Below are 72,089 nucleotides of genomic sequence, written 5' to 3'. Positions count from 1 at the left end.
TGTATGTATGTATGTATGTATGTATGTATGTATGTATGTATGTATGTATGTATGTATGTATGTATGTATGTATGTATGTATGTATGTATGTATGTATGTATGTATGTATGTATGTATGTATGGATGGATGTATGTATGGATGTATGTATGTATGTATGCATGTACGCATGTACGCATGTACGCATGTACGTATGTATGTACGTATGTACGTACGCATGTACGCATGTACGTATATATAGTACGTATGTACGTACGTATGTACGTACGTATGTACGTAGGTATGTATGTACGTATGTACGTATGTATGTACGTATTTACGTAAATATGTACGTACGTACGTATGTACGTAAATATGTACGTACGTACGTACGTACGTACGTATGTATGTATGTATGTATGTATGTATGTATGTATGTATGTATGTATGTATGTATGTATGTATGTATGTATGTATGTATGTATGTAATACATACATACATACATACATATATATATATATACATATATACATATATATATATATATATATATATATATATAATATATTATATATATATATATATATAATATATATATATATATATATATATATATACATATATTATATATATAAATATAGCAAATTATGTTTTTTATACAAATATAAAAAATTTACAAAAATATAGATATTAAAATATTGTATGAAGTTCTTCGCTTGCCTTTTCTAGTGAAACACTGATCTTTATTGAATTAGGGACCAGATCTTTGTAATTTTGTACAGAGCTCCAAATCTGTCATGTCTGATAGTATTTCTAAATGCACCAACCAATCCTTTAATGACTCGTATAGTCATATACGGCGAAATTGAGACCAACTTATAGAACCTGCATCTAACAGGTAAAAGAGTAAGAACAATCACCAAAGCATGCAAGAGAATCTAAACAAGATGATAACCAACCTGCACAAAACACTTAGCTTGATGAAAGCACAATGAGTTATTCTAAACTTCTAATGCATGCATTAGGCAGATCACATATCATATGTACCTCTGTAATTTGGTTTAGAAAACTGATTACATATAGACCTTGCTTTCCAGGTAAAACTTAAGAAGAATTAGCTCAGAAGAAAGGAGCAATGGGGGGAGGGCTAGGGGTGTGCAGGGGGTAGCAGGGGGTTGGGTATGGGGTGTGCAGGGGCTGGAGGGATGGGAAGGGACTTTGCTGGGGGCTAGACAGGGGGAGTGCAACAGGGGGCAACAATGGGGGGGCTGGGGGGTGTACAGGTAAGGTGTGCATCAAAGGAGGAGGACTGACAGGTGCTGGGGAGGCTAAGCGGGGGAGGGGGAGTGCAGCAAGGGTGATGCAGTGGAGAGGGGGGGAGGGAGCTGGCAGGGACTGGGGAGAGGGGGAGTGCTGCAGGTGGGGCAAGAATGTGGGGAAGGGTTAGGGTGTGCAGGGTGGGAGTGTAGCAGATGGTGGGCTGGTAGGGGCTGGGGAGGTTAGGTAGGGGGAATGCAATAGCGGAGGGGGGCTGGTAGGGGTGGGGAGGGAATAGTTCAAGTCGCCATCGCCAAAGGAGTTAGTTTTATTATTTTTTTCTTTTTTTTTAGTTTATTTTATTATTTTTTGTTGTGATTAATTATTAATAGCTAGAAAAAGTAAACACAATTAATATTAACTTGTAAGTGTTGGTTCAGAACTCTTTTAACGACATTATCTTATAATCCTAGTTTAATTACAAATCCGAGTCCTATTAAGTTTTGTATCAAAATCATTATAAATACATACACAAGTTTTAACATCATTATTCATAATCAAATCATAAGTATAACAGTAGTATCAAGAATTCGTGACAATGAGCTACTCAAGAATTAATTTTACAATAGCATAGAGTTTTAAATAGATAGATCAAACGATTAAAGTATTAAAAACAACAACTTAACCATGTATCAAACAATTAAAGCCCTTAAAACAATAACTTAGATGCATATTAGGCCGAAATCCCACAAATATCAATAATTAACTGAATTCACCAACTTTAAGCATGAAGTACGCAATGATGGGAATAAATAATTAAACAAAACCAGCACCATGATCCCAAAGGGGGGAACAATGCCCATACTAATTACTTGAACAATCATCTTCAACTAAGGTGGAAAAAAGGAAAATAAGGTTCATCCTCGAACAATCAACTTCGATAAAACGGTTCTAATTTTTACAACATAACTCGATAAAAAGCAGCACAAAAAAGGAGAAAGAATAACACATACCTTCTTCGATAAAAGGGTTCTAATTTTTACAACATAACTCGATAAAAAGCAGCACAAAAAAGGAGAAAGAATAACACATACCTTTTCTCATACTCCAGAAATTAATATAAATCAATATGTAACGCCTTACTCTAATGAAGTTAACCCCTGCAACGCCTGCATCAAAAACAACCCCAATATTTAATCAATTTTGTTTAGTTCAACCGAAAAAACATATCGAATATCAATGTCAATTTTTAGTTTTCGAATCCGAAATTTCAGGTTGTACATTATAAGTCATATACTAGTTAACTTAATAGTAACTATACACTTCTGAACTTGTTGGCTGTAAAGTCTAAACTTAACTTACAAGTCTTACTCAACTTAATTCAACTTATTTCTTGAAATAAGACAAATTAAGGCAAGGAGAATAAAGTCTAATCTCAGGTTGTACATTATAAGGCATATACTAGTTAACAATATGACAATGCTTGCCGACATCAAAAGAAATTGCAGCAACAACAAAAGAACAATAGCTATAACTGCTATAAGGTTAAAAAAAACTACTTAAAGTGAAATATAAACTAGGATAATTTGCCAAAAGGGACCATAGAATTTTTTGTTTTTGCGAGAAGGGACTTAAAAAAAAGTTGGCATTTAAAGGCCAAACAGCAAAAAATATTGTGACGAAGGACCTTACCACCGGTTTCCGACGTTGACCAATCTTTTCAGGCATTAACTTGCCTCAATTGCTAAATGACACTCCCTAACTTTATAACTGCACTCTATCTAAATACCAAAAACAGACCCGACTCCTTGTCACTTGAACTCCTTTATTTCTCCCTCTCTCTTTCTCTCTCCCAAATTTGAAAACCACCATAAATGACCGTGTGCTGCTGAATATTGAAACCCAAACTTTTGTTCATTATTTCCTTCCTCTTCAATGGCTTCTGTTAATATTTTGCAATTCTTGTTCCAACTTATTTTTTTGATGCTCAACACAAACCAATCTTGACTTCTATGCCACCAGCATGTTTATCACATCTGCCAATTCGTGGGCTCTTCAACATCAACCCATTCAAAGGTGTTGCATCCTCTGTGCCTAGTTTCATGATTATAGAATTTGCAAGCTTTGAATTTCCTTCCTGGGTTGTCATGAGTCGAGGAGGTTGGAGTCGCGCGAGGAAAGCCACAAACACAATTCACCATTATTGCCTGCAACAATTGAGAGAAACAAATCAGGGAGATGTTGGGCCCTAAATCTTCGTGAGTTTTGGCAGTACTTGGGTTTCATTTTGAAATTGTATTTTGCATGGCAGTTGGGCTGAGAAGCAAGGCACATGACCAAGTCTAACAAACAGTTTATTTGTGGCGTCTTGGGTAGTTGAGCAATGCAAGGGATTTTGTTGAAGATTCCGCTGACGTGGCCCGAGTATGGTGGAACAACTCAAATATCAGCTAGGAGTGTTTTTAGAGAGATATATAACTTTATGTAAACCTAGATTTTTTTCGGACTTCCACTAGGGGAAAAAAAAGGAAGGGTTGCGCTTTTTCTAAAAGCGCAGTCCTACTAGTGAAGGGCTGCGCTTTTCTTAAAAAGCGCAGCCCTACTAACTGAAGGGCTGCACTTTTTAAAAAAGCACAGCCCTTCTGCTATGTAGGGCTGCGCTTTTGAAGAAAAGCGCAACCCTTCTTAAAAAAAATTGAAATAAAAAAGTTCGCGGGCTTCAAATATTAAGCGGGCTTCGTTAAATATATTATCCCTCTTCTCTCTCCTCTGTCACACCTCCCCATCCCTTTTCCTCCTCTCTCACGTCCCTCCTCCTTTCCTCCTTCTCTCTCATCCTCTCTTCTCTCTCAAAAACTCCCAGAAAAGTTGCGACAAAAACCCTGAAATGATTTGCACTAATCATGCCGACGGAGTCCGATTGCCTATTGTGATACCTTTTCGGAAGCGGAACGGGCCAACGAGTCAAACTCACCGCTATGCCGTGATGTTTAGGCTTTTTAAGCCATCCGAGTTCGTTTAAGGCTCCAAATAGGCATTTTAAGTTTTTCCAAACTTTTTTTTTCCTTAATTATGTATATATTAGGGTTTTGTTTTATGTATTTAAACATTATTAGGTAATGTTTGGAGGTAGTTCTTGTATTTTCAGATCTATAATTTTGATTAATGTTCTTGTATACTTCTCTTTTTTTGATTAATGTTCTTGTATACTTCTCTTTGTTTCGATTAATGTTCTTGTATACTTCTCTTTGTTTCGATTAATGTTCTTGTATTTTCATCTTCGTTTTGTTTAATGTTCTTGTATTTTCAAATCTATAATTTCTTCTCTTCTGTATATTAGTTTTTGTTCCTTTTTTTCATTTTCGTTTCGTTCTTTTTTTGTTTGTTTTAGGTTTAGTATTTTCATTTTTGTTTCTCTTCTGTATAATTTCAGACAATGTGAGACTATGAGTGAAAAAATGTCAAAAAAAAATTTTTTTATTTGTTTTTTTGTAGGAAGGGCTGCTTTTTAGGTTTACCTAAAAAGCGCAGCCCTTCTAAGCTTGAAGGGTTGCGCTTTTACCTAAAAGCACAGCCCTTCGTTGTGAAGGGCTACGCTTTTCTAGCGCAGCCCTACTTAAAAAGTGAAGGGCTGCTGTCAAAAAGCGCAGCCCTACAGGCCTTTTTCAGCGCAACCCTTAGTATTTTCATTTTTGTTTCTCTTCTGTATAATTTCAGACAATGTGAGACTATGAGTGAAAAAATGTCAAAAAAAAATTTTTTTTATTTGTTTTTTTGGTAGGAAGGGCTGCGCTTTTTAGGTTTACCTAAAAAGCGCAGCCCTTCTAAGCTTGAAGGGTTGTGCTTTTACCTAAAAAGCACAGCCCTTCGTTGTGAAGGGCTACGCTTTTCTAGCGCAGCCCTACTTAAAAAGTGAAGGGCTGCTGTCAAAAAGCGCAGCCCTACAGGCCTTTTTCAGCGCAACCCTTCTTCATTTTTCCACTAGTGTCTCTCCAAGCTCAAAAACATACTCTACTCTCTTTCATTCTCTAAGATTCTCTCTCATTGTTAATAAAAAATATTTCCACATTGTACTTAACACTTGTATTGACGCCGTCGGCATATTAGTGGATTGGTGATCAAGAGCATCACCCGCGGTTTTTCTCTTTAATTGGGTTTTCCGCGTCAACAATTCTTTTGTCCCTTTATTGCTTTATTCATTTCATGTCATTCATTTATTTAATGATGTTGATTGCTCAAAGTATATTGATCTAGTTGTTGGCTCCCTTACCTTTTAAGTACTTGGTACAAAATCGACATAAACAATTTGGCGCCCACCGTGGGGCCACATCAAGATCTTTATACATTCGTTCGCAATTGCATTCTTTCATTTCACTTTATCTGCGCAAGTTTTCCGTATTCTCCCATCCTTTCATGTTTTCGATGGCAGGACAGTAGATCACTACCCAAGAGGTCATCGACGAACTCAACCGCGTCAAGGCGGAGATGGCAACGTTGAAAGAAAGCTATGTCGCGTCTTCCATGGAGAACCAGAGCTTGAAGTCCGCCCAAAAGCCGTCAAAGGGGCCAAAGCCTCGTAACGTCCGTGACGTTCCCAGGATGCGTGATTTGGACGCCGACGGATTTGAGACTCCTGTGAACCATGCCATTCATGAAGGCGGTGACGATTCATAAAAGGAAGACGACGATGGTGATGAAGAAGGTGACGTCAACCCTTCAAAAAAGCTCATCCAAGGTTGTCTTGATGATCCTATCCAGCAGCGTCTCCAACAATTGGAGGACATGATCGCTCGCATTCCTGGCGTCCCCCGGCCAATGGAGAAGGCTACCCCAAACAGCTATGCAAATTCCCCTTTTGTTGATCCCATTGCACCGATCGAGGTGCCCAAGCAGTTCTCCGTCCCATCCATGAAGCTGTATGATTGCACCACAGATCCCAATGACCATGTCGCTCAATATAAGCAAAGGATGATCACCATTTCAATTCCAAAAAACATGCGAGAGGCATGCATGTGCAAAGGCTTCGGCTCGACGCTGACCGGGCCGACACTATAGTGGTTTATTAATCTCAATAATGGGATTATCTCTTCTTTTACTCAATTAGTCAATACTTTTAATACTTCCTCCGTTCTGTTTTAAATGAAACATTGGATGAAATGACACTATTCACTGATCAATTTTAACTCCAATTTATCGCTATTATATAAAGAAAAACATAGTCAAGTGGGATCTTGTTAGATTCGTCTCGATGCATACTATCAAATTATAACATTTTTATATTTTTACGTTTACACAACTAAAGATATTAATGACTAAAGAAGCGCGTTGGGTTGCGTGAAAAAGCAAACGTTTCATTTAAAACGGAACGGAGGAAGTATGCAGTTTGCTAATAGTCGTAAGATGGAAAATCAAGCTAGTGATTTACATAGGATTGTGCAAAAATCTGATGAATCTCTTAAGGATTTATGAACAGGTTTAACAGGGAGAAGGTGTCCATCCCAAACTGTGACGCCCAGATGGCCATCGAAGCTTTCAAACGAGGATTGGATGAAGAGTCAGATCTCTACAAGGAGTTGACTAAATATCCCTGTCCGACGTTCGAAGATGCCCAAGCTAAGGCGCTGGCCAAATCAGGCTGGAGGAAGACTTGTAGTCCCGAATGGCTTATGCCAGCACTGACAGCCAGAAGGCGACGACCAGCAAGCAGGCGTCGTGGCGACAGAAGCCGTATGAGCGTCCACAACAAATCCATAGCGTCCGTCATGTCGGATCGGCCAACGATTGGAAGAATGATCCTGGCCTACCCCTAAGCTTGCCGAATATGGCTTCAATGTCACCATGGGAGGTATTATTAATACATTACATTCCTTAGGTTCTGCTGTTAAATGGCCTTACAGGAACGAGAAGTCGACGGCTCATCGCGACAAATCTAAATGGTGCGAATTCCATGGAGACCATGGACATCATACTAATGAATGCGTCACCCTGAGACGGGAGGTGTCCCATCTCTTGAAGCAAGGGTACCTGAAAGACCTGCTGAGAGAGAAAGGAAAGCAAGTGACGTCGAAGGGCGAGGACCGATGTCAACCACCTTCTTCGCCAGCCCACGTCAAGGTATTCAATGTCATTAGTGGTGGATCAGATATTTGTGGACTAACATACTCTACAGCTAAGCGACATGCAAGAGACGGTCTGAATCAGGACGTCGTCCTAAAGGAGCTCCATCACCCACGTGATGCTGAACTGGAGGCCATGCCCATCACCTTCGATGACGCTGACCTCGGTGATGACAGAGACATACATCACGACGGACTGGTAATATCTCTAACTGTCAGTAATTGATTGCTTAAACGTGTGTTAGTAGACAATGGCAGCTCCGTAAACATCCTGATGAGAGGCGCTCTAGAAGACATGGGGATTGATGAGCGCGACGTCATCCGGAAATCCACCGTCCTTGTCGGATTTAGTGGAGAGTCCAAGCATACTATGGGAGAAGTGACGCTGGCCACCTTCGCCAAGCGAGTTAATATGCCAACTAAGTTTTATTTTATTGACTGCCCTTCTTCTTATAATGTGATTTTAGGCAGGCCATGGATCCATAGCATGAAGGTTGTCCCATCATCGTACCACCAATCCTCAAAGTTTCCCACAAAGTGGGGAGTGCTGGAGATCAAAGGGGACAGACGGATTGCGAGAGAATGCTACAAGACGTCCCTCAAACCAAGGAAGTCGGAAGCATAACAATTACAGACGCAGGCGTTGGGAGAGCAAGATTTTGACGAACATCAAGTGGACGAGGTCATCTTAGATCCAGTAAACCAGATCAGACTGTCAAAATAGGGGTTGCACTGTCTCCCGACGTCTGTCAATAGGTAATAGAATTTCTAACAGCTAACGCTGACTGTTTTGCATGGTCCCACGAGGATGTCACAGGGATATAGACCCTGACGAGATTACACACAAGCTTAATGTTGACCCCAACTACAAACCGGTCAAGCAAAAGTGGCGCAAATTCGCCCCTGAGCGAAATCAAATTATCAACGATGAAGTTCAGAATTTGATTGACACCGATAAGGTAAGGGAAGTAAGATACCCTGATTGGCTAGCTAACATCGTTGTTGTAGGTAAGAAAAACGGAAAGTGGAGGGTCTGTATAGACTTTACTGATCTCAACAAGGCATGTCCTAAGGACTCATTCCCCCTGCCACACATCGACGCCCTGGTGGACGCTACCGCAGGACATGAGCTGCTGTCATTCATGGACGCCTTCTCAGGGTACAATCAAATACTCATGCATCCAGAGGACCAAGCGAAGACGTCATTTGTCACCGACCACAGTATCTACTGTTACAAGGTTATGCCATTCGGATTGAAGAACGCCGGCGCAACCTATCAGCGTCTAGTCAACACCATGTTCAAAGACCAGCTAGGGGCCACCATGGAGGTCAACATAGATGACATGCTGGTCAAATCCAAAACTGCACATGATCATGTGTCACATCTACAACAGTCATCCTACAAAGTGTTCTTTTGGAGTGTCTGCAGGTAAATTAGTTACAAAGCGGGGCATCGAAGCTAGCCCATATCAAATCAAGGCTATCCTCAACATTCAGTCGCCACGAAATTTGAAAGAAGTACAAAAGTTAACCGGACGCGTCGCCGCATTGAACCGTTTCATCTCAAAGTCCTCCGACAAGTGCAGATTGTTTTATGACCACCTGAAAAAGAACAAATGATTCGAGTGGACGCCAGAGCATGAACAAGCCCTCCAAGATCTCAAGCAATACCTCATGACGCCGCCGTTGTTGTCGAAACCAGTATCTGACCAACCACTACAATTGTATGTCGCCGTCAGTGAATCCTCGGTAGGTGTCGTCCTGGCCAGAGAAGGACATGAAGGACAATTGCCAGTATACTATGTAAGTAAGTCATTGGTTGACGCCGAAACCAAGTATTGTTCTTAGGAGAAGCTCGTCCTAGCAATAGTGACGACGTCCAAAAAACTAAAGCATTATTTTGAGGCACATTCTATCCATGTCAAAACTAATTATCTTGTTTAGTCCATTTTAAGACATCCAAAATTGACCAAAAGAATGGGCAAATGGGCAATTACGCTGAGCAGTTACGACATTACATATCAGCCGCGAACAGCCATAAAGTCGCAAGCATTAGCGGATTTTGTGGCTGACTTTAGCCCTAGACTGGAAGCGACGGCGCAGATGGAGGTAAGCATGCTTGAAGTTAATACAACTAACAATAAATGGATCTTGCATGTAGATGGGTCCTCCAACTTTCGGGGCGCCGGCTTAGGCATATTGCTAAAGTTGCCACAAGGGGACATCATAGCCCGAGCTATTAGTTGCAACTTTAAAGCCACCAACAACAAACCGGAGTATTAGGCATTGCTAGCAGGGTTAACGTTAGCCAAAGACCTAAACGCCACTGAAGTGGAAGCATCCAACGACTCATTGTCAGTAAAATCAAAGGGGAATTTGCTGCCAAAGACTCCAAAATGACGGCATATCTGGACGCCGTCCAGCTAAAGGTAAAATCTTTTGTGAGTTTTGACATTTTTCAGATTCCTAGAGACCAGAACACGCAGGCAGACGCATTGGCAAACATTGGGTCAGCCATGAGGAAGTTGGGGTTCAAAAGCATACCCATAATACATCTGTCGTCACCTGCAATAGATAAAACAACTACAATTGACGACGTCAATGACGTTGCGACGCAATCAGCGAGCTGGCAAACCCCAATCATTCAGTACCTTAAAGATGGTACCCATCCTGAAGATAGGCTACAAGCCCGAATGGTACGATTCAGATCCTCAATGTACGTTCTACTTGACGGTATACTTTTTCGAAAGACAATTGCAGGGCCATACCTGAGATGTCTCGACGGCGACGAACGTCACCAAGTGTTACAAGAAATGCATGGCGGATGTTGCGACAATCATTCAGGAGGGCGCAGTCTTTCCAACAGGACTTTGCGCATGGGGTATTATTGGCTGACGTTGCGCCAAGATGCCGTCGAGTACGGCAAGAAATGTGACGCCTGCCAGCGACATGCCGCCATGTCACATAAACCTGCAGAGAAGCTGCACCCTAGTATCACTCCCTGGCCCTTCATGAGGTGGGGGATTGACATCGTTGGAAAACTCCCCCAAGCACCGGAGCAAAAAGTGTTCATGTTGGCATTAACCGACTGTTTCTCCAAATGGATTGAGGCCGATTCATTTACTCAGGTACGCGACAAAGAAGTTATTACTTTTATATGGCGTAACATCATTTGCAGGTTTGGCGTCCCTTCCGAAATCATATGCGACAATAGTTCCCAATTCATTAGCACGCCCACGCGGAATTTCCTAGCCAAATGGAACATACAACTCAGCAATGCGACGCCCAGATACCCATAAACTAACGGGCAAGTTGAGTCGAGTAACAAGTCAATTATTAAAGTCATCAAAAGATGTCTCAAGGCAGCCAAAGCTAAGTGGGCTGAAGATCTTCCGTCAATCCTTTGGGCAAATAGGACTACCCCCAAGACGGCGACGGGGCAAACCCCTTTCTCTTTAGTATATGGGTATGAAGTTGTCCTTCCTCCCGAGGTGCGCATCCCAACGTCACGTTATGGAGTGTTGACGCCGGAAAGGAATGAAGAGGAATTGGGCCATGACATCGTCACCAGTGAAGAAATGAGGGAGGCAGCACTTGTCCGTATGGCGTTTCAACAGCAGATAGTGGCCAGAAGCTTTAATAAAAATGTCAAGGCCAAAACGTTCAATGTTGGAGACTGGGTCCTACGAGAAGTCTTTCAAAACAATAAGGAGCTCAATGCAGGAAAGCTGGCACCGGCATGGGAAGGTCCATATAGAATTCAAAAAATAGTAGGCAATGGTGCCTACCGTATATGCACCAAGGACGGCAAGCCCATCCCAAGGAGTTGGAACGCCGTCCACCTTAAACGTTATCATTTTTGAGCAACGCGTCATCATGTAATAAATAGTTAAAGTAGGTATGTCGTATTTAACTTGTCATAATCATATTTCGCTCAGTTGGAAAGTTACTTCATGTTCCCCCTTTTACTCACATTGGTACTTGAGTTATGTTAACAATGTTGTAGGTTCATTGGCCATACAAATATAAGACGTGACACCAGACGTCATTGTCATTAGTTACAAACTTTTTGTGGCTGTACCATGACGACACAGGGGCAAAACACACATTACATGACGGACGCCCCATCTCGTCAGACAAGTTTTCACAACCTTTACATCAACGACGTCAATAGACTGGTGTGTTTAGTTAGAAGTGGTAATCAGCCCTTCATTGCAACAAAAACACTACTTGGTCCACAACACAATGGTACCTTACATGTACATGCATACATACTTGTGTTCATAACCAAACATAAACAACATTCATGGCGAACAAACATAACATAGCAGAACATGAATTATGAACACAAACATAACATTGTCTTCAAAACACACAAAGTCAAAGGTTAATGTTTTACAATCATAACACACAAAACAAAGTTTAAAAACATCCAAGTTTGGTGACACAGCATCCCTAAAACCAAGTCATAAAGCTAACTATTTGTTATAGGTGACGCAACACCTTGCAGAGATCGGAAGGGATCAGGTAGCACAATCAGTTCCAGTGTTGACACCAGAGTCAGTAGTTGCTGTGATGTCAGCATTGCCTTTGCCTTCAGGGATCAGATCTTCTGGCGTCCCAAACACCTCCAGAAACTGCCTCACGTCCGCTTCAGGAGTCCATTTCGACGTCTGCCCCTCCAAGAATTGTTTCATCAGCCTCGCCTTGGTCTTCCAGGTGTAACGGCTGGCTGCGTCCATCAGCTCCTCACGAAGTTTTGCTATTGTGACGTCCGTCTCTTCTTTCAGGGACGTCATGTCGGCCATGTAGTTGGCATTCTACTTCTTCTCCTTAGCCAACTCTTCAGACAGTTCCCTCACCTTCTTCCTTGCTGCCGTCAGAGCCGACGTGGATCTTTCCAACTTCTCGCGAAGCGTCTTGCATTCTATCTCCAGAGTGACGACAGCAGAACGCAATGCCAAAGAGTTTTGGACGGCATACACAAACGGTCGTCGTCAATAAGTACAATTTTATACAACTAATTATTATAACGTGTGATGGTTTACATGAATCTGCAGGGCCAGCCCTTCATTCACCACCATCGCCAGAGGTAGGCTAGCCAGGCGACGCTGAGGGGGAGGGAAACGCCAACTTCTCTGCCGACGGGAAGATAGTTGGTGCAGTGATCTCACATAAATTCTTAGGGAGGCTAATTGTGAAAGTCTCCCCGTCTTGAAGTGGCGTCCTGGTTCATCTTGGGGCATGCGTTGAACCTGTCGTCCTAGCGGCTTTGGGAGCGTTCATGGGTGACGGCATCACTGCTAAGACACTAGCTGATTGCTTACTTCACCTGGCTCGTTCTAACATTTCTGCTTCACAAAGGCTGACGGTTGGTGTCTTGGACCTTGTAGACATGGTGTCTCTGGAATCACACAAGTGCCGTCAGCGTCAACAGAATAAGAGAACCCCTAAGGTCCACATGAAAAGACGCGTTACCTGATGTCATGGATGGGGACATGTTGTTAGTAGGCTCGACTGTGGCGTTGGTATACTCTTCAGTAGACTAGGGCAGAGCGTCGTTGTCGGACGTTGGAAGCTTGAAGTTGTTCCTGAACGCCCGTTCTTGGGTAGAGTAGTTCTTTAAAAGTTGGTTGATTTTGGTCTTGGAGTAAAGGGATTCTTCGACGGGCAATGGTAACACCTCTGCAAATACAAAGAAAAATAGATGGTGTCAACAACACACTCGACGGCAAACACAATAAAGGAGTTGGTAATTACCTCCGGAATTCCAACCGTCTCGCAGGAAGTCGAAGTCTTTTCCCAGATATCTTTTTATTCACAAACAGGTATCTTTTCTTCCAACCCCTATCATTTGCCCCCGAGTTTTCTACTAAAGACCGTCGCCCAGGTTTTAAGAAAAAGGTATATCTAGTGTTTTCCACCGTCTTTGCCTGATACAAATATAGAAGGTCTTCTACAGTGAATGTCATGCCCATCCCTTGTTTTAGCTTGTCAATTACGTGAACGACTCGCCATACTAATGGCATAATATGGGCAGGGCTAACTTGCATAATGGTTAGAAGTTCTTTCATTAGTGGGTTGAGGGGAAATCTACACCCAATTTTGAAGGGATAATCGTAGAAGACTATCCAACCATCTGGACAGTCGTCTAGGCGTTCGTCTTCTTTAGGGATTCTTGTTTTGGATGAAATGGGTAATCCGGATTTTTCAGGAAAGGTGTCTACATCTTCTTCAGTGAACTCACTGGCGACACTCTTTCCCCCAATTACCCCCGTTTTAATTATGACTACTTCATCCGAATTTTCCATGGTTTTTGAGGCTCTTTTTGATTTTATAATCTTGGGGAGGTTATCCTTAGGGGCCATGAAAGTAGTGGGGAAGACTTAAAGAGAAAAAATACGTGGATTTTGGGGCGTCCGAAGTCGATGAAGCACCTGAAGAAACGATCGTTCTTGAAGACTGTTGACCCTTGAGTTTTGAAGATGACCTAACCACAAAAGACATAGTATATTTTATTTATATTGTTGCAAGGTAATTCATGCTCGAGCTAAGAGAATACTTGATTGAAGATTAAAGCGGAGAATTAATCAAGATCGAAGTAAAGATGTTCGAGAGATGAAGAATCAAGCATGGAATGAAGATTAGAATAATTAGGGTATTTATTAATCTTCTTGTTAAGGTTGAGTAAAAGCTTTATTAAGTTCGTGGTGAATTCTCAAAGGAACTTGGTTTATTCCATGAAAGGAACGACCTGGCACTATAGGAACAAGGCTAAGGAACATGACTTAAAGATTAGGGAACAAGACTTAAAACTAATTTAGGAACTTCTAAGTGACTAATATTGTGCGCCTAAGTTAATTGAGTGCCCAATATAGTTGTTAGAGTTTTTAGGGATATTTTGACTAAGATCCATTATTTTAGGAAGTTAGTTTAAGTTTGTTAGGAAAAGATTTTAAAAAGATTTTCTGATTTTAAATTAACTGATTTTTGTTGTAAATAAACAGAAGAGAGAAGAGAGAATCGTGTTGTATATCTTATTCCATGTAGTCCGGTATGTATATATACAATACAATAGTTAGGGTTTGCTTGGAGAACAAAACCCTAGAATATCCCGGATTCATTAACGGGGGGGTATAATGGGCATCCATATTATATTTCATAACACTCCCCCTTGGATGTCCATTATACAAAATAAAAGTTCTCTCTTAAAATATTTTCTAATGCGCGTAAGATGCTGCCTCATTAAAAACCTTACCTGGAAAACCCAGTGGGAAAAACCATGGTTAAGGGAAAAGAGTGCAGCGCGCATCTACTCCTCTATGATTACATAACTTGAGATCTTTGAGACGACGTAATCCAATACGGTAAACTAATTTCTTGAAAGTAGCGGTGGGAACTGCCTTGGTGAACAGGTCTGCCAAATTTTCACTTGAACGAATCTGTAGAACCTGTACATCACCATTCTTCTGCAGTTCATGGGTGAAGAAAAATTTTGGTAAAATGTGTTTTGTTCTATCACCTTGATGTATCCTTCCTTGAGTTGTGCAATGCATGCTGCATTATCCTCATACATAACTGTTGGAGCTTTTTCCCTATAGATATGCCACAATCTTCTCGTATATGTTGAATTACGGACCTTAACCATACACATTCACGACTAGCTTCGTGGATAGCTAAAATCTCTGCATGGTTGGAAGAAGTGGCTGCAATGGTTTGCTTCATTGAACGCCAAGAAATGGCAGTACACCACTTGTGAACAACATATCCTGTTTGTGATCGAGCATTATGGGGATCAGACAAATACCCTGCATCTGCAAAACAATTAAGTCTTCTTTGGGTTGGTTAAAAAGAATAAACCCATATCTTTGTTCCTTGGAGGTAACGAAGTACATGTTTTTTTCCATTCCAATGCCTTCGAGTTGGACATGAGCTAAACCTTGCTAGCAAGTTCACAGGAAATGATATGTCAGGTCTCGTATGGCTAGCAAGATACATCAATGCCCCTATTGCACTTAATATGGTACTTCGGACCAAGGATTTCTTCATTGATTTCTCGAGGACGGAATGGGTCTTTATCAACATCAAGTGATCTTACAACATTGGGCTACTCAACGGATGTGCTTGATCCAAAAAAACCTTTTTAACACCTTTTCCGTATATGTTGTTTGATGTCAAGGATTCCATTCTTTAGATGCTCAATTTGTAGCCCCAAGCAAAATTTTGTCTTTCCAAGATCTTTCATCTCAAATTCTTTCTTCAAATATTCCACGTGTGTGAAATCTCTTCTGGGGTCCCAATAATATTTAATATCAACATACATGCAATTATTACAAATCCTGCCCAAATCTTTTATAAAAATGCATGGACTGATAGGGTCATTCTTATAGCCTTCACTTAATAAGTACTCACTGAGGCGATTATACCACATACGCCCTGATTGCTTCAATCCATAAGAGATCTATTTAATTTTATGCAGTAATGTTCTCGAGAATTAGAATTAGCTGCTTCTGGCAGTTTAAATCCTTCTGGGACTTTCATATAAATGTCATTTCCAGTGGCCCATATAAGTAGGCTGTGATACATCCATTAAACGTAAATCAAGTCCTTCTCTTATTGCCAGACTGATAAGAAATCTGAAAGTAGTTGCATCCACCACAGGGGAGTATGTTTCTCTCATAATCAATCCAGGTCTTTGTGAGAATCCTTGTGCAACTAAACGTGCTTTGTACTCACAATTTCACCATCTTCATTCTTCTTTCGCACAAACCCATTTATGTCCCACTGGTTTTACACCTTTAGGTGTACGGACTACTGGTCCAAATACTTCTCTCTTTGCAAGAGATTTTAATTCTGCCTCAATTGCTTCCTTCCATTTTGGCCAATCATCTCTTTGTGCACACTCTTCAATAGACTTTGGTTCATGATCCTCATTTTTCCATAACATCAACTGCTACATTGCATGCAAAAATTTCATCGACGTCGATTTGATTTCGGTTCCATTTTATTCCAGACATGACATAATCAGTTGAGATCTCTTCATTGTCAGGTACCTGAATTTCTTCCTTTGCCATGTCTAAAGTCTCTCCTGGAGATCCTTCAAAATTCTTTGTTTCCTCGGTCTGGCCATTATCAATTCCTGCTCCTTTTCTTTTCCGAGGATTCTTATCTTTGGAACCAATAGGTCTACCACGCTTCAGGCGTGCTGTAGACTCACTAGCAGTTTGATGTTTTCCTTCGGGGACATCAATTTTAATTGGAGCATTCACAGCTGGTATTGCGACTTAGTTACTCTATTTGGGTCAGTAAATGCGTCTGGCAATCGATTTGCTAAGCTTTGTAAATGAATTATCTTTTGGACTTCTAATTCACATTGTTTATTACGAGGATCAAGATGAGATAATGATAATTCATTCCAACTGATTTCCTTCTCCAGCTGTTTATTCTCTCCCCTAATGTTGGAAAAATGACTCATTAAATGACAGTCTGCAAACGAGCCTTAAATAGATTCCCTGTGGATGGCTCTAGATATTTAATTATTGATGGAGATTCATATCCAAATATATTCCTAACCTCCTTTGAGGACCTCTTAGAACGATGTGGTGGAGCAATTGGAACATATACAGCACATCCAAAAACTTTTAGATGGGAAATATTTGGTTCCTGACCAAAAACCAATTGTGATGGGGGAATTTTGATTACTCGTTGGCCTCATGCGAATTAATGCTGCTGCATGTAATATAGCATGTCCCAAGCAGAGATTGGGAGTTTGGACTTCATAAGTAGTGGTCTAGCAATAACTGGAGACGCTTTATTAATGATTCAGCTAGACCATTTTGTGTGTGAACATGTGCTACAGGATGTTCAACACTTATCCAATAGACATGCAATAATCATCAAAGGCTTGAGAAGTGAATTCACCAGCATTATCAAGGCGGATTGCCTTCATAGGGAAATCTGGAAAATGTGCTCGTAATCTAATCAATTGAGCAAGTAGTCTCGCAAACGCCAGGTTGCGAGTTGATAAAAGGATACATGTGACCATCTACTCGATGCGTCAATTAAAACCATAAAATATCTAAATGTTCCACATGGTGGGTGAATTGGCCCACAAATATCTCCCTGTATACGTTCCAAAAAATTGATAGATTCAAAATCTATTTTGGTTGGTGAAGGTCGTATTATCAACTTGCCTTGTGAGCAAGCAGCACATGAGAAATCATTAGGAAGAATCTTCTGGTTCTTCAATGAATGTCCACATGAATTTTCAATTATTTTTCGCATCATTATTGAACCAGGGTGGCCCAACCGGTCATGCCAAATAGTGAAATTATCTGCAAACTTCCTGTTTACTATGGCATATGTTTCAATTGTATTGATTTTAGTATAGTACAGACCAGTGGAAAATGCAGGTAATTTCTCCAAAATATTCTTAGTGCCTTGGGTAATATCGTGATATGAAGGTATTCAACATTTCCTTCACTTATTGTCTCAATATGATATCCATTATGGCGAATATCTTTAAAGCTCAATAAATTTCTTTGAGATTTGGGAGAATATAGTGCATCAATGATTTCAAATTTTGTTCCCATAGGCAATAAATATTTGCTCTTCCGGAGCCTTCAATTATCTTTGTCTACCTGATATAGTACTCACACTAGTTTCTTTCATTGTCAAATAAAAGAAATATCTCTTGCTTTTTAGTATGGTATGAGTAGTTGCACTGTCTGCTAGGCATAAATCTTCACCATTCATTGCTAACTGAACTTGAGGGGTATTCATATTCTTCAAATAAATGAAATAACAATAATATATAAGAATAACTAAATAACCAAAATTTAAAAATATCATATAAATTCATAGTACTGACAAATAAAATCTAAAATAAAATAACATAATCCAAACAAAAATCCATAGTAATAACTTAATAAACCAAAGAAGTTTTATTCTTTAAAAGACCATAATCTAATCTAAGGATTAATTATTCCCTTCAGGGGTGGTGAAGAAATCAGCAACTTCCAGGTGAGTTGTATTGCCACAATCAAATCACCTTCGCCATCTTCGTACACAAGATTTGTTTCTACTTTCTTTCCCTTTTGGTTCAATGATTGTTGATAGAGGTCAACCAAGTGTTTTGGTGTACGACAGTACGAGACCAATGACCTTTTCCTCCACATCTGTAACATACATTGGTCACGTTCTCATTTTTATCTTTTCTTGTTTGTTATCATCTTTATTGTCCCCCTTCTGGTGGGAATATGAATTCTGGAAATAACCACCTCTGGCCTCGACCTCGACCATATCCGTATCCGTCCACGTCCATCCAGACCTCGACCATGTCCATATCCATCGTCTGTCCACGTCCGTCACGACCACTATTGTTGGCATGATATTTTTTTTCCCATTATGGGATGTCGCATTCGTTCAGGGAATGGAGCAGAACCAGTTGGACGTGATTCATGATTTTTCATCAGTAGCTCATTTTTGCTCAGCCACAAGGAGACAAGATATAAGTTCAGAATATTTCTTAAATTCCTTTTCACGGTATTGTGTCTGCAGGACAACATTATTCGCATGAAAGGTAGTGTATGTCTTCTCTAGCATTTCTGCATCAGTGATTTTCTCTCCACATAATTTCAACTGTGAAGTAATTCTGAACATAGCTGAGTTATATTCACTTACAGACTTAAAGTCTTGTAGTCTTAAATGTAACCAGTCATAAGAGCTTTGGGTAGTATTACAGTTTTCTGGTGGTCATACCTTTCCTTTAGATTACTCCAAAGGACTTGTGGATCTTTCACAGTCAAGTATCAATCTTAAGACTTCATGGAGGTGGTGGCGAAGAAATATCATAGCCTTAGCTTTGTTTTGACTTGTTGCTTTATTGCCTGCTTTGATTGTATCACCAAGGTCTTTTGCATCTAGGTGAATTTCAGGTCTAACACCCAAGACAAATAGTTCTTTCTAGTAATATCAAGGGCCGCAAATTCAAGCTTTGTAAGGTTCGACATAGTATACTATATAAAGTGAATATTGCGAAATTAGGACTTCATATAAAATTGTAATTCAATATTGTAGTTTAAGGGGTTCATATAGTAGGTAATGTAAGAATATAATTCGAATAACTAATGTTACTATAATATTGTTATACATCCAGTATGATATGATACATGTTTTAGACGCAAGAATAAAACAAACAAAAACAAAAAAAAAAAACCAATAAAGTCCAAATATTTTTTTTTTTTTTCGCATCACGAAATACATCATCTGTTTTATTCCTTTGAAGGCTAATCATAATGGGGAGGGGACCATGCTTTAAAAAAATATAGGCAGGTGTGGAACTCATACAGCACTAGCATAGATTTCAGGAAGATTTACTATTTTGGACTCACATATAACACAAGGGGCCAAGACTCATGAATACTGATTCGAAATTCAATACATAGCATTCATCATCAAAGTTCATCATCATCATTCATCACGTAGCATTAACTAAAATAAATCAATATTATTTAAAACAAAGGTTGGTGCAGCTTCATCATCATCATTCATCACGTAGCATTCGAAATTCAATACATAAAGAGAAAAAAAATTGAACAAGCCACTGATTCATACATCTAGTACATACTAAGCAGTGAGCAGTAAAAAAATAAATAAATAAATTTGACAACAATCCCATATTCCCATACTGCAGTCACCAAAGTATCCTTCGAGTACCAGTTTGACGACAAACTCGAAACAATATTTTCAAATAGCTTTGTTAATAATCAAAACAGAACTCAACCACATGGATTCGACGACGCAAACGAATAAAACAAACTGAGAAATTCATACTTCCAAAAACAAAGAATCACGTAAAATAGATAAGATGATTCGAACCTTAGAGAGAATGGAGGAGACGAGATAAGCGGCGAAAGTTCGAACCTCGGGAGGCGACAACTCGAAAGCGGTGACCCAAAGATTGTTGCAGAGGCCAAATTGACGGCGTGGAAGAGAGTGTTTCGGAAGTGTGAGCGGTTGGTGCTGATAACGTGTTGTAAATAAACAGAAGAGAGAAGAGAGAATCGTGTTGTATATCTTATTCCATGTAGTCCGGTATATATATATATACAATACAATAGTTAGGGTTTGCTTGGAGAACAAAACCCTAGAATATCCCGGATTCATTAACGGGGGTATAATGGGCATCCATATTATATTTCATAACAATTTTCAAATATTATCTTTTTAAAATATATATTTTATCTGTTATATTTTTATTTAAAAGATTTAGTTTTCGAAAATTTAGTATTTCCGGTTTTTAAAATGTTTCGGATTTTTAAATTATAAAAACTGTTTTCCGGTTTTATAAAAGATTTTGAAAAAGATATTTTTCCTAAAAACTAGCTAAAGTATTTTATTTATTTATTTCCTAAAATCTAGATTGCACGCCTAAAGTTTACTGCTACAGGTTTTATGTAGTTAGTGGATTTAGTGGCTTAAGTTAATTATCCTCCAAGTATTAAATTAAATTAAATAAGTTTAATTATTCTCCAAGTTTTGCAAAAACCACATAATGTGTTACTACTTCTATAAATTGAAGTAGTGGATTAGTGGATGCTTTACATGACATGGAATAATTAATTTACTTTAATTAATTAAATTAAACATCATGGAAAACATGTGATAATGGTTTAAATTAGTGGATAACATGTCTTGTCTTAATTGTCTATAAATAGGCGCCTAATTCATTTGAGCAAAATTGTGTCTGAGTTAGTTAATTTGTCCTAAGTTATCTAAAGTGTCAGTGCCTTTTCCTTAAGAGAATTCATACTTACATTAATCGAGTTTATTACTCTTCCATTATTTTATAAAGTGTATTTTTGAGAAAAAGGGTTTGAGTGAACTCTTGTAAGTGTGAGAAAGCTTTGAGTGAAGCAAGAGAAAGAGAAAGAGAAAGAGAAATGAACTTCGAGTGAAGTTTAGAGAAAACGTCAGTTGTTGGGAACTGTCGTTGGGAACTTGAGTTGAGTGACTTAAGTTGAGAATAGAGAGAAAAGTAATAGGTTGTAATCAGAGTTGTTTTGGCCTATTATAGCGGCAAGCGATTTTGTTGAAGATTCAACTGACGTGGCCCGAGTATGGTGGAACAACTCAAATAGCAGCTAGGAGTGTTTTTTAGATAAATATATATATATATATATATATATATATATATATATATATATATAACTTTATGTAAACCTAGATTTTCTTCGGACTTCTCTCCAAGCTCAAAAACATACTCTACTCTCTTCCATTCTCTAAGATTCTCTCTCATTGTTGCGAAGAAATATTTCCACATTGTACTTAACACTTGTATTGACGCCATCGGCATATTAGTGAATTGGTGATCAAGAGCATCACCCGCGGTTTTTCCCTTTAATTGGGTTTTCCGCGTCAACAATCTTTTATCCCTTTATTGCTTTATTCATTTCATGTCATTCGTTTATTTAATGATGTTGATTGCTCAAAGTATATTGATCTAGTTGTTGGCTCCCTTACCTTTTAAGTACGTATACTTGGTACAAAATCGGCATAAACAGGAGACACAATTGAAAAAAGATGAACTAAACGAAAAGGGTTTGAACAAAAGCTTGCAAAATCCTAATTAACCTTTGATTGAAAGAGCCAAAATTGAGATAAGAAATGGGAGATGAGGCATAAATGGTATTTGGGGTACAAAGAAGCAGATATAAGTAAGGGAAATTAGGAGTGAAAGATTTGTCAAAGTAGGGGAAAAAAAAGACGGAAAAATTAGAATAGGAGTGCCATTTAGAAATTGAGGCAAGTCAATGCCTGAAAAGATTGGTCAACGTCGGAAACCGGTGGTAAGGTCCTTCGTCATAATATTTTTTACTGTTTGGCCTCTAAATGCCAAATTTTTTTTAAGGTCCCTTCTCGCAAAAACAAAAAATTCTAAGGTCCCTTTTGCAAATTATCCTATAAACTATGAACATGAATTATAAGCATAGACAACGACCACCATTACTTATTATCTTTAGAGAAAGAAATAATAAGTAAACATCAATTCTTACTTTAAACATTAATTATTAGGCAAAGTGACCATTGACTTTGCGAGAGCGGCTGGGTGATCTTTGAGGGAGGTAATGTTCGAGAGAAATTACATGTGCCCTAGACAATTTGACTTACTAGGTGGTTATTATTTATCCCTGATATCCGAATTGTATGCATAGTGATCCATGATTCTAGTACTTTATTAATATATTTTCACCTTCATATTCAGTTCTGCTATTTGCTTAGTTTAGTAACACAACTCTATTCATCTCATTTTGTTAGTGTAATATTAGAGTTCTGATACAATAATATAACTTCTCCCTGTGGATTCGATCCTGACTTCCCTGACTACTAATTAGTGGACCTTAGGTTATTTTTGATTAGGTGATACGACTTTAGCCTATCGAATTTTGGCGCCGTTGCCGGGGAGACGGTTTATTTTATTTTGTCTAAATTATAGTATTAAACTAACCTCTACTCTGAAGAACACCTGTTATTTGGAGCATCTCACGTTTGTTTTAGTGTTTTTGGTGTATGAGCAGGAAATTGAAATCCCCAAATCTCATCCCGTTCGATCCGGAGATTGAAAAGACCGCTCGTAGACTCAGAAAGAAAACTGATACAGGAGTAGTGGATGCAAGTTTACTAGCTCTTGTAAACAAGGATGTGTCAATAGACCTTGGCTCAATTGATGTACATGGAGGACTCTTCATGGGGATGACTACAAAGGTGGTAGCATGCTTGCTAACCAACCTAGGTGGCGTGTGACATGGCACAGATCATGGCACAGGTCATGAGAGTTCTAGTTCTGTTAGAACTCATATCTTTATTGCTTTTCTAGTTCTACTTGTCTTAGGAATCATGCTTTTGCCTACGTTCTTAAAACGATGGATTTTTACATGATTCAAGGAGTCTAGAGAGTATAGGACTTAGGGACTTGTCCTAAGCCTATTAGGGTTTTATTTATGTTTCTTATAAGGATTAGTATGTTAAACTAGTATAAATAAGGTGTATGTAGTTCGAAATTTAACAGAGAATTTTAATAATATTGGCGTGAGTTTAAACATTGAGTGTTTATACAAATCGTCTTGAGTGTTGGTGGCTTTGCCTTTATACTTTCAAAACCCTTAGTTTTATTCCTTGTGGTGGTTGTGCCTGTAGCATTGAATAAACTAAGTACTATCCTAGTTCTTGTTTTTTTAATTGTTCGAACCTACTTTGATTACACAACTTCCGGACTTGTTATTTGATATTAGAAGATTAAAATACATCATCTGGTATCAAGAGCTTTGGTGACATCCGTTGGAGGGATCCAAATTTTTTTCCTCTAAGGGGCAATAATAGATCTTCAAGAAACCCTTAAAGATCCAATTTTTTTTCAAGATTTTTGATTTTTCACAAAGTTTCATAAAAGTACTATATTATTAGTATTGATTGGTGAAAGAAAAGCATCCAAGATCCACAAAAACATCCAAGAACACAAATCAAACACACATTATTGCAACTACTTGAAGCGCAAGTTAGGGTCGTCCAAGCCAAATTTTGATTGGCTAAGGCATGGACAACGACCAAGGGGGAAGAGAGGGTGGAGAAGGGAGAGTCCCTAGGGGGCTAACCTTTGAGCAAACCCAAAACTTGCGTAGGGATAGGCAACTTGAAGACCTAACCACACGCATGGATGAATTAATGCGCATGATGCAACAAGGCATGCATGGACATAGGCGCAATAACTCTCCTAGTCTTGTTAGGAGTGCACATACTAGCAACCATGAAGCTAGTTCTGATGAGGAGGTGAACCATCCAAGGCATAGACAACCACCAAGAGATGATGATCGGAGGATTAAGGCTCGATCTCCCGAATTTCGATGGCGCGATGAAACCAGGGAAGTTCCTTGAATGGCTGCAAAGAATGGAAAGAGTCTTTGATTATAAAGACTATGATGATGCTAAGAGGTTTAAGGTAGCTATCCTAAAGCTTACAGGTTATGCTAGCCTATGGTATGAAAATTTGAGGAAGAAGAGGCGCAAAGATGGTAAACCTAGCCTACGTTCATGGGAGAAATCGAAGACTAGAATGAAGAAGCGCTTCCTCCCTTTTGATTTCACATAAGATATGTTTAGAAAGCTTCAAGTTTTGCAACAACATTCTCTAAGTGTGGAGGAATATGTGGTGGAGTTTGAGAGGATAAACATGCTATGTGATGTGGATGAGAAAGCCGAGCATAAAATTGCTCGTTTCATTGCTGGTTTGGACAAGAAGTTAGCCAAGAAGGTTGACCTACAACCCTATTGGAGTTTTGAAGAGGTGGTACAAGTGGCTATGAGGGCTGAGAAGTATGTTAAGGCCAAGAAAGCCTCCACCTTTAAGCCTTTTGTGAAGCAAGGAGATAAGCAAAGTGGCGCCAAGAGAGAGGAAGGAAGTAGCTACACTACCCCTACTAGATTCGACAACTTTAAGGGGGATAATGGGAAGTCTTCTACACCTTTAGCCACTGAAGAGAGGCGCATATGCTTCAAGTGTAAAGGCTATGGACACATCTTAAAGGATTGCCCTAATAATAGAGTGATGCCATTAAGGGACATCCAAGATATTGATGCTGACTCTGCTAAGCGAAGCTTCGAAGAAGAGGAGCATGAGGGGGACAAGGAACATGATGAAGAGGTAACATATGAGATAGACTCAGAAGAGGAGCTAGTGTATGAGGGACAACAACTCATTGTGAGGCGTATGCTCCACACACAACCAGCCCCTTTGGATCACACTCAAAGGGACAAGATCTTCTTCACTCGTTGTTTGGTCAAGCAAAGGGTATGTGATTTGATCATTGACAATGGTAGTTGTGCTAATGTAGTGTCTACCAATCTTGTTGATAAACTACAATGGCCTACTTCAAACCATCCACGCCCCTACAAATTCAATTTGCTCAGTGATGATAATGCCATCAAGGTGACAAAGCAAGCCTTAATTTTGTTCGAAATTGGTAAGTTTAAAGATGAAGTTTTATGTGATGTATGCAACATGGATGCTTGCCACATTCTTTTGGGACGACCATGGCAATATGATCGACATGTGAAGTATGATGGACGTACCAATGTATGCATTGCTACTGTGGGAGGTAAGAGGACAGCCTTGAAGCCTTTGACTTCCACACCTCCAAAGAAAGGCTCATTGTTAGTAAGTGCTAAAGAGATTGAGAGGGATTTGGAGGAAGAAAATGATGGGTACCTTCTAATGGTACGTGAGGTAGAAGGGGAGCAGCATGAGTACAAGGTTCCTAAACACCTTTAAAGTGTCCTTGATGAGTACAGTGATGTGTTCCCTCAAGACTTGCCTCCAGGATTGCCACCTATTCGAGGTATTGAGCATCAAATCGACCTAATTCCAGGTGCTTCCTTACCTAACATAGCTGCTTATAGATGCAATCCCCAAGAGACACAAGAATTACAAAAGCAAATTGAAGAGTTAATGGCTAGGGGATATGTACGTGAAAGCATGAGTCCATGTGCCGTTCCTGCTTTGTTAGTACCCAAGAAAGATGGTACTTGGCGCATGTGCATTGATAGTAGGGCAGTTAACAACATCACCATTAAGTATCGTTTTCCTATCTCTAGGTTGGATGACTTACTTGATGAATTACATGGTTCTACTATTTTTTCTAAAATTGATTTGAGGAGTGGTTACCATCAAATCAGAATGAGAGAAGGAGACGGGTGGAAAACAGCCTTCAAGACCAAGATGGGGCTATATGAGTGGCTTGTTATGCCATTTGGACTTACTAATGCACCTAGCACTTTCATGAGGTTGATGAATGAGGTGTTAAAGCCCTTCTTAGGCAGGTGTGTGGTGGTTTACCTTGATGATATACTTGTCTATAGTAGGAGTGTGGTTGAACATTTGACTCACTTGAAGGAGGTATTTAAGGTATTGCGCCAACACAAGCTCTATGGGAAGCTTGATAAGTGCTATTTTCTAGTTCCTAGTGTCACATTCTTGGGCTACATTGTCTCTAAAGATGGCGTTTCAGTTGATCCATCTAAGGTAGACGCAATCAAGAGTTGGCCTATTCCTTCTACTATTTCTGAGGTACGTTCCTTCCATGGTCTAGCCTCTTTCTATAGAAGGTTTGTGCGAAATTTCAGCAGCATTGTAGCCCCTATGACCGAGTGTATCAAGCAAGGCAAGTTCATATGGACCAAGGCAGCCCAACAAGCTTTCGACACTATTAAAGACTTGTCGTGCAACACACCTATCCTTGCACTTCCAGATTTCAGTCAACCATTTGAAGTAGAATGTGATGCTAGTGGTGTTAGGATTGGAGCTGTGCTAATAGAAAAGAAACGCCCTATTACATATTCTATGCAATAGTTCGAGCACTTGATCATTGGAGTCACTATCTTCGTGCAAGTCATTTTGTGCTTCATTCTGATCATGAGGCGTTGAAGTATATACATGGACAGCAAAAGTTAAACCCTAGACATGCTAAATGGGTTGAGTTTTTACAATCTTTTAACTTCTCTTCTAAGTACAAGGAAGGCAAGGCTAATGTGGTGGCAGATGCTTTATCTAGAAGGCACTCTTTACTTGGAGTGTTGAGTTCAAGACTCCTTGGGTTTGAATTGGTGAAGGAGTACTACAAGGAAGATGAGAAGTTTAGGGAGATCTTAGGCGCGTGCTCCAAGGGATCACATGGTTCTTATGTGCTCCATGATGGCTTTAGTTTCAAAGGGGAAAGACTATGCATCCCTACTTGTTCTATTCATGAGCTTTTGGTAAGGGAGGCTCGTGGTGGGGGTTTAGCTGGTCACTTTGGCATGAAAAGACTTTGGCTATTCTACAAGAGCATTTTTATTGGCCAAAGATGCAAGGTGATGTTCAAGGGGTTATCTCAAGGTGTGCTACATGTCAAAAAGCCAAAAGCACTTTTCACCAAGTTTTGTATACTCCTCTACCTATTCCTAATGGTCCTTGGGAAGATGTGGCTATGGATTTCATTGTGGGATTGCCTAGAACACAAAGGGGCAAGGATTCGATCATGGTGGTCATTGATAGGTTTTCTAAGATGGCACACTTTGTCCCTTGTCACAAAACTGATGATGCTTCAAAGGTAGCTGATTTGTATTGCAAGGAGGTCATTCGACTACATTGTGTTCCTTTGGGATACTAAGTTTATGAGCTACTTTGGGAAGACACTATGGAAGCTCCTTGGTACAAAGTTATGCTTTAGTACTTCACATCATCCACAAACTGATGGCCAAACTAAAGTGACTAATAGAACTTTAGGCGCCTTACTTAGAGGGTTGGTAAGTAAGAGTACCAAGGATTGGGATGTGAAGCTTGCATATGCTGAGTTTGCTTACAATAGGCCACCTACTTATGCCACAAGATGCTCTCCATTTGAGGTTGTCTATGGTTCGAACCCTAGGGTGCCTATTGACCTTATTCCCTTCCCTAGTGATGAAGTTTATCATGTGGATGCTAAGGAAAAGGCGCAAGCCATGCTAAAGCTTCATGCACAAGTCAAGGCCAGAATTGAGAAAGTGAACACCAAATATCAACAACTAGCTAACAAGAATCGAGTACAACAAATGTTTAAGGTTGGTGATTTGGTTTGGTTGCACTTAAGGAAGGAAAGGTTCCCATGCCTTAGAAAGAATAAGCTTATGCCACGCTCAGATGGTCCTTTCAAGATTTTAGAGAAGGTTAATGACAATGCCTTCAAGCTTGACTTACCTGGAGACTACAATGTAAGTGCCACTATGAATGTGGGGGATTTAGCTCCATATGTCCATGATGATGATATGGCTCAATTGAGGTCAATTGTTTCTAAAGAAGAGGAGGATGATACAGGAGTAGTGGATGCAAGTTTACTAGCTCTTGTAAACAAGAATGTGTCAATATACCTTAGCTCAATTGATGTACATGGAGGACTCTTCATGGGGATGACTACAAAGAGGGTAGCATGCTTGCTAACCAACCTAGGTGGCGTGTGATATGGCACAGATCATAGCACAGGTCATGAGAGTTCTAGTTCTGTTAGAACTCATATCTTTATTGCTTTCCTAGTTCTACTTGTCTTAGGAATCATGCTTTTGCCTACGTTCTTAAAACGATGGATTTTTACATGATTCAAGGAGTCTAGAGAGTATAGGACTTGGGGACTTGTCCTAAGCCTATTAGGGTTTTATTTATGTTTCTTATAAGGATTAGTATGTTAAACTAGTATAAATAAGGTGTATGTAGTTTGAAATTTAACAGAGAATTTTAATAATATTGGCGTGAGTTTAAACATTGAGTGTTTATACAAATCCTCTTGAGTGTTGGTGGCTTTGCCTTTATACATTCAAAACCTTAGTTTTATTCCTTGTGGTGGTTGTGCCTGTATCATTGAATAAACTAAGTACTATCCTAGTTCTTGTTTCTTTGATTGTTCGAACATAACTACTTTAATTACACAACTTCCGCACTTGTTATGATCTTAGAAGATTAAATACATCAAAAACTAAGCAAGCTAAGCTGTCTGCAGGAACACCCTCCCAGAAGATACCTTCTCCACCATCTTCCCCGCACCAAGAATCCCCCACTTCACCTATTACTCTCAACATGGGTGAGAATGTTACTCGAACCTTCAGAGACTACGCACAACCATCTCCTAATAATGTGCCTACTGGGGTACGGATGCCCACTATTGCTGCTACAAATTTTGAGATCAAGTCTCATGTTCTGAATATGGTACACAACAATCAGTTCGTTGGGTTACCATCTGAAGACCCAAATCAGTACCTGCAGAGATGCTTACAGTGTTGTGCTACTCAGAAACAAGCTGGTGTTACTCCTGATGAGATGAAACTCTTTCTATTTGGTTTCTCTCTGCGCGATAAAGCTTTATTCTGGTATAATAAGCTGCCTTCCACAATCACCACCTGGCCAGGACATTCCAAGATTTTTCTTATCAAGTGGTACCCTTCCCAGAAGACTGCCGATATGGGACATGCCATAGTTACTTTCATCCAAGATCCTGGTGAGTCTCTATATGAAGATTGGGAGTGGTTTAAGGATCTGCAGCGTCTATGTCCTCATCATGGTCTAGACCAGTCGTATTTGTGTCAGATTTTCTACACTAGAGTTGATGCAGATACACGACGGGTAATTGATGGAGCATCCGGTGGGTTCTTCATGGATAAAGCGATTGAGGAAGGGTATGAACTTTTGGAGAAGCTAGCATCTAATCAAGCATCTACTATTCGTTCCTCTTCAAAAAAAGGGAGGTAAACATGATGTTGAAGCCATTTCCTTATTGTCTGGGCAACTAGCTGCTCTAACTCAAAAGATTTTTTCCTTGAAGTTAGGTAATGATTCCCCCCACATGAGTGTTAACGCGATGGTTAGTGCTTCTACATATATAATGTTCACCTATGTGATGCTTGTGGAATATATGGGAACAACTCTCAAGAGTGTCCTGCGCTTGGGAATAATTGTGAGGCAGTTAATGCTTTCCAGTCACAACCAAGGAACCAGTTCAACCCATATTCCAACACCTGTAATCCTGGGTTAAGACACCATCTAAATCTTTCATATAGGAGTACTAATGTGTTGAACCCTCCGCCTCAACAACCATATGTGCCTCAACAACAAGGTCAGCAATACCAACCTCCACAACAAGCTCCACCTGGTTTTCAGCAAAATCAAGCACCTCAACAACCTGCTTCTACTACTGACCCAACCATTATAGGGTTGAAGAATATGATGTTCCATATGCAGAAAGCGTTCAATGCTTTTCAAGCTGACACAAAAGCTCAACTGGAAAATTTGGGCGCGCATAACAAGATGTTGGAGACTCAACTAGCTCAATTGGCTAATTCTTCTGCTAGTAGGCCACCTGGGACCTTACCTTCACAATCAATGCAACCAAGGGACACTGCCAATGCCATCAATCTCAGGAGTGGAACACATTATGATGGTCCCCCAATGTCTAAGGATAGTCCGGTTGAGCCAGAAAAAAATGCAGACGTCACTTAAACTTCGCCAGCTCCTGAGGCTACTACCAACACAAATGCAGAGAAGCAGATAGTACCTGACAAAAATTCATCTACCACTCCTGAGATAAAGGTACCATTCCCCACTCGTCTATCAAAGAATAAGCTGGATCACCAACTTGGTAAGTTTATGGAGGTAGTAAAGAATCTTCAGGTAACTGTCCCATTTACTAAACTTATTACTGAAGTACCTGCATATGCTAAATTTTTGAAGGAAATTTTGACTAGGAAGAGAGCCTTTAATGTAGTAGAAACTGTTGCCTTTACTGAAGAATGTAGTGCTCTTTTGCAAAATCAATCCCCTCCTAAATTGAAAGATCTGGGGAGACTCTCCATCCCTTGTAATATTGGAACCATCTTTATTGACAAAGCCTTATGTGATTTAGGTGCTAGTGTTAGTGTCATGCCCCTGACTGTTTGCAAAAAGCTTGACATGGGAGATTTAAAATGTACCAACATTACTCTTCAAATGGCCGACCGTTCTGTTAAATACCCCCTAGGTATCTTAGAGGACGTGCCTGTGAGGGTAGGTAAATTTTATATTCCTGTGGATTTTGTTGTGCTTGACATGGAAGAGGATACTCAAATCCCAATCATTTTAGGGAGACCGTTCCTTCATACTGCTGGAGCTGTCATAAATTTAAAAAGTCCCATGCTAGAGGAAGCCTGTTATAAAATAGATTGTCATTGATGTGTTGGTTAATGATGACATGCCTAAATCCCTTCTGCGGGATACTTTGGAGGCTTTGCTTTGTTTTACATATTCCACGGGTGATGATAGTCTCCGGAATAGTGACATGGATGATTGGGAAGCAGCTTTTACCTGTGTAGAGCTTGACGGTATTACCACTCATGAGGACGAACGGTTAGTATGTGCTACTCAACCGGTAGAGGTAAAAAAACCTGAACTGAAACCCCTTCCCCCTTCTCTGCGATATGCTTTTCTAGATAATCTAAAAATTGCCCTGTGATTGTTAGTGCTCCACTAAAGGATGGTCAAATGTCCCAACTTTTATCTGTTTTGCGACAACATAAAAAGGCCATTGGATATAATATTGATGATTTGAAAGGCATAAGCCCTAACTTTTGCAGGCATAAAATTCATCTCGAGGATGATCATCGTCCTAGTATACAAGGTCAGCGTCATTTGAACCCCAATATGCAAGAAGCTGTCAAAAAAGAGGTTATGAAATTGCTTGATGCTGGGATCATCTATCCTATTTCTGATTCTAAGTGGCTGAGTCCAATTCAAGTGGTTCCTAAAAAGGGCGGTACTAATGTAGTTAAAAATGATAAAATGAACTAATTGCTACAAGAGTAGATACTGGGTGGCGTATGTGCATTGATTATAGGAAATTAAATGTTGCCACTAAAAAAGACCATTTTCCCCTTCCCTTCATTGATCAGATGTTGGAACGTCTAGCTTGTTATTCTCATTTTTGTTATCTAGATGGCTATTCTGGTTTCTTCCAAATTCCTATCCACCCAGAGGACCAGGAGAAGACCACATTTACATGTCCTTATGGTACCTTTGCTTATCGAAGGATGCCCTTTGGCCTATGTAATGCCCCCGCTACCTTCCAACGTTGTATGATGGCCATATTTTCTGAGTTTATTGAGTCCATCATGGAAGTATTTATGGATGACTTTAGTGTGTATGGCATTGATTTTGATGCATGTTTGCTGAATCTAGCTAAAGTACTGAAAAGATGTGAGATGTCCACCTTGTATTGAACTGGGAGAAGTGCCACTTCATGGTTACTGAAGGAGTGGTACTTGGTCATATTATTTCTGAACGAGGCATCCAGGTGGATAAAAGCAAAAATTCAAGTGATTGAGCAATTACCCCCTCCTGTGAATGTAAGGGGTTCGAGGTTTTCTTGGTCATGCGGGATTTTATCGCCGCTTTATCAAGACTTCTCTAAAATTGCTAAACCACTTACTCAGTTGCTCCTCAAGGATGCCCCGTTCCTGTTTACTGATGAGTGTCTTGTGTCTTTTAACAGGATCAAGCAAGCTCTGAATACTGCTCCTATCATCCGATCTCCAGATTGGACCCTCCCGTTTGAGATTATGTGTGATGCTAGCGATTATGCTGTGGGATCTTTCCTTGGTCAGAGGAAAGACAACATCCTTCATGCCATCTACTATGCTAGGAAGACACTAGATGAAGCTCAAGTTAACTATGCCACCACGGAGAAATAGCTTCTAGCTGTGGTCTATGCACTGACAAGTTCAGGACCTATTCTGCGGTCTAAGGTCATTGTCTACACCGATCATGCTGCATTGAAGTACCTCCTAGCAAAAACGGAGGCAAAGCCTCGACTCATTCGGTGGATTTTGCTGCTCCAAGAATTCGACTTGGACATTAAAGATAAAAAAGGTGCAGAAAATGTAGTGGCTGACCACTTGTCCCGATTGCAGTATGAGGATTTGGAAGAAGGCCTACCCATTGATGACCCCTTTCCTGATGATAAGCTCCTGGCAGTCACTTCTATTACCCTATGGTATGCGGACTTCGCTACTTTTGTGTGAGTGGACAAACCCCTCCAGATGAGTTACCAAGAGGAAGAAAATTTCTCCATGATGCCAAAGTACTTTTGGGATGACCTTTCTGTACAGGTTTTGTGCTGACACCATCTATAAGCGATGTATCGCAGAGTAGGAGGTGCATGAAATTCTGAATTACTCTCACTCCCTTCCATGTGGAGGCCATGCTGGGCCCTCCAAAACAATTGCTAAGGTACTTCAATCTGGTTTTTATTGGCCGACTCTATCATGATGCTAGTACTTTTGTTAATGTCTTGTGATGCATGCCAACGAACAGAAATATTTCCCGTAGACATGAGATGCCCAAACCCCCATCCTGGAAGTTGAACTATTTGATGTGTGGGGTATTGATTTTATGGGTCCTTTTCCGTCTTCCTCAAGCAACAATTTCATACTTGTTGCTGTTGACCATGTATCTAAGTGGGTAGAAGCTATTGCATCACCAACCAATGACTCTAAGGTTTTCATGAAAATGTTCAAAAAGATTATATTTCCACGGTTTGGGGTATCAAGGGTTGTCATTAGTGATGGTGGATCCCACTTTCACAAAAAAACCTTTGAGGCGCTACTCAAAAGGTATGGTGTCTACCATAAGACTGGCCTGCATACCATCCTCAGACAAGTGGCAAGTAAAGTGTCTAACCGTGAAATAAAGACTATTTGGAGAAAGTGGTAGCTAAATCTAGAAAGATTGGAGTGATAAGTTAGATGACACATTATGGACTTATAGAACTGCGTTTAAGACCCCTATTTGTACCACCCCTTATCGACTAGTCTATGGAAAAGCATGCCACCTACCTGTCGAACTAGAGTATAAGGCTTTTTGGGCTGTTAAAGAGTTGAACCTTGATGCTAAATTAGCAGGAGAAAAACGCCTATTGCAAATCAATGAGCTTGATGAACTTAGACTGAATGCCTATCATAGTTCGCGTCTCTACAAAGAGCGCACTAAGAGATGGCATGATAAGAAAATTTTGAGCAGGGAGTTCTCTATTGGTGACAAGGTTTTATTGTACAACTCTAGACTAAAGCTTTTTCCTGGTAAGCTGAAGTCTAGGTGGTCTGGCCCCTTTTATGTCACTAACACTAACAAGTTTGGTCTATTGAGGTGATGAATGCAATAGGTGAGAAGTTCAAAGTTAATGGCCAACGTCTGAAGTTGTACTATACGGGAATCCATGTTGGATCTGTGGAGGAGTTATACCTTCAACCCCCATCCCCTTCTGCTTGAGGGATGAAGCATTATGGTCGTGTGAGACCTTTATAAACCAGCGTTGATTGGGAGGCAACCCGATTTCTTTCCTTTTCTTTCGTAGTTTTTTTTTTCCTAATTTTTGTAGTTTGGTGAGAGAGTGGGAAGGTACTGATACCCGTTTTAAGGCTACTTGTGTGCAGGATTGGTGACCAACTGGAGAAGTTCATGCAAAAATTCGCGGCATTGCTTACTGGAGCAAAGCCTGAGGTCATCGGGCGGTCCCGCCCAATCGGGCTCGCAACAAAAAAAAAATCTGCAATTCATGGAAACGGCGAACGCCCGATGCCATCAGGCCAGGACGCCCGATCGGGCGGACCTCCGTCAAACTCAACAGCGACAAGTATGAAGAAAAGCAGGGTATGCCCGATCGGGACCGCAACCAGACCTGGGAAGACAAAAAAAATGATGACTCCCGATCTCATCCGGCAATGGACGCCCGATCGGGTCCGTAACCAAACCAGGTTTGGGAATAACACAACTGACAGACGCCCGATCGGGTCGAGAGACTTCGCCCGACCAGGCCCGCAACAGAATTGTAAATTTCCAGAACAAAAAAAGACGCCCGATCGGGCTCGGGGGCCAACTGACGAAATTAAAGGGGTTTTTTCCCTTCTTTTCACTCACTTTCTCTCACACTCTGTCTCGCCTCCAAACCCTAACCCCCAATTTCTCCCATCTTCTTCCCCAAACTCTCCTTCCACCATTGAAGACTCTCACTCACATCTTCAAACTGTCACAAATTTTTCTCCCTCATCACTTCCTACTCATCTCTCACTTCACTTTTCTTCCACTCTATCTCTCACCTCCATCTTCTTCTTCATCCTTTCCTCCATTAAAGTGAGGTTGAGTGGTCCAAGCTTTTTCCTCTCTTCCTTCATTAAAGAGTGAGTAGAAGCTTCCAACTCTTGCACATTCAAGCACCATGTTCACAAGGCGGCGAAAAAATGCAACCGGCTCATAACCACCACCACCACCACCAGTCCTCCCCCGAGACGACACCTTTCCAGATGTCATCTTTTCCACTGAGGAACAACGGGAACGATTTCAGCCCCTCAAGGGGAGCGAGGTAAGTCCTACCACTTTTCTTGACATCAAGTTTTTAAGTGAAATGGGAATTTCCTCTGAATTTAAAGACTTTATGAAGATAATTGGTATGGAACCATTTTTTTCCGTTCATGTTATCACATACCCGGTGCTTGTATATGAGTTTTACAGTAGTCTACATGTGACCCACCCTCGCACGGGACCGATCTCTCATGTGTCCTATAAGCTCCTTAATCAGGACTTCACCCTCACTCTCCCGGAGTTTGCTCACATACTCCGTGTGCTCAATCGGGGGGAGATTGGGCATCTCCCTGACTATCATCACCGTGATATTTACTATGCTCTTATAGGGGACGAAACTGATTTCACCCTTCAACATTGTCATGCTAGGTACATCCACCAACCCATCTTTGAAATTTGGGTTTGCTTTATGTCAAAGACTTTGTTTGGGCGGGTGGAAGGTCAACTCATTCGGGGGGGATGAGCTTTATATGATAGGTAGTTATATGTACCGAGGCACTCCGCGCCGCTTTCACTATAATATCCCTCATCATGTTGCGCTCCAAATGGAGCGAATCGCCACCACCTATCCTAAGCGGCGCGCTAATGGCTCGTTAGCCTCTCTCCCCGTCATGAATGGGGGGTTGGTTACTCTGTTTGCTCGGGCCATTCCTGATTTCGATGAGACTCATTACCATCTGGCCTTAGGACCTACCTTACTTGACTACACCTACCTCACTCGCCTTCACTGGTTGGATCGGAGTGGGGATACCTATCAGTGGCACGTTAACGGAAGTCCCTCCGTCGAACTGCCCAACCCTTTAGCAAAAATCAAACCTGGCCAACCACATTACCACCTTCCCATTGCAGGTTCTGACTTTCCTACCCCTCGTCCCCCGACACCTGAGCGTACCTACCATCGTCGTCTACCGCATCTTGTGGATATTACCTCCACTTCTGATGCTCCCCCTCCCCCATATTCTCATGTTCCTCCTTCTTTTGATTTTTAGGAGATGATGAGCATGCTCCAGCGGATGGAGACTAGCATTACGGCCAACCCGACGACCATCCAGGGCATCAGCCAGCAGGTTGATGCCAATGGTGTACTTCTTCAGAATCTCAGTCAGCAGGTCGATACATTGGCCAATGATCAGCACCTGGCTCTGTATTCGATGTACGACGAGAACTGCCGCCTTCATCGCATTGTTGAGCATGATGCACACCCTTCTTGGTACACTTAGAACCCGAGCTACAGCCAGCCGGGCTCCTGTAGCCAAGGCGGCGGCGGTGAGTCTGATGGAGATGACGATGGTGAGGATACTCACATGGATGACTGATATCCATGTCCCTCTTTCCCCTTTTCGCAATGCAGTCATTGCCACGTTCAGCTTGGGGGAGGACTTCTGTATGTACTACTCTTCCTGTTACTGCTTTTTAGATAGATTAGTTTTACTGTGTGCTTAGGCTAGATAAGTTAGTTAATTGTTTTTTTCCATAAAAACAAAAACAACAAAAAAAATTGCAATATTGCTGAAAAAATACTAAAAATACGAGTTGAACATGAATAGAATAGTTTAATTGTTTCCCTGCGCCTCGAACTTTGCCTTGAAAAATGCTTTAACTCATTATACTGGACAGTCGGGCATTTGTGATTGGGATGTTGTGATGTGATCTTTGATTGCCTTGGTCTTCAGTAGATTTTGATGATAAAGCACCTACCTTAACTGCATGCTTGAACTGGCGACATTGTTAGGATTCATTCTAGCCTTCAAATGTATATTTACGTCCTAACTGTCCTTGTGTGTTAGTTTCTCATATCATTCTTATCTTGACTTTGGCATTGTACTCGTCGATTTCTGATGACTTTGGACATGTGTTGTGTTAGAGGCGTTCAATTGTTTTGATTTTTAGCCCCAGAGTTATTAAAAGAATCATTTTTCCTTCCTAGCCCCGCTGAGCCTAATGACTTTTTGGATCTATATTAAGCCACATTACATGCCTTGATCCTTTTCAATGTTTATTTTCCCAAGCCTAGCTTGGGGGAGCATTTTTTAGGTTAGTAATATATTGTGTGGTTGATTTTGTGGGTTGATTGGAAAATAATATGTCCATGTTGACATGAAGTGAAGTGAAAGAAGAGAAAAAAACAAACAAAAATAGAAAATAACACATGAAAAGTTTGTAGAAATCACGATTCATGAAAAGAAAAAGAGAAAAATCAAAACAAAACATTTTTCTAGAAAACTATCAAGGAGACAATCGTTGGTTGGTTCGAAAAATCTAAAGTTGGTCATTATTTTGGGTATGTGATTGAGGCCATGGAAGTTGTTTTTACCACACCTAGTTCTACTAGTGCTATTTGCTTCCCTATTCTGGGCTTTTCCACCACATTCCCCAAATAATTCACGTACCTTTACCCGAGACCAATCACAACCCTTAGAAAGACCTTTTGAGAACTTGTTTGAATGTTTATTGGAATGATACAGAGTCAATGTGCCAAAGTTGAAGTTTAAGTTTGTTATTCGAGTCGACTTGATTAGCATGAGCGATATTTTACCTTTTCTAAACACATGAGAGTGTGAGAGGGATGGGATATTATGGTTGATTTGGTGAGCGATCAGGCACACTTTATGCTCGCCACGAAAATTGAGAGGAGTGACACCCTGGTGAGTTTCTTTTCAAAATGTGCGAGTTATGTATGGCTGCTATTTCTGACAATTTGCTTAAGTGATTGGTGGTCAAAGTGATCTGATCAAATGAACTTGAATTTTGCTTGCTTGAAGGCTTTTGAAGTGAAAACGTTTCTGCCACTGCCTACTGCCCCCCTTCCCTGCCACACTCCCCCTCACTCACCTACTGCTCTGCCACAAGAACTAGCCATGACATTACATGCGACTAAAAGCGATAAATTAAAGAATTTAAGCTTAAGAAGCCAAAATCGACCCAAATTGACATCCACTTACCCAAAGTCGGTTTCAATACATGTGAAGCTAGTTTAGTTGATTGCAATACATATATACATAATAATAAAAACTAAACATGACATTACATTAAACTAAAAGCGATAAATTAAAGAATTTGATCTTGAAAAGCCGAAATCGGCTCAAAATGACATCCACTTACGCAAAGTGGGTTTCAATACATATGAAGCTAGGTTAGTTGATTCCAATACATATATAGATACTAATAAGAGCTAAACATGACATTACATGCGACTAAAAGCGATAAATTAAAAAATCTGATCTTGAAAAGCCAAAATCGGTCCAAAATGACATCCACTTACCCAAAGTGGGTTTCAATACATGTGAAGCTAGTTTAGTTGATTGCAATACATATATAGACAATAATTAGAACTAAACATGATATTACATGAAACTAAAAGCAATAAATTAAAGAATTTGATCTTGAAAAGCCGAAATCGGCCCAAAATGACATCCACTTACCGAAAGTGGGTTCAATACATATGAAGCTAGTTTAGTTGGCTGCAATACATATATAGATACTAATAAGAACTAAACATGACATTACATGCGGCTAAAAGCAATAAATTAAAGAATTTGATCTTGAAAAGCCAAAATCGATCCAAAATGACATCCACTTACACAAAGTGGGTTTCAATACATGTGAAGCTGTTTTCGTTGATTGCAATACATATATAGATACTAATAAGAACAAAACATGACATTACATGAAACTAAAAGTGAGAAATTAAGTCAACTGACCTTCAAAAGCCAAAATCCGGAATTTGAAATTGAGAAGTCGAGCCTTTTGCCACCTTCCAATGAAGTTTCAACCATTATCCCTTCCCCATGATCTGCACGCATGTAATTTGTTGCTAACTCCACATCAGTGACATCGGCGTTGGGAATGGTGAAAGGCAGCGTGTCTTCAAAAGTATCATACTCCTCCTCATCCTCAACATCACCAACTTCAAGAATACTTCTTTTTCCCGGGACAACAATTGACCACTTGTTATCAGAAGGGTCAGTTACATAGAATACTTGCTTAACTTCTAGCGCAACCGACCGAGATCTACAAGAGTAGATCCACAAGGGTCATCTTTTCTTATGTAGTGCCAATTATAATCAACCCACTTGATTCAAATAAGCAGACCGTGAAACCAGAGTAGTCAAGCTCCCAAATATTTGAACCCGCCCATAGTATATCAATGTGCATTAATAGGAGACTTGTCTTTGGCACTTGCATACTGTGTAGATGATGCCTCTACTGAAATGCCACTATTCTGCAAATATCTCAATTTTTCATCTTGACGATCTGTCCAAAACGTATATCCATTAACATCATAACCCTCATAGGAGTGCACAACTTCTCGAGGACCAAATGCTAGCCACTTAAGAGTTTTTGAAACAGTGGAATCTACTTTACGCATTAACTGGTTATGAAACCAATCAATAAACGTCTTATTATGCAACTGCATCAATGCTCTAGCCCCTTTTCCTGGATTCTGATCACGCAACTCCTCCATATGCTCATCCAAGTAGGGATGGAACTGTACCATATGCTGCAATACAAATAAGTGTGCTTGTATCCACATTTCAATAGGAGGTACAAATATTTTGGAGCTAAGTGTACCTTTACCCTCGAGTCTGCCCTCGTGTCGAGATGTAGGAAGTCCAATAGGATCAACATTACTTAAGAACTCGGCCACAAAATTACCGACCTCTTCACTCACAATCCCCTAAATAATACTTCCTTCTAGTTGCGCTGGATTCCTTACTTTATCTTTCAAAGTGCCCATATGTCTCTCAAAGGGATAGCACCACCTCAAAACACCGGACCACATAGCTTAATCTCTCGAACTACATGTACAACCAAATGGACCATAATGTCGAAAAAAAGGTGGGAAATACATCTTAAACTTGCACAGTCTCTATCACGCCAGCCTGGAGAGCATCAAGCTTCGACGATTGTAACATTTTGCTACATATAGTATTGAAAAAAGAACACAACTTTATTATGGTATGTCTCGCGTGTTTCAGCAATATCCCTCAAATTGCAATCGGTAAGAATACTTTCATCATTACATGACAATCGTGAGACTTCATACTCGATAGCTTCAACTCACCGTCTAAGGTAACAAATCTTTTCATGTTCGATGAGTACCCTGATGAAGCCTTAATGTTGTACAGAGACTTGCAAAAAAGCCGTTTCTCAGCTCTAGATAGAGTGTAGCAAGCCGGAGGCAAATAGCTCCTATCATCAGCACTCACCTTTTTCTTTCCTTTTCCTTTAATTCTTGTAGCCGACCCTTCTTGAATTTCCTCTTTTTTTTCCCTTTCCTTTTCCTTTGCCAGACACTTTCACTTTTTTCTTTCTTTTCGTAGTGTCCCTCTTTTGAGCCCATAGCTCTGGTCGAAGCCCCTCACTTTCCAGGTACAATCGCACTCCTTTGCTATCCTTTGTCTTATATGGAATATTGATAAGTGTCCCCAGAATTGCGTCACATACATTTTTCTCTATGTGCATGACGTCGAGACAATGTCTAATCTTTAGATCTTTCCAATATGGAAGTTTCCACATAATAGACTCCTTTTTCTAAAGTCCCTTACCACCATCACCCGCTCCTTTGTCGAATATCGTTTCAATACCCTTAACTTGATCAAAAACCTCAATACCAGTCAATGGCCTACGAGCAACCCCTTCCTCAACTGTTCCATCGAATGCCTTCTTCTTATTAGGATAAGGATGGTCGCGTCGCAGGAACCTTCGGGTCCGCATATAAACTTCTTTGTGACAAGTAGAAATGTATTTAGATTTTGTGTCGTCGATGCAAATCGGACATGCTTTCTTCCCTTTATTCTTCTACTCGGATAAGTTCCCATAAAAAGGAAAGTCATTAAGAGTGTATAAATCATGGCACGCAATGTGAAAACCTTATTAGCATGTGCATCATACACAGAAACTCCTTCATCCCACATTTTTCTCAAATCATCAAAAAGTGGTTGGAGGTAGATATATATGTTGTTTCCAGGTTGTTTCTACCCAGAAATAAGAAACGACAACATGATGTACTTGTGTTTCATGCACAAGCAAGGAGGCAAACTGTATATAACTAGAAGAATCAGCCATGTACTATGTTAAGAACTAAGAGTGTCAAATGGGTTCATCCCGGCCATCCGTACACAGGCCAAGCCTCCAATTTCTATCCTCGGTACCAAAGGTCTTATGCAGACGATTGATACCTTTCCACTCAGGAGCATCAGTCGGATGTTTGTGAAAACGTCCTTTTTCCTTCGTTCTGCATGCCACCTCAAGTTCTTAGCATCTTTCTTGATTGAAAACATGCGCTTGAACCGTGGTATAATCAGAAGATACCACACGATCTTTGTTGGAGGTCCTTTCTTATCACCAACCCTTGCGCGCCTATAATGCGACTTCCCACATCGAGGACACTCATCCATATTCACATATTCATTTCGATATAGCACAAAATCGTTTGGACAAGCATGTATCCTCAGGTACTCCAAACCGAAGGGACACATCAGTTTCTTCGCATAGTAGTTCGACTTGGGTAGTTCATGGTCGTCTGGCAACATATCACCAAACGCTTGTAACAAGGAAGTGAAAGTTGAGTCACTTATACCGGCTTTCGTCTTGATGTTAAAGAGTGTTATCATGGCTGTCAGCTTGGTGTACCTCGTACAACCGGGATACAATGGTTTCCGAGATGCCTCGGCCATGCACTCAAAAATACGAGGTCGTTTCCCTGCATGATCAAACACCCCCTCTATCATCTCCTCGATATGGTCCCCATCATCATCATCAACATCATCATCCTCAATATTCTCATATTCGTCCTCGAGGTTCTTGTCATTCTCAATGACATCAAACTCACCTCTTTCATGCACATCGTTAACAACGGCATTCCCACCATCATATATACCTCCTCACCGTGCCAAAACCATACATGGTAGTCTTTCCTAAACCCACGATGAAAGATATGCTCCCTCAGCGACCCAATGTTACTAACCATGCCCACATTGCCACATTCAACACAAGGACAATAAAACCCCTTAGTTCTGTTGCAGCCTGATGACTTAATGCAGCATCACAAAATTCAAATACCCTATCCACGAATTCACTCGTGTCACGACTACCATACATCCATGCACGATTCATTTCAATCATACCTCTAATTACACACAAGCAATAAGTACCTTATGTCAATAATCGAAATAAAGACATACATTCACCACCTAAGTGAGATTAAACATCTAAGAACAGTCCCAAACCGAGGAGGCGAGGACTATTCAAGACTTACTCCTAATGAGTAAGTCTCGAACGGGTTTCTAGGCGTATGATATGATGATGCATATATACATAGGTTTTTGAACAACAAAGCATTTTACATCTAATCTTAATTCAACGATACTGTAACAGACTTGTTTTAAAAAGCTTATATTAAAAGCTAATCATAGTTATTTATTTAATTATTTTTCAGATATTCTTATTTATATTTGAGTTGGACTATGGATATTTATTGTGTTGTATTTGTAATATATTTATTTGTTTAATTTTGTGAAGTTATTTATATTATATATATGTTTTGGATTTTAGTTATTTAAAATCATTTGAGTAGTATTTGTCGAAAGTTCCGAACTAGAGTTGGTTTATTTTAGATGAAACAAAACCCAAATCCAAACCCACCCTCTTTGTCGGTTTAGTGATAAGCCAAAAGCCCACCTCTTAGCTCTTCTTTCTCCTTCTCGGGTATTCTAAACCCCAAACCCCCGTGAAAAATCTCGAAACCCCAAAACCCAGACCACCGAATTCTGTCTCGCCTGCGCTCCTGCCTTGCCGGCATCTCCTCAAGCTCGCCGGAGCTTCGCCGTGCTGTTTGTCCCCCCCCCCCCAACGCGGTGCTGATGCTCTAATTATTCCGCATCTCTCTTTCTCCTCTGTTCTCTTCGTCTTTGCTACTGGTGTGAGTTGTTGCTCGACGAACAGTCGCCGCCTCGCCGGAATCTTGTCGTGCTGCTGCTGGTTGTGGTCATGGTGCCGTCATCGGTCGGTTTTTCCCTCCCCTGCTCGCGTTGTTGTTGTTGTTCTGCTGCCGCGGTTGTTTTGCGATGCTGTCGTCGCCACCTCGGTGTTGGTGATACATCGAAGGTACTAACCCAAGCTTCCCTTGCTGTTTTCTATGGTACTCAAGTTGATTACTCTTGAACTGAAAGTTCTGTTTATGAAATTATGTTGTTAATTGAATTAATTGTGCATTATTTTGCAAAGAATCAGTTTATGATCTAGTATCTAATTGTTATTGTAGTTGTTGTTGTTGAGACATTTTGAATGTCAATTGTTGAGTGAAGAATGATGTTGGTAGAGGAATCAAGTTAGTTTAGTTTAACAAGTTTGATTATCTGATTTGGTTGGACTCGTGAAAGAATTTTGATTAGAATAATGAATGGAATTAGGTTAGCTCCTTTATATTGAATTAGTGAGTACTATATATTTACACATAATTAGAATATAATACCACTCTTTTAGCAGTATATAATAAATGAAACTGGTAGTTTAAGGAACTACTTTCATGATAGTTACATGTTGGGAAGTAAAATGTAGTTTACTTCTTTGTCTAAGTTACTAGATTGTACTGTGTAAATAGCACTTGAGTTAATTAAAGTTAGGTTGTAAGATTCAAAATAAATAGTTTATAATGGAAAAGAATGTATTAGTATAATAGTTAGTACTAATCATGATTATGTTTCTTGTTTCTAAGAGTAAATACTAATTGACGAGGAGATAATGATTTAATTGCGTGAAGGTAGTGGTGCATAGTTCTGTAAGTGAAACTCTGAGTTGAAATGTTATTGATTTATGATTTAAGTACCTTGTGTTGGTGCTTGAAAGTGATCGAAATATCTGGAATGGAGTAATTCTAACTATGAGTTGTTAGTTACTAAGGTTTTAAACCTGGTAATCTAGAGTTAATGTTCTAATTATAACTAGAATGTTTTTCTTGTTGGATATGACACTAGGAAGATGATTAACTAGAAGAAAGTCCATAATAAGGTGTATTTATGAATAATTAGTTTCGAAAAGGAGTAAATAATTCAACTAGAGTCCTCATATGATCCTATGTGAAAGAATAGTTGGAGTAGACAGTTTAGGTGCATTAATTTATTTAGTAATCTCACATGAAGTTGGAGAGAGGTTTAACTAATTACTATTAATAATATGAAGAATATGGGAGTTAGCTTACCTAACGATGGATTAGATTAGTAAAGGTGTGTTTGATAAAGTATTTTAATTGGATGACTATAAATAGAATAATATAATTAATAAAGTGATGTTGATTGATTAGAATTGAGAGGACTAAGTTGGTTTATTGGATTACTTAAGTGCAAGTTTGTGCATTACTTTAAAGTACTTTGAGTTATACAATTAAATGACTTCTAATTAGAAGGGAGGTTGACTCGCTGTACTAAGTAAGAATATAATCCATTAATGGTTGGTATTTATAATAGTATTAGAATCGAACTTACGAGATAACATGGCCGATAATTGATTAGGTATAATCGACCTTTGTGTCAGGAATCTCGAGTTGTGGAATCTATGCTAACTCTCCTTAGTTAATTCTAAGAGAGAGACTTATTGTAATTGTTAATGGTGTTTGATAACGATTATTATCATCAATGAGATAAGAGTTAATTGATAACCAGGAAGTATAAAAGAGTATAAACAATCTATACGTGAAGGTATGCGTTGTATGGAATTGGTTTAGTTACTCTCGTTAGTTAATTCTAGTTGAGAGACCATTTGCTATTGTTGTTGGTATTGACCAGATATGATTGCTTATGAGTTGTGGTAATTTATAAGTACTATGATTGAAATTGAGTTGAATCTAGTTACATAACTACACTGACCTTAAAATTCATAAGAAAGCACGATAGCATGTGATTTAGTTTCTAGAGTGAAGTCTTCTAGTGTGGTTGTTATGCAACAATCGTTTATAATTAAAAGCTAGCGGATGAGTTCCGAGAATGATTGGTTGTGTTATATGAACGATCATCGAAAGGAATCTGAAAGGGGAAAGTAGCCTCGTCTGAGTCGACAGATGAGGTGACATGAACGTGCCCCATGGACTGTGAACCTTGGGGCCTCATAGGGAAACCTGCCCATTGCTCTGTGAGGCGATAATCGGGCGATATATCAGGTAATGTGAAACCTGTGGATGGCTGATGAAATCAGCGGAAAAATGTACTCCGGACTAGTCGCGGGTTATTGGCCAAAAGTAAAGCGAATGGTTGGGTGACGACCCCACTGTCGGAGTGTTAGCTTTGTCTCCTCCGCCGCGTTCTCTTTTCCCCCTGGTTAAAAGGAATGTTATTTCAAAGTATGAAAGTTATATCGATAATGGATTCCCGATAAGGAATCGTATCGTGGTAAGTTGTTTCGATATCGGATTCCAGGTAAGGGATCATATCAGGTAAGTAATGAATGTTTATTCAGTATATGAATATGAATATAGATATTGGTTTCCTGATAAGGAGGCATATCATGATAAGTGATACTAATGTTGGATTCCCGATAAGGAATCGTATCTGGTTTTGTGGATTCCCGATAAGGAATCGTCATAGTGAAAGATGTTATGTCATTTATTGCCTGATAAGGGTTTATGTACGACAGTATAAGAGAATGATTGATAGAGTATGAAAACATAAGTTTGGGTTTCTGACAAGAAATCAATTAAAGGAAGTAAAGTATATTACTTATATCAAAGTTGGTGACCTCATATTCCTACTATGGAATCGTGGTAAGTTAAAAGGTTGATTAAATGAGAATATATGAAACATATCATTGTTAGGAGTCACCTTAGCGTGTTTGCTACTATGTGATTAATGATGTATTATGAAATGTGGAACTAGAAATATAATATGTATGTTCAACAAGATTATTGCTGCTAAGCATGCTGTGATGGATGTGATTGTTGAACTTATGTTGACTGCGGAGTCGTATTTAAGTAAAAGCCACCAAAGCATGTGTTACTCTTGTTTACGGGTTTAGTACTCAGCTTTGCTGATGTGTGTATGTTGTTTTGTCATTTCTGTGGCCTGTCACTTGGTGGGTGGCAGTATCTTATATGTTTCAGGTTGAAGCCGTGAGTTATTCTTTTGCAAGTTGAAGCTAATACAAGTTGGAGCAGTATTATAGTTGCTATCGAAGTGAGGACGCTTGATTTGTAATAGTTAATTGTTTATTTTCTATAATTTATTTCTACATTTAAGACTCGCTAGTTAGTGCTCCTGATTCTCTATTGGTTGTTGCTCCGCGAAAGCGTTGAGATTGTTGAACTTTGGGATTTGGAAATATTTTATAAACTGAAATTGCAACAGGTTCATATTATTTCTCGCTTTAGCGTTGTCCTATTTTCAAAGGAAACTTTGTCAGATTTTCTGTAAAAATTTATGAGAATAGAGTCTGAGAATCAGAGCATAGTTATAATAGTTAATTCATTTGAATAGAGTTGGGAATTGAGTCCCACACTCTCCGATGTAGTTCGGTGAGTGTGATGGTAATAGTTCGGGTTATCTCGACTAGAGTCTCTTTCGCTGTGTTTAATCCTTTGTAAGCTGGTCGGGAGAATTTGGGCTGTTAAAGATACTTATATACATATTTGCACATATAAACCAATTTACACATATAGACCAATTTACGAATATGAAATTAAAGAAAGTTAAGTATGAGCTATAACATACCAATATCAAGGTTGTAAATAGGGAAATGGAACTCAACACTCCGTCACTAGCACTCCTTCACTAGCTAGCTTCAATAATCAACAACAAAGTTTAAAGTTAAAATTAGTATAAATTACCAAATTAAACTAAACTAAACTACAAAAACAATAACCATATTCGTCCTACAACAAAGACCTAGTTTTTTTAACATATAAATTAAACTAACAAACTAAAATTAAATTAACTCAAATCAATCATATTTAAACCCTTTGACTATTATACAATCTAATTTCACTAACAATTATTCATAATTACAATGAATTAGAAACTTATGAGATTACAATAAAAGTTATGAAATTTTAGTTACCTAGCTAGGAAAAGATGGAGGAGGAATAATGTAGTTGTTTAGGGACGGGAGAAGGAGGAGCCATAATGGAGAGCAGCAGTGGGCAGTGGTGGTGCAAAACTAGGGCAGCAGTGACGGTGCGTAGGTGGTGGAATATTCAGGTGCGCTGGTGGCCGGCGTTGGTGGTGGTGCACAAGAGTGAGGTGGTTGCCGGTGTGGTGTGGTGGTGCGTCGTTGGTGGTGGTGCGCAACAAGAGTAAGTGTTGGGGCAGTAGTGTTTTGAGCGTTCGCGAAATAAAAGTGGAAGGCGCGATTTTTGGGAAGGGGTTTAGTAACGCATTTTCGGATGCGGTCCAATGAACCGCATCAGGTTCATTAAAAACCGCATCAGATTTTAAATGTGATTGGGTTTTTTAAGGACCGCATCCGATTGTGTTGGCCAAATTTCCCTCCCATTTTTTGTTCATTTTCGGATGCAGTTTTACAAAAACCGCATTCGATACAAAGTGACATATAAGGTTTTTTCCGCTAGTGATAGAATAACAATTTAGCAAGCAAGCATATAATCCTAATCTCTACTCCAACTTTTGTTGATAATACAAACTAGGCTAAAATGAGATGCGAAATTGACTACAATAACAACCTTGTCAAACCTTAAGTCTATAATCCAATAAAATGGAAATTAGAGCAACAATTTACATGATTAATCCATAATAAGGCTCAACTTAACCTTAGATAGAAAAACTACTCACTAATCATGACATTGAAAACAATAAGCATAATTAAAGACATGATTAAAAAGATCAAAAGGGAGAGGAAACAGTGAAACTTATTGATAGCGCTTGAATCGTAGAAGAATCTCAAAATACTTGATCAAATTAATCTTCAAACTTCAAGTGTATGTCTAGAAAACTGAAGCTAGGGCTAAAAACTCTAATAATAACGTCCATCACTGTATAGGAAGAAACATCCCCTATTTATATTTTTCAAAAAAAAAATAAAAAAATAAAAAATGCGAGAATAACATAACATAAATTGTTGCCTACATTTTCCGCGACTCGCGCTAGGCCACGAGTCGCAGTAAGCTCTCGGCATTCCACCGCGAACTATTTCCAATACCGCGACTCATGGTGAGTTGATGCCTCTTTCCTTCCTTGGACTCTTCAAATATCGCTTTCAACCCAATTTGCTCTTGTAGGAGGCCCAAATACCTCCCTCTTGGACTTGGCATCATATCCATAATGCTATTAGACTTCTAAATGAGCCACAATGTATATTTCTCTCATAATTTGACATTTCTCCTCAAATCCTATCACTTGGGTACAAATCTATAAAAAATCAATCCAAATCATACCATGATCTTCCTCAAAATGCACCAAAATAAGAGTAAAATGCGGACTTAACACACACCTACAACAATATTCCCCAAAAACATGCAAGAAAAGCAAATCAATATGAATACATATTCATTTGAAGATACAAAACAAATTTTCCCAAATCCCACATGCATGCACTTATTTACCACAAAACTTTTACCCAAATCTCATTTCAAACCCAAAGAGAGTTTATAACTTGTGTGCCTTCACTCCTTAGTAATATGTTCAAAATTTTCAAGCCCATTCTTCAATCTAGCAAAATTTATTTTATTTCTACCATTATATTGACCATAAACATTAGAACAACAACAATTAGATTCCTTTAACGATAATTTTAGCTTACCTAAGTTAATATTTGGGCTCAATACATGGCATTTCTTCTTCAACTTTTTAAATTCTAACACGTACCCTTTGTAGATGAAATGTGAAGGATCAAATTCAACTATTTGCATGTGAAAATTGGTGAAGAATGAGGGAGATATGAAGAGAGAGAATAGGAAGCACATCTTTTCTTCTTCTTTCATGTGTTGGGAGCAAAAAGAGTAAAGAGATGGTTTGTAAATTGAAAATGAGTGTAGGCGAGGGTGAATGAAGGTGGATTGGGTGATATATCTCTTTCCTAATCCAATTACTCGTTTGTCCATGATTTTACCCTCAAAGTAAGGACATAGCAGCCATGGTATCCTTATATTCCAAAAAAATAGAATTTGTAATTCATACTCTTTCATGATATACTAGTTTCTCAAATAATATTATTACTCATGAATGTGATACAGTTTTGCTCTTTTTACCTAATTTTATGGTATTTTTATGCTTATTTTGGCGATTTTCACATATTGGCGCAAAATAAATAGATTATTTGCATGGAAAATGTATTCAGAAGTAACACAAGTAATTTTAAAGTTGGTAAAAGTGTGCACATGAGTGACACAAGTATTTGTCAAATGGAAGTAGAGTTAAAAACATTCCAAATTTTGTGAGCTTTCGTGTCAAGTTTCAAGTTTTAGGACGAAATTTCTTTTAAGAGGGGTAGACTGTAATTCCCCATAAATTTATGCATTATATATATATATATATACATATATATACATATATATATATATATATATATATATATATATTAAGGTATAGTTATATGTAATTAAGTATATTTTAACGTTTAAATGATTTATTTCTTAAAAGGTTGACTATTTGAAAGTCAAAATAATTATTTAATGATTTTAAGTAATAAAATATATTAGTTAGTCATACTTTGAAAATTATTTAAATACCTTAAAATATCTTTGAGCTTAGTAAAGAGGATTTTGAACAGGGTTGGAAGAACCCAAATAGGTCCAAGTACCTAAGCATTAAAAGCCCAAACCTTTATAATTTTTATATGTCCATATTTTATTAAACTAACGCATCAAGCTCAATTTTCTTTTGAACCCTAATGGGAAACTATAAAATATCCTTTCGCTACACAACTTCCCACACATTAAAAACTATTTTCTCCCTCCTTATCCTAAAGTTTTCGGCTCTCTCCTTTTCTTTCTTCTCTCTCGTTTTCTCCTTCTCTTTCTCTTCCTCGACAACCGTCGCTCCTCCTCGCCGACCATCGATCGCCAGCAGCTCCTTGTCGCCGCCGACTGTGCTCGCCGTCACCCTCCTCCCGTCGGCGTCCGGCTCCTCCTTTCCTTTGTTTGATTATCTTTCTTCCTCCTCAAGTTTTTATTTTAATGCAAAGTTTATACTTTTAGGGTTTGTTTTAATATGACTATATTTAAAAGTTATAGTTTGATGATTTAATTATGAATATAAGACTATATACTTTGTGTATTAAAGAAATAAAAAATTTAATTTGCTTATTATGTTTGAATTGGATCTTGAATGATCAAAGCATGGATTTTTAGGGTTGTATAGTTGAAAAATCATAGTAGTATGTTATAGTTTATGAAATTGAGTACTCTTATGATTTTAAATATGTTTAAGTATGTTTAAAGAGTTTTAATATGTTATATGTGGCTAGAAATTTGAAAAGCGTATTGTTAATGGAGTACAACCGTTGTCTGCTGTGTGCAGTTGATATAGAAAGCCACCAACATCTATTCTTTCATTACTACTTAAGCAAAATATGCATCACAAGTATTCTTCAGTGGCTGGGAAAGAATAGAGATATTCTTAACATTAATACAATGTTAAGATGGATACACAAGAAGAAACATAGTAAATTCAGAAGGAGTGTATTCCATACTGCTATCATGTGTACAACTTATCACATCTGGTAAGAGAGAAACAATGCCTTGTGGAATAGTCAAGTAAAATGTATAGATACAGTCATAGATAGCATCAAGCACAATGTATATAATAGAATTTATAGCATTATACCTGCCAAAATCAGCCATAGTGATCATAGTTGGTTTGTAGCTCTCAAGGAGAGATAGGTCTTTTGGCTCATGTAGACTGCTGGTGTAGTTTGTCTTTCTATAGGTATGTCTCTAGATCGATCACATTGTTGTGTTTTTTATGCAATAAATATCTTACCTTGTCTATAAAAAAAATGGAGTATTTATGAGTTAAACATGAGTTTTTGGGAGTTTTTAACAACTAGTGTAGTAGTACTATACTAGGAGGTTTTGATAATCAAGGTTTAATGATGGGAAAAAAATTTAAACACTTAGAAGGGGTTTAAAGTATTTTATTATTCCTGTAATTTTATAAGAAATTGATTATGGATTTAGATTGGTTGTTGTAGGCGGAGAATTCTCTTTAGGCAACTTTTAAGGTTGTGAAAGTGACCTCTCGTTTTGTCTACACAAGGTACGTACATACCTATGTGTTTATTGGATTAGTATCATGATTCTAAGGATGAGAATTATGTAGTATCATGTATAGGGAACTATGTTTTATGCCATTGTGTGAAACATATTGGTGATTTATACTTATGTTTGTATGGAAGATTGATGCAAGCATATGGAATGTGAGAACTTTATTTTATTAATTCATATGAGTGATTAATATATATGTCTGTTTGGATCATGATTGAATCATGTTATTCTCTTTTGATTATTTAATTACTTTATGAGGACCGTGAGCCTTATTTGGTAAGTGGATTATTATGCCTATGAAAGGTTTGTTGGTTGTTGACTTGGTTCAACAAATAAAGGAAGGTTATGAATTAAAGTTGGAATTAATCTTGGATTGTTACGTTGTTTTTGATCATCTTATCTAATTCTAAGATAAACATGGACGTTATGATTGTTGGATGATTATATTATTTGTGCTACATGTGAGTCATAACAAGTGAATAAATTATTAATCATGTAAAGTCAATCGTGGATAGCAATAGCTTTAGACTTGTGCACGTCTGAAGTGTTGGAAAAGTATGAGTTGGAGTACATGGTGGTAGCCCATGGCTTTTCTTGGGACCGGATTGATCAGCATATCCTGTTTTTTATTTTGAAGGCTCCTCCATATCGTAGGTCAGGGGAATACGGAGTGTCGTCCGTATTTCGTCTTCTAGATTGAAGACTGATTTTGGTTTAGACAACTCGTTCCATTGGCTATTCCATCTAAATTAATTAATCTATTGGTTGTGAAGTTTAGTTCACTAGAAGTAGTCTGTAATGTTATTATATTATTATTAATCCATGTTTATTGCTTATTAGTATCATGTAAAGATTGTTTATTTATTTACCATGTAGTACTCGGCTTTGCTGATTACGTGCTTTGTATGTGTATGTTGATCATGACTATGCCTTATTGATTCTGTGATGTCCCATTTGGTGAGCAGTCTCTAGGGATCAATAGTGCATCGTCCATTTACAAGTTCGAAGATGATGCATCATTGGTTCGGGATTTAGAGAGCTTGTGTAGATTATTTATCATATTTTGACTTCATACTTTTCGTAGTTGACTTTGAATATTGTTGTTGACTTTGACTTTTGAGTTTCACTTTGCCTTTTGTTGGTTTGACTTTTTAAGTAGACTAAGTTTTATTTCTAAACTTAATTTATTATGTTTTCCGCTGCAAAATTCTGAATAAGCCCATATGTTATTACACGGGCGATAATGCTTTGATAATTCTTTAAATTTTATATTAAAAAGTGTTTTAAAAAATAGAGAATTTTCGGGGTGCTACAACTTTCTTCCAAGAGTCATATTTTGAGACTCCTCCGTATCTACTTTATTATCCGCAACTGAGTTTTTCAACCCCTTTTGTGCGCCTGAGTTCATAATCATTATGGCGGTGGAGTCTGCCATAATACTGGAAAGATTATGTTGGAAGTATATGTACGAGGGATTATTATCTCATTCAAACACCCGCTCAAATTTGTTGCTTCAACATCATCATGAATCATGATCATTCTGATCTACCCCTTTGTGTTTTGTCGAAGAGCTACTAGAAGACGAGGGTTTAGTGAGAAACAAAGCTTTTCTACCATGTTTAATGTTCTCGACTTATTCTTTATGTTTTGTTATTCCTCAACGAGGTGAAAATTTTAACAATAGTACCCATCCTATATTAGTGTCACTGTCATTATCAAATGAAGACGAGCATTGTTTCTCATTGTGCCCCATAATACCACATAGAAAGCAAAAAAGAGGACGTTCATACTTGTATTCAACGTAAATAAAGGGGTTTTCTTTTATTGAGGTTTGTTGCTTGTGCGTCAATGGTTGATTGACATCAAGCATGATCTTAATCCTCACACACTTATCAAACCCATAACGTCCTCCTCAATCTTCATTATTATACTCCCTTCGTTTCCTAAAGATCTTCTTTGTTACTGTTCCTACATATACCAAGGAGGATCCATTTGTGTGGGGTATGGGGTGGGTAAAGGAGGAGAGAGAAAGGGGTTAAGATAATAAACAAATAAAAAGGGGTTAAATTAGGAGAGAGAAAGAGAGTAAAATTGAATTAATAATGTAATGATGGACCATATGATAGGGACATGAGAGGTTAAAAGGGGAAAAAAATAAGGAATAAAGTAAAAGATGGAAGATATTTTGAAAACGCACTTAAAGGGAAAGAGTGAAGATCTTTAGGAAACGGAGGGAGTACCCAGAAATGACACAATAGCCCATATTGCATTGCTAGCATGAAACTTGAAGGGAATGTTGTACAACCGAACCTAAAACGAGGATTTTTCTAGTATAAGTTGAAGGAATATGTCCTTAGACATCCCGGCAATTACTAAATATAATTAGGAATGTTATTATGAAGATAATAAAGTTAGTTATTTTAGTAATCGTAATTTCTTGCTAGAAAATAAATATGATTAATAGGACAATATTGATTGGGCCTATGACTAAAATAAATTAATCCTATGATGTCACTCAATGTAGCACAAGTTGGACAAAGTAATCCAAATCCAGTTAGGATTAGGATTGGACTGGTCCAAAGGGGAAGAGGAGGAGAATTAGTTCTCCTAACTAGCCTATGACTCTTCTATTATATATAAGATATAATATTAGGGTTTAGGTGATCAATTCATTAATCAGTTTCTTTTCATTAGAAAGAGAAAAGGAAACCCTAGATCTATTCCCGCTAAACCGGCGCATATACCATCAAAAGCAAGAGACTTTATACTCTTCCATTCTAGCAAACGTTGGTGTTCAAGTGGTGCTCATGGACCGATTAGAGGAGCAACACTTGGGGCTCTTGGATCTTCAAAGCTTGCATACAACAGAGAAATTACGCTCCAAAGGTTTGATATTTAATCCCTATTGAATGATTCATGTGTTTGATTCACTAGTAGAATAAATACTTATTGCTGCGGTCAAAGAGTGACCTATTGCGGCGGTTTAGGCCACGCAGCAATTAAGGCCGCAACAATATGTACTTAATATAAAAACCGCAGCAATATTTTAACGTATTGCTGCGGTTTCCAGCGAAAACCGCAGTAATATATTCATTTTATATTAAAAAATCATTATATTGCTGCGGTTTCTAGGACAAACCGCAGCAATATACTATATTTATAATTAAAAATTAAGTGTATTGCTGCGGTTTATATGGTAGGACCCGCAGCAATATGCACTAGACAGGTAAAAAAAAGTTATTCTTAAAAAAATAAAAAGAATAAAAAAAACCGTAAGCATTTTAGGTGAAATCAAAACGAGCAAAGGCAAACGAAACTATAATCAAACTAGATCTAAAAAATGAAATTAGCATCAATAACCAAACTAGATCTAAAAAATGAAATCAACACCAAAAACCAAAATTAAACTAATTTATCAATAACTCTGATTTTAACATAATTTATCAAAAAAAAAAAACGGAAAAGAGATCTAAACATCAGATCTAAATAAAAATGAAAAAAACTGAAAAAAAGGGAAAAACAATCACATCTAAACAAAGCAGCGGCAAGGTCTCGAATTGTGAGCGACGGCAAGGTTGACGGCGAGGTTTCGGACTGAGCGACGGCGAGGCTTCGCACTGAGCGATGGCGACTTGTGAGGTCTTCTGGGCGACGACGATTTGCGAGAAGAAGATCAAACGCCGGCGAGCAGATTAAGATCAAAGCGCCGACTCTTTGAAGACGCCGGCGAGCAGATGAAGAACGAGCGAACTGTGAGCGACGGCGCGACTACGAAGGAGAGTGAGGTGAGAATGTGAGCGAGGTGAGTGAGGTGACAAATTACTGTGAGTTTGAGAGGATGAGCGAGGTGAGTGAGGTGCGAGAATTAATGTGAGTTTGGGAGGATGAGAGATGTGAGAAGGTTTGGGAGGATGAGAGAGGTGAGAAGGTGCGAGAATTACTGTGAGTGAGTTTGGGAGGATGAGAGAGGTGAGAAGGTGCGAGAATTAAGAGGCGCCATTGAGAGAATTAAGAGGCGTGAAAACGCGCTCAACTAACCCTAAATATATACAAGGAACTATTGCTGCGGTTTTGGCAAAAAACCGCAGCAATATATTAAAATAATATATTTTTATATTATTTTAATATATTGCTGCGGTTTTTTGTCAGAAATCGCAGCAATATATCCTGGTCAAATAGTCAAACTTTTTCAAAAGTTATCCACAAAACTATATTGTTGCGGTTTTCGATCAAAATCGCAGCAATATGGATATTTTTATTTTTTATTTTCTTTTTACGTGATATATTGATGCGTATGGGTAAAACCGGAGCAATATTACCGCAACAATAAGAAATCATTCTACTAGTGATTATGTATGTGATCCTATGATAGATGTTAGGAAATTGTTTCTTGAAATTTCGCTATTTGCATCTATAAATTCCTACAGTGGTATCAGTTTTACTTAATTCATAATATTCATATGATCAAGTTATTGTATGCAAAGTTATTATTTTTATTCAATTAAGGGAGAATTTATTCATGGCTTGAATTTGCATAATTAATATTTGATATTTATTAATTGGAAATCATAAATAATTGATTTATTTGTGATTTATGCTCAAATAATTTTATAAAAGTTCGAAAATTTTGTGCCATGGTCGAAATAAATTTTGTAATTCAATCTAAAATTTTTATAAATTGTTTAATATGCTTAATGCAAGCTTTGAAGATCTAAGAGCCCCAAGTGTTGCTCCTCTAATCGATTTAAAATTATTTAATGTTTAATATGATAAATCAATAAAATAATTTGTTAACAATTAAAGATTTGATTTTTAATTTTTTAAATAAATCTAATGTTCATCACAAACATAGATCTAAAATATTATGATAGCTGGAAATAATTTTCGAATTTTTTCCATAAATTTTCGAAATTCAATCGTATTATAAATGAATTATGGTTAAATTTTTTCCACAAATTTTTGAAATAAATCTTAATAGATTTAATGTTTAATAGAGATTATTCATTTTAAATCTAGTTTCAACAACCTGGAAAATTTGTTTTAAAATTTTTTGATGGATTCAAAATTTCTGCCATAAGTTTCGAATTATTAAAACCCTAAGTAAATCTCCTAAATCATTAATTAATTGTTAAATAAAGATACCTTTAATTTAAATTATAATTGTTACAAAAATTAAAGAGGAGGGCAACCATAGATGGGTGGACCACCGAGGAGGATATGGCGAGGGGAGGAGCGACACTGACGGGAGGCTAGGTGGCGCGTGAATGACGTGCGCGACCCGTCCCTCCTTGCGCGACCTGCTAGCTAGTGTCGCCGGCAAGCATGCGCAGCAATCTGGTGGTCTGGTAAGGCCGGCGGTGGGTGACGCGACCCATAGGATGGTCGGCGTCGTGGACCGGGAGTTGTGATGTGGTGATTTTTTCCCGGTGCTGCGTTTTGTTCTCGGTGTTGGTCGTTTTATTTTTGTCGCTAGTCGGGTTTTCTCGCTTACTGGCAGGCTTGTTGCTGGTCAATAGTCAACTATTAAAAAAAAAAGACTTTCTTTGTAAAATCTTTTTGTTTAAGTTTGGGCATAAATCACAACATTCTAAAAATCAATTGAATGAAATTAATAAAGTTTTCTAAATAATTTGTAGCTTAAATTTGTTAAGTTTTATAATTATTATGGAAAGTTTTATTTGCTTATTAATTGTTAATAAGTAAATAGTTTGTGTTTATTTTATTTTGATATTATAAATACATGAATGTTTAATGTAATATGTATGATATTATATTTTGCATGTTATGACTAGTATGACCCAAATTAGGATAGTAAATACGATCTACGAATCGTTATTTTTGAATGTAAATTAAATACGATCTGCGAATCGTTTGTATTTTTGTAACTTTAAATTTTAGTTATTTATGCAATTCAATTAAGTAATCAAGCATGATCCAAAGAATTTCAAAAATGGTGATCCATGAAGATTCAAGGGAGGATTAATGAAGATTAGCTATTTTATAGGGGCCATACTAGATCATTTTAATTATAGCTTATATAATTTTCTTGCATTTATATTGTTTAAATGCTTGCTTCTAAGTTTGCTTATGGTTGATTGATTCATGTGTTCACTATTAATTGACCATATTAGTAACCTTAGGTCCCCACAAGTAATATTGAGTTTTAATTGCTTTTCCAAACAGCACCTATAAAGCCTTAGATAATGAGTGATAGGTTATGCCTGATAAAAGGTTTTTAGTGTGTCGTTAAGACACCAAAAATCACTTTCCAAACAATATTTATAAAACCTAACAAGCAATTACTAAGAACATAGCAAAGACAAGTCAAGAGTTGATCCATAGGGACAATGGGACTAATTAAAGTTTATCAAGTCTAAATTACTTAATTTAAGGGTTTTCGGGGTGTTTGAAAAGAATCTGTAATGACTATGACTAGCTAATAACAAGAACTAGCAAATAACACGAGTTACGATATCAAATAGGAAGACGCTAGAGTTAAGGTTACTAGTATGAATAAGAAAAGACAAAGATCGTTAATGAGATTATGAAGCAAAGGAGTCGATTATGCAATGATTAGTTTTCCTCTAAAATACTCGAGTCCTCTCTCATATGGTCCTCAAGAATAACCACTTAGTCAATTAATTAAATCCTCTCTCGAATGGTCTTTATTCAATTGATTAAGAGATTCAATAAATTCGAAAAACCCCTAATGAAGGATCCCCCTTAATTTCTACCCAATATCTTAGCCTACAAAATTAAGTTGATTCTTGGGGATGATAAAAGAGTTCAAAATTCAATTTAAGAAAATTTAAATCAAAAATACCAAAGCATAAATGTGATCAATATCTATCCTAAGGTCTCAAGACACCAAGATCAATGCATAAACTTCTTACATCACAATCACATCAATAAAATATTTAAACCCTAATCCATACTTTCACCCTAACCCTAGATAAGAAACTACTCACTAATCAAGGATTCTAAGCAATTAAACATGAAATATATGACTAATCTAAGGCTAAATATGATTAAGAGATAATTAAACTAATAGAAATAACAATTATGAGATTATAAGAATGAAACACTAGCTAATAATAATGAAGAACAAGAACAACCACCAAAAGATGAAATAAAAACTGAAACTTCAAATTAAATTGAATGAAAAGTACCTTTAATATAATGTGTAGGAATCACAAATTATGATCAATGAATCTCAAATCTAGCAACAAGCTTAAAGTTTTTCTCGAATATGAACCCTAGAATACTCTCTATTAACTAGAATAATAAAGCATAGGTTAAAACTAAAACAAAAACTATTGTTTTTAATGAAGGCTCAATTTTTTCCTTTCCAGAAACGAAGGGTGCGGGCGCACCAAAAGGAGGTGCCAAGTGCGGGCGCACCTCACCCTTCTGCCTCAAAATTAGGATTTCTCGTCAAATAGTGCGGGCGCACGTTTGTGATGGTGCGGGATCACGGCTTGGATGTGCGGGCGCACCTCAAACTCCCTCGGTTTCTCTAGCTCCTCCCTTACGCCATATCTCGCAATACTCGGCCCCGAAAAGGGTCATACCTGCAATGAAAACATGCGAAAACATGTTGAAAGCATATGTACTAGAAATTCGATCAAAATAGATGAAAATATAGCAAAATGTCACTATGATCAATCAATGATCAAGTGAAGAAGTAGAAAGGGAAATGAGGAGAAAAGAGGGGAGAAAAAGAGAATGAAGATGACCAAACTAAACCAAAAGGAGGACATAAAGTGCGTTAGAAACGCATTTATCAAACTCCCCCAAGCTTAGCATTTTGCTTGTCCTCAAGTAAACCAATAGTGAGAAGGAAGGATAATAAGAGGAGAAAGGGAGTAAAAAGAAAAAAAAAAATCATGCAACAAACTAAGCTACATGCTCTAAACGCAAAGTTACAAACATGACATGCAAGCTAAATGAGTTCATAACAAGATTTAGGAGATCAACTAAACACAAGAGGGAAGATGATTAGGAAGCACAAGAGTGACTCTAAGGACTCAATCCACCGATCAACCGAGTATTTTTGAAAAAAAAGGCTTTCTAACAGTGATTTCTCTGTCTTCTCCACTTCCAAGTCCCGAGTTTGACTCCTCCCGAAGGATGCTCAACCATAATAGCTCGCCTCTACCACATTTGAATGACCCTCATCATGACTTGCACAAAATCTCACTCGCCACTACTAAATCGACCAAGTCCAATTTAGAAGTCAAAAGAGACTTTGTTAAGGTTGTAACGGGGTTAGGTTAAAGGTGTGGGTGATAATTTAGGAATGTGGTGCAAAAGGGTAAGCGGAGTACAAACTAGAGGCCAGGTAAAATTTCCCCCAAGCTAGTCCTAACACCAATCTAAATTCAAAATCTCACCCATAACCTTGATTTTCACTTTGACGATTTCACCTTTTGAACTCTTTCACTTTTTGAATTTTTTTTTTCATTTTTCTCATTAAATTCCTCCTCCTTTCTTTTGTTTCAATATAAATCCAAATGAAACACTAAGAGTTTTCTTTCTTTTATTTCTTTTGCCTTTCCTCTCACAATTTTTTTAGCTTTTGCAATCATACTTGTATATTAATCCACTTTCAACCAAGACTCAATATCAAAACAACTCAACTCAACACAAACTAGACATGCACTCCACTTTGGGGACAGTTTGGCCATGACTTATTATGAGGGTTAAGCAAAAATAGGATAGAAAGGCTTAGATGGGTTGAGAAGCGGATGATTATGCCAGTATAAAAGCTTTTGGCTTTGATCTTCTAAGCAAAAAGAAACGCCCTAAATTATTCTTCTAAAGGCTCGGTCTTATGCAGTGTTGGGGAGCTAAAATGCAAGTCACAAGTTAGGCAATTAATAGTGAGGTTTGTTGTTGACCCTTGAGTTTTGAAGATGACCTAACCACAAAAGACATAGTATATTTTATTTATGTTGTTGCAAGGTAATTCATGCTCGAGTTAAGAGAATACTTGATTGAAGATTAAAACGGAGAATTAATCAAGATCGAAGTAAAGATGTTCGAGAGATGAAGAATCAAGCATAGAATGAAGATTAGAATACATTAGGGTATTTATTATCTTCATGTTAAGGTTGAGTAAAACTTAATTAAAGTTCGTGGTGAATTCTCAAAGGAACTTGGTTCTGTTCCCATGAAAGGAACAAACCTGGTACTATAGGAACTAGGTTAGGGAACAAGACTTAAAACTAATTTAGGAACTCCTAAGAGACTCTAATGTTGTGCGCCTAAGTAAAACTTGTGCCCAATATAGTTGTTAGAGTTTTTAGGGTTGTTTTAACTAAGATCCACTATTTTAGGAATTTAGTTTAAGTTTGTTAGGAAAAGATTTTAAAAAGATTTTCTGATTTTAATTAACGATTTTCAAATATTATCTTTTATTACTTTTATCTTTTATATTTTATTTAAAAGATTTTGTTTTCAAAAATAATATATTTCCGGTTTTTAAAATGTTTCGGATTTTAAAATATAAAACTGTTTTTCCGTTTTATTAAAGATATTTTGAAAAAGATATTTTTTCTAAAAACTAGCTAAAAGTATTTATTTATTTATTTCCTAAAATGATTCACGCCTAAAGCTACTGCTACACGTTTATGTAGTTAGTGGATTTAGTGGCTTAATTAATTATCCTCCAAGTATTTAATTAAATTAAATGAATTTAATTATTCTCAAGTTTGTTAAAACCACGTAATATGTTACTTTCGCTTATGAAGTGAAAAGGTGGATTAGTGGATATTTACTGACATAGAATATTAATTTATTTAATTAATTAATTAACATCATGGAGATCATGTGATAATGGTCTAATTAGTGGTGATACATGTCTTGTCTTAATTGTCTATAAATAGGCGCCTAATTCATTTGAACAAATGTGTCTGACTTTATTAGTACACAAATATGTGTCTGACTTAGTTAATTTGTCTTAAGTTATCTAAAGTGTCAGTGCCTTTTCCTTAAGAGAATTCATACTTACATTAATCGAGTTTATTACTCTTCCATTTTTACAAAGTGTATTTTTGAGAAAAAGGGTTTGAGTGAACTCTTGTAAGTGTGAGAAAGCTTTGAGTGAAGCAAGAGAAAGAGAAAGAGAAAGAGAAAGGAACTTCGAGTGAAGTTTGAGAGAAACGTCAGTTGTGGGAACTGTCGTTGGGAACTTGAGTTGAGTGACTTAAGTTGAGAATCGAGAGAAAAGTAATAGGTTGTAATCAGAGTTGTTTTGGCCTATTATAGTGGAAAGTTGTTTAAAATCCCTTGTGGTCGAGGTTGTTTCTTCCTACTAGGCCTAGGAAGTTTTTCCTCGTAAAATCTCTCGTGTTCCCATTGTTTGTTCCCAAGTTTACTTTTAATTCCGCAAAAAGTATAGGCTTATTCTCTCACTATAATTCACCCCCCCTCTTATAGTGCTCATATTATACAACAATTGGTATCAGAGCGGAACTCTAATATCAGGAAACCCTGTTGAGTTCAAGATCTTAAAAATATGAATACTAGAGAGAAACTGGAAGAAGGGTACTCTACGCAGAGGCCACCAATGTTCAATGGTAAGTTTTACACTTACTGGAAGAACAAATGGAGATCTTTATCAAAGCCGACAATTACCAGGTATGGAGAGTCATAGAGGTAGGTGATTTTGAAGTCACTACCACTAATGACAAGAATGAGGTAATTCCTAAATCTATATCTGATTTTGATAAAGCTGATTTCGAAAAGATGGAAATTAATGCTCTTGCTATAAAACTGCTTCATTGTGGTCTTGGACCTCATGAACACAATCGTGTCATGGGATGAAAAACCGCAAAACAAATTTGGGATCTTCTTGAAGTCACTCATGAAGGTACGAGTGAAGTTAAGAGATCAAAAATAGATCTTTTGATGAACCAATATGAACTTTTTCAAATGAAATCAAAAGAGTCTATCCAAGACATGTTTACACGCTTTACTAATATTATTAATGAGCTAACATCTCTTGGTAAAGTGATTACATCTGAGGAACAGGTACGAAAGGTCCTAAGGAGCCTTCCTAGGGATCGTGGATGGCTAAGGTAACTGCCTTACAGGAAACTAAGGACTTTACAAGTTCAATTTGGAACAACTTGCTGGTTCCCTCATGACTCATGAGTTGCAATTGGACAATGAGAATGGAGACATGTCCAAGCAAAATCGATTGCCTTAAAAGCTGATGAAAGTGAAGCTCAGAAACGATGAAGAAGAATCGCTCTCATGGTCCGAAAATTCAAAAGAATGTTTAGGAACATGAAGAAGGAGATTACAAAGGTAAGAATAAAAATATTCTAACAAACTTGTTTGTCATAAGTGTGGCAGTTCTGAGCACTTCATCAAGGATTGTCCCCAATGGGAACAAGAAAAAGGCAAAGGAAGGGAACAAGCAGAGATAGGAACAAGAATACAAAATCCTATACTCGATCTGACATGAAGAAAGCTATGGTTGCTGCATGGGGAGACTCTGACTCGAAGAAGAAGATGATCCTCAACCAAATGAGGAGACTGCAAACTTCTGTCTTATGGCTCTTGACAATTCCGAATCTGATGAAGAGATTGAATCTCTTGAGGCAAGTCTAGACACCATCAAAACTCGTCTTAATTCTTTAAGTAAAGAAAAATTATTTGAGTTTATTGTTGACGCTGTAAATGATTGCAAAGATGAGACCATTAAACTAAAACAATGTCAACATGCTTTAAGTTAGCAAAGGAACATACCTCTTGGCTTAAAAGTGTTCGATTGATATTGAGAAAAGATTTTTCGAATTGTTTGACAAAAATCTTAAATTAAAAGAGGATTTCGAAAATCTTAAAAATGAGAACTACTTGTTAAGTCTTGAGTTATTATCACAACTAAAAGAGTTTGTTCCTGAAGTAAGTTCATTTGACATTAAGTCAGTTCCCTTGCAAAGTTTCAAATCTGAAATAAACGAATTGAAAAATCATGTTTCATTTTTGGAAATTGAAAATAATGAACTTGTAGGGGAACTGCACCAAATGAGAAATGAAAAGAAAATGCTACCTATTCCAAACTGGATTAAGAACCCTCAAACAAAACGAACTGAAGGTCTTGGTTTTAATCACAAAAAAAATTTGAAAAACCTAAAAAGAGAGTTGATTTACCAAGTGATAAAGTTTGTATGTTTTGTGGGAACACTGGTCATTTTAGGAACTCTTGTCCTAAAAGACTTGGTCGCATAATGAGAACTTGGAAACAAGTAAGTAATTTGGAAAAAGAAATCTATTGTTCCTGAAGGAAAGGAACCCAAGAAAGATTGGGTTCCTAACTCTAACAATTAGTTTTCTTGCAGGTTGGAGTGAGGGGGAACAACACATGGTACCTAGACAGTGGTTGTTCTAAGCATATGACTGGAGATAAATCAAGATTTCTCTCACTCTCAGCCTATAATGGTGGAAGTGTGACTTTTGGTGACAACAAGAAAGGTAACATAGTTGCCATGGGCAAAGTTGGTAAGTCATCGTCACATTCCATAGAAATTTTTCTAGTTGATGGATTAAAGCATAACTTGTTAAGTATTTCCCAATTCTGTGATAGAGGGAACTGTGTGAAGTTTAATAGTGAAAAATGTTTATTGTCAACAATAGCACAAAGGATATCATTTTGGAAGGAACAAGGAAAGGGAACACATATGTTGTGGATCTCAACCTTGTTCCCAAAAACAAATTCACATGCCTTAGTGTTATTGATGATGATTCATTCTTATGGCACAAGCGTCTAGGTCATGCTAGCTTTTCCTTGCTTGACAAACTGCGTTCTAAAGAACTAGTTTTAGGTTTACCCTCTACTAAGTTTCATTTAGATCATGTTGTGATGCATGCGCAAAAGGTAAGCATGTTAGGTCCTCTTTCAAGTCCAAGAATGTGGAAGTACCACAAGACCTTTAGAGTTAATCATATGGATTTATGTGGACCTATGAGGATCAAAGTAGGAGTGGAAAGAAATATGTTGTTATTGTAGATGACTTCTCTAGATTTACTTGGGTTATTTTTCTTTCTAGCAAGGACGAGACTTATGATGAGTTCCTTGTCTTTGCAAAGAAAGTCAAAATTTGAGTGGTCAAAATTACTTACACCTTAGATCCGACCATGGTAAAGAATTTGAAATTTAAGTTCGATGACTTTAGAGAGACAATGGATTAGATCACAATTTCTCAGCCCCTAGAACACCTCAACAAAATGGTGTTGTTGAAAGGAAGAATAGAACACTAGAAGAATGGCTAGGACTATGTTGATAGCTAGTGGACTTCCTAAAAACTTTTGGGCAGAAGCTGTGAATACTGCTTGTCATATTATAAATCGGCCATGGTAAGACCTTTATTAAATAAAACCCTATGAGCTATTTTGGTAAAAAGCCCAATATTACATATTTCAGAACATTTGGATGTAAATGTTTTGTTCATAATAATGGGAAACAAAATATTGGAAAATTTGATGCTAGAAGTGAAGAACTATATTCTTAGGATATCTTTCTAGTAGCAAGCTTATAGAGTTATAATAAAAGGTCTATGTGTGTAGAAGAAAGTGTGCATGTTATTTTTGATGAAACAGATAAATTTGATGCAAGCACACAGGTTGAAGATGACTTCGAAATAGGATGTGAAAAAGACTCTAAGTCTTATTGATGAGACTTTGGAAGACGAAGTCATGGGAACAAAGCCAAGGGAACAACATCCTGTTCCTGTTCCCAATGAGGAGAAGAAAGGAACTAAGTGATGATCACAGTGAATGAATCCACTATTGTTGAACCTGGTTCCCAAGTACAGGAAATGAAGATGATCAAGGAAACCAAGTTTCCATCCAGGATTTCCAACCAAAGCCTTGGAAAACTCATCGTTCCCATCCTGTGGAACTAATAATCAGTGACATAAATAAGGGAACTCAAACGAGATCTCAATTGAAAAATTTTGTGCTTTTCATGCTTTTCTTTCTATGTTGGAACCTAGGAATCATGAAGAAGCTCTCACTGATGCTGATTGGATCGTAGCAATGCAGGATGAACTTCATCAATTTGAAAGAAACAAAGTTTGGCACCTTGAACCTAACCTAAACATAACAAGGTTATTGGTTTGAAGTGGGTGTTTCGAAACAAATTAGATGAGTTCGGAACATATAAAGAAACAAGGCCAGGTTAGTTGTGAAAGGATACAATCAACAGGAAGGCATTGATTATGAAGAAACTTTTGCTCCAGTTGCAAGATTGGAAGCAATTAGAATTTCATAGCTTTTGCTGCCTTCATGGGTTTAAATTGTATCAAATGGATGTAAAATGTGCTTTTCTAAATGGTTATCTTAATGAGGAGGTATTTGTAGAACAACCTCCAGGTTTTGAAAATAAAGAATTTCCTAATCATGTCTTTAAGCTTGACAAAGCTCTTTATGGGTTAAAGCAAGCTCCAAGAGCATGGTATGAAAGACTTTCTAAGTTCCTTCTTGAAAATGAGTTTAAAAGAGGAAAATTGGATCGAACCTTGTTTTTAAAATCAAAAGGAAAACATTTATTAGTTGTTCAAATATATGTTGATGATATTATATTTGGTGCACTAATGAATCTTTGTGCAAGGACTTTGCTAATCTCATGAGTAAAGAATTTGAAATGAGTATGATGGGTGAGCTCAACTTCTTCTTGGGGTTGCAAATCAAGCAAACAGAAGAAGGAATCTACATCCATCAAAAAAGTACATAAAGGAACTATTGAAAAAGTATGGTTTGGAAGCATCCAAAGTTAATCATACACCTATGGGAATCTCAACCAGATTGGATGAAGATTCTATAGGAACAAGTGTGGATCAAACCAAATATCGAGGTATGATTGGCTCATTACTATATCTAACTGCAAGTCGTCCTGATATTGCTTTCAGTGTAGGTATAGTGCAAGGTTTCAAGCCAATCCAAAGGAATCTCATCTCACACTGTGAAGAGAATCCTAAGATACCTCAAGGGAACAGATGATTTAAGCCTATTCTATTCGAGAGTGATACCTTTGAATTAAAGGATTTGCGGATGCTGACTATGCAGGAGATCTGGTCAATAGAAGAGTACATCAGGTATGGTTCAGTTCCTTAGTCATAGTTTAGTTTCTTGGAGCACCAAGAAGCAAAACACAGTTGCTTTATCTACAGCAGAGGCTGAATATGTTGCAGCAGCAGCATGTTGTTCCCAAATGCTATGGATAAAACAACAACTACGTGACTATGGAATCTACTTTGAATGTGTTCCCATCTATTGTGATAATACTAGTGCTATTAGTATTTCTAAAGATCCCGTCATCATTCAAGAGTCAAACACATCCATATTAGGCATCACTTTCTGAAAGATAATGTTGAAAAGGGTCTTATTAAAATGGAATTCTGTGAGACTGAACGTCAAATTGCAGATTTTGACAAACCCTTAAATAGAGATAGGTTTGAGAAATTGAGACTTGAACTTGGCTTAATCAATTGAAATGATTGCTACATTATTCCCCTTTGTGTTAATTCTTTGGCATTATGTTTGGATGTGCATTTTGATGTTTTTATTTGCTTAAATACATCACAATCTTATATGATTATTTCATTGTATAAGTAAAAATGTCTGAAAACTGCTCACCAATGTCCAATAATATTCCCCTTATTGTTCATAGACAATTCTATGCCTTAAGTGATAACAAAGGATTAAAAGAATTAAGAGTTCCAAAGTAGCAAAATTTCTGTGTTCCATTCATTGTTCCCAAACGCTTTCCCAGGTTTAAGTTTAGATTTTTTTCTTTTCAAAATTCAAAAATCCAAAAATATTATGTTCAGATTTTTTTCCTAAAAATCTGATTTTTCCATAATATCTCTCAAGTTAGTTGAAGATATTTTTTTGATAGAAGATTTTTTCTCAAAACGTGTAATACACGTTTTATTTATTTTTTCTTTCCTTAACAAAACAAAAAATTTTTTTTTTCCTTCTCATAAAACCGAAAATACTCCACAAAATATGACCAAAAACACTTCTCACTCTCTCTCCTCCCACAAAGCCGAAAAACCCTCTCCTTCCTCCATCTAAAATTGAATCACCACCCATGGATATTTCTCCCAATTCATCAAGAATTCTAAGGAAAAGGAAGAACAAGAAGAATCGGTTGAAATGGAGGTTGAAGAATCATGCAACAAGTGAGGGGGAATCGATGTTCCGAGAGAGGAACAACAGGTTGTCGAAAAAATTCCACGGCATCTACATATGTTGCATGGACTTTTTATTGATGTTTCTTGGTGAAAAGAGTAAATTTCGTCAATTCTAATATGATTAAGTTTCAAGGTTGGGAAATCTTTTTGTAAATGTTATGGAAATAGTTTGATTCCTAAATTATGGACGAATTTTGTGAAAACTTTTCCATGGATGAAGAAGGAAATTGTTCCACTTGGTAAAGGAACTCAAATTGATTTTAATGCTAAAATTTGGGTAAATGCTTGGTGTTCCCGTGAGAGGAACGATGTTTATTTCAAGAACAACGTGGTCCTATCCATTTTCGGACATTCTCTTTGATCAATTGATTGTTAAGTATGGTGGTCAAAAGGGAAAAACATTTCTTGATCATAATCTTCTTTCCCCTTATCACAAAATTTTTTTCACATCCTAAGAAAGCTTTATTGCCTCGTCTTCCAAACGTGCTCAAGTTAGCATGTTGGATTTAATTTACATTCATTGTTAGCTCTCAAACACATAAACTTTCCTCTTTAATGATTCAACATTGAGTCATTGCATTGAAAATGGATTTGTTGTTGGTATGGAGCTTAGTAACCGAAATTCTACTTAAGTTTAAAGTGAAAATTTCGGGAACTCAGTCCATAGTGTTCCACGGGAAATATGTTGAATGTGCGTGCCTTGAATAACTTAATGTTTGTGTTGTGAATGGAGAAGTATTAAGGGACGTGCTAACTTGATGATGATGAGGATGATGAGTATATGATGAAGTGGAAAGAAGAAAGAAGAAAAAGAATTAAAGAAGAACGAAAAAGAAAAAAATGGAAAAAAGAAAAGAAAAAGAAAGAAGCTAAGAAGAAAGGGAAGAAGGTGGTTGATGAGGTGGTAAACCGGTTAAAAGCACTAGAGCTAGTCAAAGGGTTCAAAAATGAAAGTGCTTAATTTTCCTTTCTTGACACAGAAAAGTTTGAGGAAGATGAAGTAAAGGTGATTGATAGGGAAGATTATGAATCTAACCTACCTCCTTCTAGGGAACCGACTCCTGTTCCATGGAAACCAATCCTCCTTTTCCTCCATCTCCACAAAAATCTGCCTCACCTCTACCCTAGCACCAAAATGATCCTATCCCTCCCTCTACCTCAAAACCCTCCTGTTCTGTTCCTAAAGCTAAGGAAACATATGGTGTTCCCATTCAGAGGAACAACCTGCTGTTCCCAAACCTAAGGAACAACACCGCACCAACCTTCTACAAGCTCCCTCGTCTTCTCAAAATCCTACCATTGGTTCTACATATACTCTAGCTCATGCTAGAAGGTTGGATTCTTTGTTTCCTTGGTTATGGGTCATTCGGAAGCAATGATGGAGTTTGCTACGGAAGCTAAGGATTTAAATGGGTTGGTAAAAGGGGTTATGCAAAGTTGACAAAGCCTTGGATGGACAACAAGAATATGGCTGCTTGGTGAACTTTCTTCCTCCATTCAAGCATGAACTATAGTTGTTGAAGTTGGAAGATTGTGCTCAAGGGAAGATACATTGGCCGAAAATCATCAAGAAGTGATGGCAAAGCTTCATGATGTGGTGGAAGAAGTGAACAACCTCCCTCTCCTAAACCATAAACTTTTCTTCTTAGTTTGTTTTTTTTGTGTGGGAACATGAACTTTTTTAATTTTGTCTTTTCTATCCTTCTCCTTTAATCATGCTACAATGGAACTTTTTTCTTAATTCTAAGTTTGATCTTTTTGCATGTGTGCGTCTAAATGAATGGCTAATATTCTTGGATTGCGGTTTTTGAGAGTTGAATGCTTTATTTGCTTATACTAACCAATTTTTCTTACAAGTTTGGTGGTGTGATGTGTTTGGAATAATATTCATCTTTTTGAAATCGTGGACTATGTTTTTGAAGATGCCAAAGGGGGAAAGATAAGGCAAATCAGAGTAAATTTTTTTTTGTCATGATTATGTTCTCATATTTCTTTACAAAATAAAATAACGAGTCTATAATATTAATTTCACTTGGTTACATACTTTGTTAAAATTATTTTTATATGACTTATGTGTATTATTTTTTAGTATATGCCTTTTGTTGTCATCTTCAAAAAGGGGGAAATTGTTGACCCTTGAGTTTTGAAGATGACCTAACCACAAAAGACATAGTATATTTTATTTATGTTGTTGCAAGGTAATTCATGCTCGAGCTAAGAGAATACTTGATTGAAGATTAAAGGGATAATTAATCAAGATCGAAGTAAAGATGTTCAAGAATGAAGAATCAAGCATGGAATGAAGATTAGAATACATTAGGGTATTTATTAATCTTCTTGTTAAGGTTGAGTAAAGCTTTATTAAGTTCGTGGTGAATTCTCAAAGGAACTTGGTTCTGTTCCCATGAAAGGAACAGACCTGGCACTATAGGAACTAGGTATTAGGGAACAAGACTTAAAACTAATTTAGGAACTCTAAGATCTAATTTGTGCGCCTAAGTAAATTGTGCCCAATATAGTTGTTAGAGTTTTTAGGGTGATTTTGACTAAGATCCATATTTTAGGAATTAGTTTAAGTTTGTTAGGAAAAGATTTTAAAAGATTTTCTGATTTTAAATAACTGATTTTCAAATATTATCTTTTTATTTTTATCTTTATATTTTATTTAAAAGATTTAGTTTTCAAAAAATATATTTTCCGGTTTTTAAAATGTTTCGGATTTTTAAATATAAAACTGTTTTCCGGTTTTATTAAAAGAATTTTGAAAAAGATATTTTTCCTAAAAACTAGCTAAAGATTTTAATTTATTTATTTCCTAAATTTGATTGCACGCCTAAAGTTACTGCTACACGTTTAGTAGTTAGTGGATTTAGTGGCTTAGTTAATTATCCTCCAAGTATTTAATTAAATTAAATAGTTAATTATTCTCCAAGTTTGTAAAACCACGTTAATGTTACTGCTTCTTATGAAGTGAAAGTGGATTAGTGGATTTGACATGAATATTAATTATATTTAATTAAATTAATTAACATCATGGAGATCATGTGATAATGGTCTAATTAGTGGAATACATGTCTTGTCTTAATTGTCTATAAATAGGCGCCTAATTCATTGAAAAATGTGTCTGACTTTTATTAGTACACAAATGTGTGTCTGACTTAGTAATTTGTCTTAAGTTATCTAAAGTGTCAGTGCCTTTCCTTAAGAGAATTCATACTTACATTAATCGAGTTTTATTACTCTTCCATTATTTACAAAGTGTATTGTTGAGAAAAGGGTTTAGTGAACTCTTGTAGGTGTGAGAAGCTGTGAGTGAAGCAAGAGAAAGAGAAAGAGAAAGAGAAAGGAACTTCGAGTGAAGTTTGAGAAAGAACGTCAGTTGGGAACTGTCGTGGGAACTTGAGTTGAGTGACTTAAGTTGAGAATCGAGAGAAAAGTAATAGGTTGTAATCAGAGTTGTTTTGGCTTATTATGGTGGAAAGTTGTTTAAAATCCCTTGTGGTCGAGGTTGTTTCTTCCTACTAGGCCTAGGAAGTTTTTCCTCGCTAAATCTCTCGTGTTCCCATTGTTTGTTCCCAAGTTTACTTTTAATTCCGCAAAAGTATAGCTTATTCTCTCACTATAATTCACCCCCCCCCTTATAGTGCTCATATTATCCAACATTTGTGAATGAGTCTTACGAGGTTCTTGGCCCTCGTTCGGGATTCGTCGCACAAGGGGAAAGGCAATCCAATGAACCAACTCGCCTACTTTCAAAAAGATTCTACCAAAAGTCATCGTTTTCAAGAGTCACTTAAAGTCACAACAGGGCTTGCAAAACCATCAAGTCTAATGTATGGAAGGTCTTCCAATCAAGTTATGAACACTTTTAGCCACAAATCATGCAGGCAACCAAGCTATCCTAAATGCAGAAGAAGAAAAGGAAAAGGAAAAGAATAAAAGAGAAAAAATGTTTTTTTAAAAAAAAATTTATGCAAAGCAAAGCAAGGCAAAACTACCAAAACAAACTATCAAACACACGATGTACAGGTGAAAGAGAAGAAACAGGGATGGGGGAGACAAGACCAACAAGATATGAACAATCACCGAATTACACTGAAAACCAATAGGGCCCCTATATCACTAACCATCGATGACCCCAAACTCTCAAAGACATAAGCATACATGCAAGGCCCCCAAGCTTAAGCGAAAGTTCGTGCTCAGAGTTACAAAAGGAGGGACACAGAGGGGGGTTAGGAGGGAAATATCCACCGGAGTACCCGTCAAGGAAGTAAGACGGGTAGTGAGGGTAGGGGCGGAAGGGAGGCTCCTCAAATGGCCTTTCACGAGGGTCGAAGGTAGGAGGGTAGTGGAGATGGTTAGTGAAAGGGGGCTCGTGTCCGGAAT

The 72,089-nt window shown here is 37.9% G+C and overlaps 1 protein-coding gene and 1 long non-coding RNA gene across 2 annotated transcripts; both read left to right on the top strand.

Moving 5' to 3' along the window:
• Nucleotides 1-24,500: 24,500 nt before the first annotated feature.
• LOC130590792 (uncharacterized) lies at nucleotides 24,501-36,511 on the top strand. Its single transcript, XM_057393349.1, has 12 exons — nucleotides 24,501-25,609; nucleotides 25,697-26,708; nucleotides 26,846-27,278; nucleotides 27,362-27,492; nucleotides 27,575-28,132; nucleotides 28,893-29,117; nucleotides 31,102-31,286; nucleotides 31,514-31,604; nucleotides 32,540-32,599; nucleotides 32,681-32,928; nucleotides 34,367-34,433; nucleotides 36,281-36,511. Exons 1-12 carry the CDS (start codon nucleotides 24,501-24,503, stop codon nucleotides 36,509-36,511), a joined length of 4,350 nt encoding a protein of 1,449 aa, XP_057249332.1.
• A 6,278-nt stretch (nucleotides 36,512-42,789) lies between these two features.
• LOC130590917 (uncharacterized) lies at nucleotides 42,790-46,637 on the top strand. Its single transcript, XR_008968796.1, has 2 exons — nucleotides 42,790-43,400; nucleotides 46,367-46,637. It is a non-coding gene; the product is annotated as an uncharacterized LOC130590917 (long non-coding RNA).
• Nucleotides 46,638-72,089: the final 25,452 nt, after the last annotated feature.

Source organism: Beta vulgaris, chromosome 3, assembly GCF_026745355.1.
Source record: "Beta vulgaris subsp. vulgaris cultivar EL10 chromosome 3, EL10.2, whole genome shotgun sequence".
NCBI lineage: Eukaryota > Viridiplantae > Streptophyta > Magnoliopsida > Caryophyllales > Amaranthaceae > Beta > Beta vulgaris.
This window is presented reverse-complemented; position numbering and strand designations above follow the sequence as displayed.

Bases quoted from the DNA above. Each gene is read 5' to 3' on its own strand.
- LOC130590792 (XM_057393349.1), top strand. From the start codon at position 24,501: ATGTTTAGAAAGCTTCAAGTTTTGCAACAACATTCTCTAAGTGTGGAG. The intron at 28,133-28,892 runs GTAAGTGCCACT...TCAAAAACTAAG, and splicing joins ACTTACCTGGAGACTACAAT to CAAGCTAAGCTGTCTGCAGG. The intron at 34,434-36,280 runs GTCATCGGGCGG...TTTGATTTTTAG, and splicing joins TTACTGGAGCAAAGCCTGAG to GAGATGATGAGCATGCTCCA.